This window comes from Pelmatolapia mariae, linkage group LG20 (assembly GCF_036321145.2).
Source record: "Pelmatolapia mariae isolate MD_Pm_ZW linkage group LG20, Pm_UMD_F_2, whole genome shotgun sequence".
Classification (NCBI taxonomy): domain Eukaryota; kingdom Metazoa; phylum Chordata; class Actinopteri; order Cichliformes; family Cichlidae; genus Pelmatolapia; species Pelmatolapia mariae.
The window spans coordinates 14,455,269-14,527,357 of record NC_086244.1 but is presented as its reverse complement, the minus strand read 5'-3'; the positions used below and the strand labels follow the sequence as shown (position 1 = coordinate 14,527,357).

The 72,089-nt window shown below is 38.8% G+C and overlaps 1 protein-coding gene across 2 annotated transcripts; it reads left to right on the top strand.

Moving 5' to 3' along the window:
- The first annotated feature begins 31,102 nt into the window (after positions 1–31,102).
- Positions 31,103–52,813, top strand: st8sia3 (ST8 alpha-N-acetyl-neuraminide alpha-2,8-sialyltransferase 3). 2 transcript variants are annotated; one of them, XM_063463689.1, is made up of 5 exons: positions 31,103–32,043; positions 38,743–38,772; positions 43,138–43,257; positions 44,367–44,924; positions 47,157–52,813. In XM_063463689.1, the coding sequence occupies exons 1-5, from the start codon at positions 31,790–31,792 to the stop codon at positions 47,437–47,439; spliced, it is 1,245 nt and encodes a 414-aa protein (XP_063319759.1). In that variant the 5' UTR covers positions 31,103–31,789; the 3' UTR covers positions 47,440–52,813. The 2 variants fall into 2 exon arrangements, with proteins under 2 accessions (XP_063319759.1, XP_063319760.1); XM_063463690.1 differs by lacking the exon at positions 38,743–38,772.
- The last annotated feature ends 19,276 nt before the right edge of the window (positions 52,814–72,089 follow it).

The following is a 72,089-nucleotide window of genomic DNA, read 5'->3' as shown; positions in this document are numbered from 1 at the left end:
TTAGGAAAGATTTAATCACCTTGTTGCCACAAAATGAGACAAATCAAGCGCTCCTTTTTCTGTTTAATATCTGAAACTGATCCAGTTCCCCCCCTCCTTCAGGCACCGTCAGCGCTCACAGCACCCCTCCCCCTCTTTACATGCCATCATTTATTAATGGTAAGAGGTCTGCATAAAGCATTAGCCGTGTTTGTGATAAACCATTAGTGATGTATTTCATTTCTCAGTAGGAAACAGAGGAGCGTTGGGGGCCGTTAATATCCGTTAATGTTAAGAGGCGGCGGAAGGGGAAGAGGTTCCTCCCTCTGAGGTGATTAGACCCGTCCATTTAGTTAGAGGATGCTGCGTACGCGCACACACAAACACATTACTTCCACAGGCTTTATGTGAGTGTGAACATGTCTCATTAGTGTGCTGGGCAAGCGACTGGGATTTAGCCTTTGCACCACCACTGCTCTTTTTCCAGCTGGAAAGTACATGCAGTACTAAGTACTTGAGTAAAATGTCAGTTTACTCCAAATGTACTTGCATGTACATTACAGTCTTGGCAGGAAAACACAACACAAGCTCACTGTGTTACGCTGTGCAGACATTTTTCCAAACAAGCAAACGGAAACTTGTGAAAATGTTTTAACACACTTTCTACAAAACTAAGCAGAGCAAATATAAAACTTAACATAGCTAAAATCTATAGTAACAAACTGGCAGCAGCTCCTCCTCTGATATACTTGTCTATAATATTAACACTGTAGAGCAGGATTTTTTAGATATCAACCGACCTTTACTTGATATTACAATGCAGGGAGTGAATAAAACCTAACTCTCACTTATGGTCATGAACTTTGGGTAGTGAGCTTACTGTGAAGAGTGGCTGGGCTCAGCCTCAGAGCTACTGTGAGGGGCTCAGAGTAGAGCAGCTACTCCTCCACTCTGAAAGGAGCTGGTTGAGGCCACCAGGAGGCATCTGATGAGGATGGTGTCTGATGTGGCCTACTGGTTGGAAAAACCTGGGGCAGACCCATTCCTAAGCCCGTTTTTTGTTAGTACCTACTTGGGTCGATTCGGCATGGTTTTCCACGGTTTTCAGGGTTTTCCATTAGGTCATAATACCTGGTACCAGGTGCTTTATTAGTACCTGCATGCCACCGACTGGCCAGTAGCATCACTCAACGAGTCATAAGAGCCTCTCGTTTACGAAAATTAAAACCGCCATTTTTGAAACCCAAGAACGAGGGAACTGGCCACAAAAAACAACACCGTGTTCCCCAGAGTCTGATGAAAAGACACAGACCAAACAGCGGGTACATTCTTGCCTTGACGTCCACCTTTTTTTGTAGCGTTCGTGTTGCACATTAATTACATTGTGGGACATTCTGACACGTTGCTATGATGACAACCATGGACGTTAGGTAGTACCAGACTGTAATGGAAAACCAATCTATTTGAGTCGAGCTGATCCGAGTAGGTACAAATGGAAAAGGAGCTCCAATAGACTGGAAAGAGTTCCATCAGGAAAGTGATCTGGCAAATCTTTGCCAAATCAAACATGCAGATCATCATGAATGAGATTAACCAGTGAACATATCTAACACACCTTTGAATTGGGTTGTGCGTTGCCATGTTGCGCGGATGGGTTGAAATAGTTTGTAGCGTGTATAGACTGCGTTTTATAGACAATCTGATATATTGAGTAACATTAAAAACACAAAACTTAGGAAATCTGTACCCCAGTTTTTCAAAATAAAGTTAAATGGTGTTGTAAATTACAGGAATCGGGCTAGTTACAAATCATTTACCATCAGGTTCTCCCAAAACATGAGTGTGATATTAGAGAGAGGCGACCATTGTTCAGCAGTCCCCCAGACCAGTCATGAACGGCTCTCCTTCACTGGCATCCCTGAGACTGAGAGACCACCTGAATGCTACCTTATCACTGTGGCTATGCAGAATTCTGACTTAGAGACTTTTAGTCATAATCTTGCAGCCTTGCACCGCTAGATTCGCAGCCAAGCACATACTTAAAATGTCTGAATCTGTGATTCCTTTTGTACTGAGCAGGATTACTATTACAACAACACATCGTCATTGAGGTAAAACTAACCTGTGTCATGACTAATCCCAGCTCATGCTCCCTATTAGTGGGCGAACAATCCAACGCTTGTTGAATTCTGCTTCACAATGATGGAAAGAGCCGACATCGAAGGGTCAAAAAGCGACCAAAGAACGCTTGCCCGCCACAAGCCAGTTATCCCTGTGGTAACTTTTCTGACACCTCCTGCTTAAAACTGCAAGAGTCAGAAGGATTGTCAGGCCCGCTTTGGTGAATATACAACATGCTCACTCATCCAAGCACTTTTTCTGTGTAAGTTACCTCACACTCTGATGGATGCACCTGAGAGCAACTTGGGATTGGGATACCCAAGGATAATTGCCATAGAGACAGGGATCGAACCACCAACCCCCCGATAACCTGAACTACCTCCTGAGCTACAACAAGATCAAGTGAAGTTTTTGCCTTTCTCGTCCATCAGAGTTTTCTGTCCTCCCTGAGCTTGCCTTATGACACCTGTATTTACAGTTGGCCAGGTGTACCCACCTGCCATTGTCCAGTTATGCTCTGCACGGGTCCAGGCCCTTGGCACTAAAAAAGTCAACAGGACATGATCTAACAATACGGGAGAATTGGCAGATATGATATTTTAACATGGGAATCTATAGGCACGGCATGACCTTTGGAGCCAGCCTCAAGTGGACATTAGAGGAATTGCAGTTACCAAAAATGCTAACATGTCAGACTATATGAATGCCTGTAAAGGATCACTTCACATTTAAAGGCACAAAAACAATATTTTCCTAAACTTAACCAAACACCTTTCCCAACAGGACACTAATAGAGGTCTCCTTGTCGCGACTTATGAAATCACCATCCCTCCTAACGAGCTTTGTAGATCTTTAAAACGGCACTGTTAGTCAGTATTACTGAACACTGCTGTTTAAGTCTTAAATTCACAAACTTCCTTGATCAATGAGAAAAACCATTCAGCTGTTTGCTTTTCAGCTCTCATACCAATTGAATGTAATGCCATTACTACGGATTTGTCATAAGCAGAAGAAAATGGATGGATGAATGAATGAATGGATGCTAAGAGCGATTATCCGACTTATGCAGTAGTGGGAATTTTATTGTGCAGAAACAGCCGGAAGAACAAGTGTAAATAATAAAATGATTGATTGCCTAATTCCATTCAGCTGCTTCAGTTTCTGGTTCCTGGGATTGTTCGTGTTGGCTCAGTGTCAGGGCATACTGGTGTGTTTCACTGGAGAGGAGCCAAAGTTAATGTATAATGTAGATAGCTGGAGAAAAAAGGGCTTCTCCTGTGTCCAGAAAGTATCTCTGCGGCACGGCAGAATCCCCCTTTAATCTCAGTCCTCACTCTCCTCTCTCTCTGAGTCTGTCGGTCTCTGGAGTTTTAGCCGACACAATCAGATATAAATTAGTAATGATGAGCAAGCAGCTGGTGTGACTCTTTGTGTCACTATAGTGTTCATCTTCACAGCTCAGAGAACATCCACTCCTCTCAGTGTCTGAGATTCACCTGCCGTGTTTCTTTATCATTCTCTCTCATACAAAACGTCACGACTGAGGTTTTCCTTTACATTAGCGTGGTTTATGATCAAAGTGCATCAAAACGAATTACCATCGGATCTGCCTAAGCTTTATATTGCATTTAGTGCTAATCTTATCCTTCTAACCATGGGAATACAAAAAGCGTGCATCAGTGACGTCACATCTTCTGTGTACGGCATCAGAAGTGGAGCGTTTAGCCTGCACAGGGTCTTATTTTGAAGCTATTCCTAGTGAATTCCTGGCCTATTATGCTAAACCAAGATGTTAAACATTACATTTGCAACTATGAGCATGCTAGCATTGCCACTGTGAGTATCTTAGCATGGTAATGCCATACTATACATACATGTATATATATATATATATATATATATATATATATATATATATATATATATATGATGTATTTTGTAACAACGTAAATCTATTTTTCTATGCGTTACTTTCACATGGTAACTCAAAAGAGGGCAAGCAAGAGCAAACAAGAGGGTGAGAGAGCAAGAGCTGGAGAGTGACCAAGAGTGAGAGAATGAGTAAGAGCGAGAGCAGTAAATCGAAAGATTCACTTTTTGGCTCAGCTCTCTCTCTCTCTCTCTCTCTCTCTCTCTCTCTCTCTCTATGTAGTCAAAGGAGTGCTAAAGAATCGCCACCTTAGCGTGGTGGAGGGGTTTGATCCTGGGAGCTGCGTTGTCCGGGGCAGTAGCCCCTGGTAGGATTCCAGGGAGGGACCAGACAAGAAACCATTCAAAATGTCTTGTGAGTCCACAAATAAAGTTAGAAGCAAGGTCATTATCTCAGACTTCTCTACAGCCAGGAGTCTCCCCCTGTGGTTAATTAAAAAATTGCAAGTATAAAGCACCTCCATGCTGGCTTCACTTTTCAGAACTAAAGGCTAAGCAACCTTTATTTGGTGATTGTTGCTTGACTGAATAGAGTATTAATAGTATTCAGGAGGAAACTGATTAAACACCTAATTTTCTGACATCCCACACATGAATAAGAAAAGTAAAACGGAAGTAGAATATTTATTAATAAACACATGCCACTTATATTTAGTCATATGCTTTAATTTCAGTGTATTTTGTTTTGTTTCATGCCTTAATTTACATGGCTGTGCTTTTGTATTTATTATGTCTTCTTTATGGAGGCGCTGATCATTCTTGCTTTGTGCTTCAAAAGAGTAGATGAAGATTATGTTGGCATGCTTATGTCACCACTTCATGTTGTCTAAATACATCTAGGTCATAGAATCACACTCCGTAGTGGCAAAATTTGCATTAGCAGCAGTGCAAGTTGTGACATATTAGTGTAAAAGCAGAAGGATTGAAATTCACTGGAGAGTTTTAATGTTCTTCTTTGTGTTTTTCTTTCTCCTGCACAAATGGAAGTCATAAAACCGCACCTTAGACAACCAAAAACAAAATAAAGTTCAGTTCAGCCTTGGCTCGAGCTCTGCACTGTTGCAGCCTCAGTCTCAGTGTAATAAGTCAACTGCTAATTACAGAACAAGTGATATTACAACCTGAGTGTGTTCCCGCTGCCGACTGGTTGTCAAACATCCCTGCAGCAGAAATCAATAGGTCATCATCTCTACATATTACTACATATCGGGAGGAGATGAGGGGGAGGGGGAGGCAGAGGTGTGGACAAGAAATCAAAGGAGGTAAAAAAACAAAATAGGAGGACAGGCCTATGTTGCTCCTATTTCTTGGCATAGGAACACATTTAGGTAAAAAAAAACATGTGACAGAAGATCGGTGTAACGCAATGGTGGCATCAACAATCCAGGCATCTTCTGTCTTTTCCAGGCTACTTAATCTCCATGTGTGAAATATTTAGTGGGGTTTAAGTCTATTGTTTTCAGTGTGAAATACCTTTATCAGTCAGAGGAGTGCCGTGCCCTCAGTACAGAGCTGATAGTGAAGCTCAGAATACATCAACCATTGGCCATTGTCCAGAGAAAGAGAGTGATAGCAACAAAGCGTGAGTAAACAATTGGAATATTAATGGTTAAACTGGTAAACTGCAGAGTAGCTGCAGGAGGGTGTGTGTGAGTCAACAGAAACAGAAAATCCACTTAAAATGTGCCACTGACTCAGAGTCAATCATTAAACAGTCTGAGAGTCAGTGCAGGGATAGATATTGATTGCCATTTTTACAGGTCATTTCCTCTGAAGATGATTAATACGTCTGTTTCTCAATTTTCCTTCGGCCCGCCGTCTCTGATGTTTAACCTCCAGGCTGGCTGGGTCTCTGAGGAAGCCGGGGGAAGTTTGAATGCACTGGAGGACATTTCTATCCACAGAAAGCCAAATTCAAACCCTGGTGCTGGTGTAGAACCAGTTCTGAACTGGTGTCCTTTTAGAACCTGCTTACATGAGTGCCACATACAGTGGTACATACAGTAGCATTTCTAGGATTTCCATATATGCTTGTCACCATATTCTGTATATTTAGTTAGCTAGCTAGCTAAAGAGTTAGCAAAGTGTTAGCAAAGGTAACTAGGGTAACATCAAATATACTTTCACTGTTGTTATCAGTTAATTCTGATGACAGGCTGGTTTTAAAGGGTGTGAAGTACAATTAATGTCCATTCCAAAATACAACCACAACCACTTCATTAGGTACATCTGTTCAACTGCTTGTTTGCGAATACTGAATGAGCTAATCACAACTCAGTGCTTTTAGGCATATAGACGTGGTCAAGTCGACCTGCTGAAGTCTAAACCTAAATTAAAATGGGGAAAAAAGGAGCTTTAAGTGGCTTTAAACATGCCAGACGTCTGAAAAAGAGGACGCATCCAGTGAGCGGCAGTTGTCTGGGCCCAAAATTGTTGATGTCAGGGGAGAATGGCCATACTGCTTTGTGCTAAAAGAAAGGCAATAGTAATTCACTTGTTACAATCAAGGTATGCAGAACTGCATCCCTAAATACACATGGCCATCCCTGAAGCAGATAACTACAGTAGCAGAAGACCACACGAGGTTCCACTCTGGTCATCCCAGAACAGGAAACTGAGTGGACAGTTTACACAGGCTCAGTACAATTGGAGAATGGAAGATTGGGAAAACATTGCATGGTCTGATTAGTCGCAATTTTGGCTGCAAGATTTGGATAGTAGTGTCAGAATTTGGCAAAAAGAGCATGAAAGCATGGCTCCAACAAGGCAGGCTCATGTTAGTGGTGTAATGGAGTGGGCAATATCTTCTTGGCATGATTTTGGACCACTTAGACTGAGCATTATCTAAACACCACAGCCTACCACAGAATATTGTTTTTGGCTATGCCCATCTCTTTTTGGCCACAGTGTACCCAGTGTAGCCTCCACAGCTACAAGATCTCAATCCTGTAGGGCAGCGGTCCCCAACCCCTGGGCCTCGGACCGGTACCGGGCCGTGAGTCGTTTGGTACCGGGCCGCGAGAGTTGAGGCTCAGGTGTGAAATGTATGGTTTTCGGGGTTTTTATTGGTTTTCAGCGTTATTTTGTTATCGTTTTTATTGTTAACTCGGTTTTCCTGGGTCTTTTCACGTGTGTTATGAATAAATCTTCTTTTTTTCGGTACCGGTACTAGTTTTATTTTGTTGTATTTATCCGGGACACCTTAAAGGCCGGTCCGTGAAAATATTGTCGGGCATAAACCAGTCCGTGGCGCAAAAAAGGTTGGGGACCGCTGCTGTAGGGCACCTTTGGGATGTGGTGAAACAGGTGATTCAAATCATGAATGTACAACAAACCTAGAGCAACCGTGTGATGCTGCCATGTAAATATGAACCAAAATCTCAGAGGAATGCTTCCGCACCTTGTTGGATCTGTGCCGTTAATAAAATGAAAGCAGCTCTGAAGGAAAACGAGTTTCCAACCCAGTACTAGTGTAGGTGTGTGTAATAAAGGGATTGCTAAAATGTCCAGTAAATGACAGGTAGACCCTAGAAAAGTTCAGTTTAGGCCACATTGGGTGTTAACTTTCCAAATAATTTATCTTGTAAAAATATAACTTCCACTCTAAACTAGTTGGTTTGCCCACTGGCCCTAAAACACTTTCATTTAAACAGAAATAAATAAGCAGCAGCAAACATTCCTTTTGAATGCAGAATAAACATCTATAAAAATATGAAAGCTAAGGGGAAAATGGACGACTTTTTCTATAATTCAAAGTACCTCATTTTTTCTCTATTCTAGTCAAAGTGAAATTTATTTGATCTTTTAATAGGAGTGGACTTCTTTGGGGTTTTCGCTGTTATACCCAATAGAAATGAAGCAAATTTAAAAATGTGAACTACTGAATTACTTAAGCACCTCACGGCCTCGTTATTGTATGTCTGCCACTTTCCATTTCTTTCTCTCACTTTCCATTTCTCTCTCTGTATATGAATCATTCTCCTTCCCCTCAATCATATTTACTTCCATTTTCACCTTCATCATTTCATAATCACATCCCAGATTACATTTTCTGAAATGAACTGAGTCAATGTCACTGCCTCATTCGTTGGACTGTGCCTGTTTATTCTTCCTGATTGGATGTGAAGTCAGTCCACTGTAAAAACTCCATCACAAAAACAACACGAAAGAGGAGGACTTTTGTTCCCTGGGCACTGTGAGGTTTTTTAAGCTAATGTTAAACAGGGAGTTTTTACTATAGGTCTGGTTAGGGCTCAGTACACACATCTAAAAAAAATAAACCTGTTACCTCTCAGGGGATCATTGCTTTGAAACAGGCGCTTCTTTAAGGATAGAGAACTTTCCTTGTTATAGTGACCTTGTATGAAACTAAGACTATGCCAGTGGCTTTTACAAAAGCACATTATTTTCCACCTTGGTTAAGAAAAAAAGCCTCACATCATATAACATGTGTATAACCACAGCGAGCACTAACATTTAAATGCAAATTGCTAAAACAACTGGCTCCAATGCTAAAATGACAAAAACTGTCCTCTTATTGTGACTTGAGGCTCACTCCAAAAGCAAGGCAGTCCCCCCAACAAATGTTAACACGAACAACTTTAGAGCAGAAATAAATATGTTTACCATCTGCAGAAAAAAAAAAATCTCTTCAGGCAATTTTACTGTAAAGAGTTTAGGTTCAACTGAAATTTCATATCTTAAAGATTCAAGTAGGGTGTAAGCATTTCTCAGGTCAGTTGGTATTGCCTGAAAGTATAGCCGTGCTCAGTTGACAATATGTTTGGAATCACTGTCACGCTGAAAAATGAATAAGATGCTCTCCAAAATCTGATGGTACTTGTCTATATTTTCTATAGAGTACAGACCATGACACAGCCTGCACCATGTTTTACAGATGGCTGTAGACACTCACTGATGTATCTCTCCCCTGATTCTAAACAATATCATGGCGTAGTTATGATAGGAGTTGAAATGCTGGCTGAGATCTCTTCACTTAACATCAGTGGCTTCTTCTCTTACCGTCAGCGTGAAGGACCTGATTGAGCTCCACCTCACCTCCTGCCACAGTCTGTCATCTTGCAGCTTGACAGCATGTCTACCTCGGTGTCTCTCTGCAGCAGTTTTCATATGAACCTACAATGGTTTTCACAGTAGATGTCTTGCACAAACAACCTGTGGGTTCTCTCATTAGGACGTTTTTTTCTGGTTTTGAGCTTCTAAAGAAGAGCAGAGTAAATCATGCAACTATACTTTATTTTTAACTCAACCCTTTCTATCTAGAACAGGGGTGGGCAATCTCAGTCCATGAGGGCCGGTGTCCCTGCAGGTTTTAGATTTCACCTTGGGTCAACACACCTGAATCACATGATTAGTTCGTTACCAGGCCTCTGGAGAACTTCAGGACATGTTGAGGAGCTAATTTAGCCATTTAAATCAGCTGTGTTGGTTCGAGGACACATCTAAAACCTGCAGGGACACCGGCCCTCGTGGACTGAGATTGCCCACCCCTGATCTAGAACCATGCTGCTTTCACTGCTTGCAGACGCTGTAAAAAAGAAACTGGATCATTGACTCATCCATCAACCTCTTGTTGGGTTGAATCAAGGTTAGAACTACAACTGCACCCAGTTTAATCTGTCTGATGGATTTTTTTTTTTTGTAATCTTCACAGGCTTGCACATTTTTCCTTTCATGATATCACTCCAAAAATATTCACTTTATTTTCTGAAGCCTCAACAAGGGCACTCGTCTCCATCTAGGTGTTGAGAAGCTAAAACTTAGTCACCAAACACTAAATCTCTCTGGCAGAACTTCTTCTTCATAGCAGAGAAGAGGATAAAGTCCAAACAACCTCAACTGCTGCTAGAGCTTTAACTACACCAGATGTGGCAAAATGATCAAGGAATTGTCTTTGAGAACCCTGTAGACCACTAAAGAACCTCAAACACATTTGTAGAACTCAGGCCGGTGAAGTAAGTTTGAAGTTGAGGTTCTGTGAGGACAGCTGACACCAGGCTGGAAGCTTTTGCAGTGATTACGCGTCACTGACAGTCACTTCTGTTCTGACTCCAGGGTTCGGTGCAGGGAGATGATTTGTGAGGCCTGTCATATTTTACAGTGTTCATCTCATGGGCTAAAATCATCCTAAGAGATCAGATCAATGTCAGCTCGTATAAGGACAGATCAATAATGTTTAGAGACAGACTGATCAGTAAAACCGGCGAGTTCTGATGTCTGGGAGCCTCGAGTGTAATGAAGGAGACAGGCAGAGAAAAAGAGGAAGGCCGGAGTTTTATCTACAACTCTTGTACATCTCCAGGTACTTTTCTTTAGTTTGTAACAGTTTGTAGTCCTGTAACTATTTGGGGACTGAGTAACTTGACATTATTTTACAGTCAACATATTCCCTAAATGCTTCACATACACGCAAAGTATGGAAGGTGTGAAAGCAACAGAAAAGACTTATGAGCTAAATCTGAAATAGATCAGATAAACTGCAGTTACCAGTTTTCTTTCCTTTTTTCAACTTGCTTCATTTCCTCATCACTAATTGGCTCTTAGCTGAAATAATCTTCACACATGACTGCATCCTCTTTCACTCTCTCCTCCATGGACATACACTACCAGTCAAAAGTTTTAGAACAACAATTTTTCCTGGTTATTTATTGCAATTCAAGTCGTTCAAATCCATTGAATAGCTTGAAATGATACAAAGGTAAGTGGTGAACTGCCAGAGGTTAAAAAAAAGGTAAGGTTACCCAAAACTGAAAAATAATGTACATTTCAGAATTATACAAAAAGGGTTAACAATTTAAAGCTGTTCTGCAGCAATAGAGGCTGATCAAGCCTTGAAAGCTGGTGCTACTAATTCCTACAGGTGTTCCAACTTTTCTGGATTGCTTACAACCCCCTCTGTCTGCATAAAACCAGTGTTGGAACACACTGTGGTACTGTACCCTCGTGAGCATCAGTTGAACAGTATTGTACTGCAGAAAGTAGCGTGTTGCTACAAAAATGGTGAGAAAAAGGCAATTAACAATGGAAGAAAGACAGACCATCATAACACTTAAAAATGTAAGGCATACAGAAAAATTGCAAAGAAAGTCAAGGTGTCAGTGAGTACAGTTTCCTCTTCACCATCAAAAGGCTCTCAGAAACTGGGGCAAACTCTGACAGGAAGAGGTCTGGCAGACCCAAAGCCACAACTGAATTAGAGAACAAGTTTCTGAGAATTAACAGCTTGCGAGATAGGCAGCTCACAGGACAACAACTTAAAGCACAGTTGAAGTTGTGTGGTCATAGTAACCAAGTCTCAGTTTGAACTATGAAGAGAAGAGCTGCAGGTTTGACAGGACGAGCTGCAGCAAGAAAGCCATTGTTTTCAAGCAGGCGAAAGGCTGGTTCCACAGTCTGTGGCATCAACTGTCAAACAGGGTGGAGGAAGTGTGATGGTCTGAGGCTGTTTTGCTGGATTCAGGGTTGGTGACTTGTACAGAGTGAGAGGCACCCTGAACCAAAACAGCTACCACAGCATTCTGCAGCACCATGCAATACCCTCTGGTATGCGCCTAGTTGTTCAGGGGTTCAGCCTACAGCAAGATAATGACCCAAAACATAAGTCCAAGCTATGCCAGAACTACCTCAGGAAAAAAGAACAAGATGGTAAGCTTGAAAACATGGAGTGGGCAGCACAGTGTCCAGACTTAAACCCCATCGAGCTGGTTTGTGATGACCTGGACAGAGGCGTGAAAGTATAGCAACCTACAAGTGCCACACATTTATGGGAACTTCTGCAACAGATATGGGAAGAACTTTCTGAAGGATATTTGATTTCTTTTGCTGAAAGAATGCCACGCGTGTGTTCAGCTGTTATATCTGCCAAAGGTGACTACTTTGAGTCAAAGGTTTAGAATACATTTTGGTCTGTAAATCGATTCCATGATTTCTTTTTTAACTCCAATTGTTTGTTTGTACTATGATTTCATTTCAGAGTGCAACGACACATTAAACTGCATAATTTTCAATAAAAAACTGGAAAAATTGGGGAGTTCAAAAACTTTGACCGGTAGTGTACACAACTTGAGCTTATTATATAATATTATACTACAATACATTTCTAACTAACTAGGCAGTTCATTCTGTTTCTCTTGACAAAATATTCTTTACAGATATAACACATTTTTGGGTCAACCTGAAAGTTTGACTGCATTTGACCTTGAAGAAGTGGTCAGACGTCCAGCATAATGTGATATTTAGACTCCCCATATATCATTCCTTATAAGCTTATTTGTTGTAAATACAAACAAGAAATCATTTTAAAAGCTCTATATAGCATTATTATCGCTTATGTCACCCACTTATGCAGGCTACATCATAAGCTCTACAAGATTCAGTGCAGAAGGCCAAATCATCTATAAGAAGTAAACCAACTTTATAAGACAGAAGGCCCAGAGTTAATTTAGCTTGCTAATTCATAAATGATTCAATGGTAAGGTTCTGGAAGACAAAAGCGAGGCTACTGACCAATTCATTTTCTGGAAAATAGCATAATGATTCCAAAGGATTCCTCTGACCTCCATATGTGAACAGTATGAGTTTTTTTTTTTAGAACATCTAAAGTCTTTTTTCATGGTTTTTGATTGCTCCCATCCATGTTCCTTTTCACAATCAGATAAATGAGAAATACAAGAGACTCGTGTATTTCTCTTTGTCACCTCGACTGTGTTCACCTTTCATTCCTTTTCTTGTTTTGTTTCTTGGGCCCAAAATCTGGAATAACATGACAGAGACACCTGAGAGATCCAATAAGGTGAAAAACCGATTTCTCGAGTTTGATTAACTATCAAAGTACCATTTATGAATGATTGTTATTATAAAGTGTTATCCATTAAAGTGGACTAGCCATAGTACAGGAATGGAGGCACACTTTACATACGCACATTTACTGCTGCATGCTATTATTTTTATTGCTGTTTGTCTCCATCCTGATTATTAATGCATATTATTGTAACCGGATTGGTTGCTTGAACATTAACTGAATTAGTTTATGGTGTTCAGTTTCACAGCAGTGAAATTTTAAGACACAGACTGCAGCCGGAGGCCTCAACTCAAACTCTTCTTTAATTTTCATTTCTTATTCCTCCGCTGCTCTCTCTGGTTCTCCTTTACACGAACACTATTTTTCCTCCTCTTCTTGTTACTTTCTCAAATTGCTCTGTAATGAATGACTTTTCCTTCGTGTGTCTGATTGATGCTGGTCAGCTTTGGTCACGCACCTGCTGCAATTGATTGGCCGGAGCGACTCCTGCAATCAGTGAGCGGTGACCATCGCCTCACCCTGCCCCCTCCTCTTCCTCCTTCTCATCATCCGTCCTCCGTCTCCTCTCCTCTTCTCTCCTCACCTCTCCTCTCCTTCCTAGTCCCTTTATCTCCTCCCCCATCATCATGCCCCTCCTCCTCCTTATTTGCCTCTCCACACCTCGTTGGTCAGGCGAGTTGCTTGGCAACAGCTGTTCTCTCTCCTCCTTGCTCTCGCATATGGTACTGTGGATGTGTGAGGTGAGAAAGGTGGGTGAAAAAAAGATGAATGATTGGAAATAGGAAGAGATATAATAAGGGATGGAGGGATGCGAAGAAAAGGGAGACAAAAGGATAAGTAAAATATGGGGATGCTTGCAGGGGGAAAGGAAGGTGTCATTGGGGGGATGAGTGGAAGTAGGGAGTGTATGTTCTGCAGCACAGCGACCATCTCCGCTCTCCTAATTCTCCCATTTATCTTTCGTACCTGCTCTTAAATGGAAAGAAATTGACCTTTCAGCTTCTGGACATGTTGAGCTGCTGTACTCGCTCTAGAGCCGAGTGAGTTCAAACTAGAGCCTTGAACAGAGAGAGTTCAGCACAGGAGTAACCCGCCAGCCGCTGGTGTTAAGTTATTTCTTTAAATGTGAATTAGAAGTGAGAGGGTGGTGTTGTTTGTAGGTAAATCTGGATGTTGGATGTCCTTTAATAAAAAGCTAAGGGGATTTTTCCACATACACTACAAAGTATAAGTACCATGTAAAACAATACTTAAAATTAAATTCGAGTTTACAATACTTAAAGAGCAACATCAGGCTATGAAAGACTACACAATGGATGCATGATGTTAGTGTCACCACCACTCGATGTATCTATTTCAACACAGGATGTGCCAATGTTTCCAGGAGGACCAGCTAACTCCAGCTTGTTGTGGTCATGGTTCTTTGGGTTTATGAAGTAATTTATACATTGTTTAACATTATTTAGTCTTTTGAGTGTAGTATTATCTGCCAGTGCTTCTGAGTTTTGTCATCTGTGTTTCTAGTTCTTAGTTAGTGTCAACCCTCATTTGATCTAGCTGTGCGCCCCGTGATTACTATGTTATTGTCTAGCCTATTTTCTTGGTTTTGTGTTTTGATTCCCGTAGAGCCAATAAAACAATAAAGCTCTTTCTGAGTTTACATCATGGTCACACCATGGTTTTCCCATCTATGGTTGGGGTGGCATGATGCAGCGGTAGATAGCACTTTTGCATATTTTGATTTGTACAGGTATTTGTTTTAGAAAAGCAATATTCAAGGTGATTCCATATTTTGTTTCCTATACTTGATCTGGAAGAATGTCATTAATAAAAAAATAATGTATTAAAGTATGTTTCATGGTAGCCATTATGCTCAGCTCTTAAACAAAAACAGTTGTGTTCTGTTTGTAGTTTATTTTTAACAAAGTACATCCTCCACATTTCTACTCTCGGCTCTCTATGATGTCATAAAGATGTTAATTTGTTTCAGACAGGATGAGCAGAAGAGCTGCAGGATAAAATAAGCAAGGATTATTTTTAACTTTACATCCTGCAAAGCTAATCCATCAGAGTCTGAGAGTAAAAGATGGAGATCAACAGAAGAGCTTCAGTTTGCTCTACATCCAGCTTTTTGCCACAGTGACCTCAAAAAGAAAAAAAAGAGTGACTGTGCAGACTTGAACATTATTCAAGTCACAACGTAATCCACCTCTGTCTCTGCAGCGCTAAGGCCAGTTTGGTCTATTTGGCTTTGTGGCACAGTCCTATAGTACTGTCTAGACACACACACACACACACACACACACACACACACACACACACACACACACACACACACACACACACACACACACACAGAAACAGAGGGCTCAGGCCATCGCTGTCTGAACTATGAGTGATATACAGTCTATCTGCTGTCCTCCATCGATACAGTGGACGTAACAAAGCACTGCTTCCTACTCCATTTACACACACACACTCCATCTTCAGAGAGGAACAGGTTCAATTTCCAGGTTGGGATGATGATTTATGAAATGTGGAAACTGGATTCTTCAATGTGACCTTGGACATTCGGCGGAGGCTTCATTTACAGTCGCTCTCTGTTCTTTACCTGATGAGCTCCATCTCACCCGACACTCAGTGGAACATAAATAAACTGACAACAGAGCCCATTAGTCACTTTTCACATACATGCGCACTGCAGATGGTAGATTTTAAAAATTAGGTGAAAAAGTGTAGTCCAAGGGTGGATCACCAACCAGGCCCCATATCATTTTCATGTTCAGTGACAATTTTCACTATTAAAGCGAAATATATATTAAAGCAAATGGTGGATTGTTAACTTTGAGCACTGAACTATCTGTCTTACTATTGTTTATGTCATAATTTAACATACAGGGTGATTTTCTAAGGCACACAGATACCCCTTCAGCATCAATTTCCAATATGAGAAAACATGAGAAATAGGTTGTTTAGAGTTCTGAACACTAGAAGACCCAAATCCAGAACTCCAGTTTTGGCGTGAACATGATCCGACCCCAATCCGAAGCAACTTTGAATGACCATCTAACCAAATACAACGCTGACATGGCTAAGAAAGCACGACACCTAAAGAAACTGGGTAAAATTCAAAATACCTGGACTGCAAACTGTAAAATATTTATTAAACTCAATGGCACACCGGAGGAAGCCAAAGTGCTGGTCATCAAACACATCCAGGATCTGGAAAAATATTAACAAGCCAAATGGACCACAAATGCAAGGAGCTGAACAAACAATCTACACTCATCAAAGCAGGTAACGGAAGTTAACAACGGAAGCTATAGCACAACATATTAAATCATGAGACAATCAACTAATTTAACATCTGGGAATTATACACTGCTATCACAGAGGATTGCTAATCATGAGAATCTGGAGTTAAATTCACCACAAAACACGGAATACAATACACACTTCACAGAGCAGGACATTGATCCAGAATTGAACTTTTTTAACATCAGTAACACCTGCTGTTATTATACTGAAGAACAATTCAATAAAACTGTCAAGGCTGACTGCAAAATGTCCATAATCCACTTTAATAGTAGAAGTTTATATGCCAACTTTCACAACATAAGAGAATATTTAAGCAAATTTACACATCCATTCAGCGTGATTGCAGTATCTGAGACGTGGATTAATATGGAGAAAGGAGTGGACTTTGAAATAGATGGATATGAACTCAATTTTATGAACAGAAAGAATAAGAATGGTGGGGGTGTGGCTTTGTTTGTGGACAAAAAATTAAAATACAGGGTGGTGGAAAAAATGACGGTGGTGGTGGACAACATATTAGAGTGTGTAACAATAGAAATTAGTATGGAAAAAAAGAAAAATGTCATTGTAAGTTGTATATATAGAACACCAGGTTCTAATATTGAAATATTTAAGGAGTGGGTAGATAAAACATTTATTAGGACAAATCAAAAAGTTATTTTTATTTGTGGGGATTTCAACATAGACCTATTAAATCCAAACAAACATAGTATGACAGATGAGTTTATTAATACAATGTATAGCATGGGACTCTGTCCAGTGATCACTAAACCCAGCAGGATTACAGCACAGTCGGCAACCTTAATAGACAATATATTTACTAATGAAATAGAAAACAGATCTATAAGTGGTCTCCTAATTAATGACATCAGTGATCATCTACCTGTTTTTGTAGTGTATGACAGCAATTACAGGAAGGTCAAACAGGAAAATACAACAAAATACAAACGAGTGAGAACAGAGGAGTCCATAAATGCATTTAAAAGTGATTTACTCAAGCAAGAATGGGAGATGCTGTATAAGGAAAAAAATATTGATAAAGCTTATCAGACTTTTTTAGGAAAATTTAAACTGTTATATGATAGCCGTTGTCCAGTAAAGAAATATAGCAAAAAACAAAAATATGCAGCGTGCCCATGGATCACAAAAGGATTACAAAATGCATGTAAAAAGAAAAATACCTTATATAGAGAATTTATAAAGAACAGAAGTACAGAAGCTGAAAATAAATACAAGAAATATAAAAATAAATTAACTAGTATTTTGAGGTCATGTAAAAAGGAATATTATGAGAAATTATTAAATATGAATAAAAATAACATTAAAGGGATTTGGAAAACATTAAATACCATCATTAAAAATGGTTCTAGGCAGTTAAATTATCCTTCATATTTCACTAATAATGATAGAAATATTAGTAACATGAGTGATGTGGTTAATGAGTTCAATAAATTCTTTGTAAGTGTTGGGCCAGACTTGGCTGATACAATTCCTGATATAACAAATTCTGCAGAGAAAGAAACTAAACTCATTGACCGTAATCCTCATTCAATGTTTTTAACGGTGGTAGAAGAAAAGGAAATAATTGATATTGTTGGGAAATCACAAACAAAAAATTCTACAGACTTTGATGACGTTGATATGGAAATCGTTAAGAAAGTGATCGATGGCATCTCTAAACCCTTAACATACATTTGCAATTTGTCTCTACAAACTGGTGCATTCCCAAGACAAATGAAAACAGCTAAAGTAATACCACTGTTTAAAAATGGACATAGACACCAATTCACAAATTACAGGCCTGTTTCTCTACTTTCACAATTTTCAAAAATACTGGAAAAAGTTTTCATTAATAGACTTGACAAATTTATAGATAAACAAATAATAATAACGGACAGTCAGTATGGTTTCAGACCAAATAGATCAACATCCATGGCATTAATGGAACTAATTGAAAATATCACCAACAATATAGATCAAAGACAATGCACAGTTGGTGTTTTCATTGACCTAAAAAAAGCCTTTGACACAATTAATCATGAAATATTACTTGATAAACTGGAGTACTATGGCATTAGAGGAGTGGTGCTAGAGTGGGTAAGGAGTTACTTGAGAGACAGGCAACAATTTGTGAAGATTGGTGAATATCAATCAGAGTGCCTGGACATTGTTTGTGGAGTTCCACAGGGGTCAGTATTGGGACCAAAGCTGTTTATCCTGTACATCAATGATATATGTAAAACATCTGCTATATTACAGTTTATTTTATTTGCAGATGATACAAATATTTTTTGTGCTGGAGAGAATTCACAGCAGCTTTTGGAAATTGTCACACAAGAAATGATTAAACTGAAAACATGGTTTGACAGAAACAAGTTATCACTAAATTTGAAAAAAACTACATTTATGTTATTTGGAAATTGTAAAAAAGATGCTGGAGCAAAATTGTTAATAAATAATGTTGAAGTAGAGCAAGTTTCTCATACAAAATTTCTGGGTGTGATGATAGATAACAAAATCTGCTGGAAACCTCACATAAAGCATATACAAGCTAAACTGTCAAGAAGCATCTCTGTACTGAGTAAAGCTAAACATTTTTTGCCTTCCAAATCACTCTGGGTACTTTACTGTTCACTTATATTGCCATATTTGGAATACTGTGTGGAAATCTGGGGAAATACATACAAAACTTCACTTCAACCATTATGTAAAATTCAGAAAAAAGCAATCAGGATGATTACTAAAGCAGGATTTAGAGACCACACTAACATCATGTTCTTGAAATTAAAAATTCTTATAAAATATAAAACTGCAAAAATTATGTACAAAGCCAGATACAATATGTTACCAGGAAATGTACAGAGGATGTTTTTTGACAGAGAAGGGGACTATGAATTGAGGGGAAAATTAAATCTGAAGACTCTTAAAGCACGGACAAAGGTTAAAACCTTTTGTCTTACTATTTGTGGGGTAAAACTGTGGAACAGTTTTACTGTGGACCTACAGCAATGTTCAGGCATTTGTCAGTTCATAAAGATGTTTCGAAAACTACTTTTGGAAGAATATGAAACTGATAAAGTTGATCACCCATTGTATATATAACTATGCTAAATTGTATCTAAATTATATCTATCACTGTAGCTATGTTTACACATGTCGTCCTTGTTTATTGTGTGGGGTAAGTGATGATGGGAATTAGGGGTAACAATGAATGGTGGGATTCAATAGAATGTTGAGCATGGGGTAGGGATTAATAAGTATGTTATACTTCTTCCTACTCCATTTCAGACTTAATAATTGTCATTTCATGTCATTTAGACTCTGTTTTATTTTATTTGTTTTTTTTTATCTGAGCACATACGTTTTTGTATTTACATATATATTCGTATTTGTAAATGCAAGTATGTGTACTTGTGTATATATATTGGTTTTTTTTCTGTATATGTCTGAAATAAAGATACAATAACAAATAACAAAAAAACTTTTAATTAATCTTTCTTTTTTACATTGTTTATTAACTGTAGTTGTATTCGTGGTGTATTTTGGTTTCATGTAAATAAAAATAATAATAAACTTGTTTTGTATTTGGACTATGTTAAACTGTCCCTTTTTAAATGAAGAATTATTATTATTAACTACCAGGTGTACGTTAAAAGTGTGAGCTAAAAACATCCCGCAGCCATGTATGCTTTGTATCCTAGAAGGTACTATAGATGTGCAAACGTCTGTACGGGCTAGCAACTAGCTGTAAAATGAACAAGACTTCTCCATGTTCACCTTCTTCCTGTATTTACTTTTGTCCCTCCCACCACATATACATCTGGCCAATGAGCAGAGTGAACATTCTCACATGGTTTGGAATGAAGCATTTCGGTTTGCTTGGAGTTTACATGGATTTTTCTGTGTGAAAACAAATGAAACCAAGGGGAAAAGCTTAAAGGGCCCTTGCAAAAATTAAGAGCATTTTGTCATCTGCTTACTTCAAGAAAGTGATTCATGCATTTACTTCATCCAGGCTTGAAAATTAACAGTCTTATTTGGTATCAGCCAGGCTCTGCTCTCTCGTCTTCAGCTTGTTCAGAATGCTACAGCCCGACTCTTGAAAGGGACAAGTAAACGCGGCCATATTTCCCCAGTCTTGGCTCGTTCACACTGGCTTCCAGTACGTTCTAGAATTTATTTTAAGATTTTATTGCTTGTTTTTAACTCACTAAATGGATTAGCTCCCTCGTGCCTCTCTGATCTTTCAACTAAAAATACTCCAAACAGAACTCTTAGGTTAGCTGATCAGTTGCTTCTGATTATTTCCTAGAAGCAGACTGAAACACAGAGGAGGCCGGGCCTTTGAGATTGTTGTGCCTAAACATTTTTAAAACTGAAGACACATAGCTTTTAATTGTGACTGAGTTCTTTTGCTTTTGTGCCTTCTATTTCTGTGTGTGTGTGTGTGTGTGTGTGTGTGTGTGTGTGTGTGTGTGTGTGTGTGTTTGTTTATTTTTTTTCAATTTGTACAGCACTTTGGTCAAACTATGTTATTTTTAAATATATTTATAAATAAATTGATTGATTGATTAAAGTTTACAAACTCAATAACAGATTTGGAAAACAGTAAATGAACTATAGGTGTGAAAATGTCCTAAGGGGAAGCACAGGCTTAAATATACACAGAAAACTGACTGGGGATTTAGATGAGGAGGCGGCATTAGGTGAAATTAATTAACAATAGGTGAAAACAATCAGACAAACAGGAAGTCAAAATTAAAATACAGCGCCAGGAAAAATATAACTACCAAAGTGAAACAGTAAATACCTCTACAGACACTACTTAACACTGGGACACTGGGTGGGCTGTAATAATACTAATAAACTCCAAGCGGAAACCAAAATCTAACAATCAACAAACTAAAACGAATCACAAGAATAAAACAAAGGGATCAAAAACTTCATAAAACTAAATTAGGCACTGATACTACTTGGTTTGGTTTAACCCAGGAGTATGTGTCTGAAGTCACGTGTCTGGTTAAGTTTTTCTGAGCGCTTCAAATCACACTGGGAGTGACTTCATGCCTTCGTCATCCACTCTAAGCAACTTAGGACAGCTTCTGGCTTCTGGGAGAATTATATGAACGATGCATTTTGTGGAAATGCAAGTGTTGTCTTAGGTTGGTGCAATTAGTTTCAGTGGCCATGCTAGGTGTATTCTAGGATTAAATCTGAATTCATGAAAAAGATCTGGTTTAAAGATTTAAGTTTAGGTTGAGCTTAAGGTAGGACAGAGGTTCTCAAATGGCAAGTCCAAGCTTGTCTTGGGATTTTGTGTCAACTCATTAGTAATAACAACAACAAAGGAATACTTTATCATGTATAAGGGAAAATCTTTAATTATCACTGTAACCACATAAATAATAATTAATGAAAGCTAAATGTACCCTGTTAGGGCAGCGGTTTTGCTCAGCAGGCGACCCTGTGCTGAATGGTTAGAAAGTAGCAGCCCTTTGCTATGTGTCTTCTCCTCTCTCCTTGCTTTCCTGTCTGTCTACACGTTCCAATAAAGGCTAAAATGCTAAAAAAAGAAGAAGAAGGTATTATTATTTGTATATTTATTTATATTAAAAAATTAATAAATGTACCCTATTAGTATCTGTTTTATGGCTTGTTCTAACATGGTGCTAAGCAAGCTAAATCAGGACTTTAAAACCAGATAGCTTGTTGTGTCCATTTGCTTAAATGTTCTATCAAACATGCCTTGAAATATAAAAAAAAACAAAAAAACAGCAACACACCATTTGGAGGCTAATCGCCACAGATTTGAATACTGGTGTGCCTTGAAACTTTGTTTTATCTTTTGGTAAGTCTGGGGTAAGTAGTGTGGTTTGATTATGGTTATGAAAACATGACTCTGTGTGTGTTTGTCTGTGTGTGTGGATGTGTGCACGTGCATGCGCGTACAGTGCATTCATTTCACGCTCCCCTGGCTCAGGCGGTGCTGCAGACTCTGATCGTCCACCCACCTCTCTGCTCTAATGACTATTGATTATTAATTGACTCTTTCATGAGATGCGAGCTCCTCTGATTGGTTTCATATCGCGGGGTTCACATGAAAATCTGATCAGTCTGATTTATGAGTTCATTCTGGTTTTATTGAGGTGCTCAGTGAACTGCTGCAGCGAGCGAGAACAAAGGAAAACAGCATATCTCATCCTTTCAAAGTAAAAGCTTATATTTTTGCTTGTTTCACTGCCAGTATTACTGAATAAGATTTAAATTTCTCAGTGCAGTCATGGTGTTTTTTAATATCTAAGTAAGTGGTTCTGCTGTAATGATCATAATAATTAAGTTCTTTTTTATTATACCATCTTTTTTCTGAATAAATCACATTTGGATTCAGTTAAATTGTACTAAAATCAACCCGAGGCTCATACCTTGCTGCAAGCAGATAGTCGGGCACAGTCAGCATTAGGTCATTATTTTCATGGCAGTTTTCATGATTCTACAAATGAACTGGTTGGACTATATAAAGTATACAAAGTATTCTAGAGTTAAATGTGAGGTCATCTGTCTGACTGATAAGGCTTGCCTGAAAGTGGGTCATGCAGCAAATCTATAACAGAATGGCTGAAAAAACAAACAAACAGAATCAAGGATCAAGGTGTTGCAGTGGTCAGTCAAAGAGAGCTATGCATAAACAAATTCCTGCAAATCTAAATGAACTGAAGCAACGTTGTAAAAATGAATGGAACAAAATTTCTCCACCATGATGTGAAATACTGATAAAGTCATACAGAAAATCATTATTTTAAATTATTGCTGCTGAATCCTGGTGTGTAGTATGTTTTTCAGATGACTATATGTAGAGTGTGTGTCATGCTGAGAACTGGTCGTGTAGTGACATTAGCAGCTTATGGACGCTGGGGGTGGAAGAGAGGCACTCGAAAAAGAGCATAAACATCACAACATGGGTTCCCCAGTTTCACCCATCGTGGCCAATTTGTACATGGAAGAAGTGGAAAAGAGGGCTTTGCTATCCTACCCTGGAACACCACCAAGTCATTGTTCAGATATGTGGATGACACCTGGGTGAAAATCAAATCTCAGGACGTACTACATTTCACGGATCACATTAACTCGGTTGACCAACATCAGTAATGGGGGACATCTAAAAGCTGATGTGTACCATAAACCTACGCATACGGATCAGTATTTAAGGTTTGACTCTCATCATCCACTGGAGCATCAATTGGGTGTCATTAGGACACTACAACACAGAGCGAACACCATCCCCACTGACACAGCGGCCAGGGAGGCAGAAGAACATCACATCAAGAAGGCCCTGAGTAAATGTGGTTATCCCAGCTGGACTTTTGTCAAAGCTGGGAAGGCGCCTAAAGAAAGCTCCAGCCGATCCAGGAGAGACCACAGCCTAAGCGAAACCGCTGCCTAAGCGAAAACCTGTAGTGATCCCGTATGTGTCAGGAGTATCGGAGCAGTTGAGATGCATTTTTTCTAAACATCGAGTCTCTGTGGCTTTTAAACCCCAAAACACACTGCGCCAAAAATTGGTCCACCCCAAGGATCGGGTCCCCCGACACAAACAGAGTAACATAGTGTACGCTGTTAAGTGCCAGGAGGATTGCCAGGATTTATACATCGGGGAAACCAAACAACCTCTGGCGAAGCGGATGACACAACACAGAAGAGCTACCTCATCAGGCCAGGACTCTGCAGTCTATTTACACCTACAGGCCAGTGGACACTCTTTCAAGGATGAGACTGTTCACATCCTGGACAGGGAGGAACGCTGGTTTGAGCGCGGAGTCAAGGAGGCCATTTACGTGAAAAGGGAAAGACCATCTCTGAATCGAGGAGGGGGCCTAAGGGTACATCTTTCACCATCTTATAATGCTGTGAATGGTACTCATGGCCATTGATCAGTGGTCTTTGATCAGTGGGTTTTGGTCAGTGGTTGTTGATCAATGGTCATGAGAATTTGCATAATTATGATTAAGGAACTGACCTCCCAGCCCACTGTTCCTTCAGTGGGCTGGTTTCAGTCATTATGCAAATGTACTGGGGCGATCGTGGCTCAAGAGTTAAGAGTTCGCCTTGTAATCGGAAGGTTGCCGGTTCGAGCCCTGGCTTGGACAGTCTCGGTCGTTGTGTCCTTGGGCAAGACACTTCACCCGTTGCCTACTGGTGGTGGTCAGAGGGACCGGTGGCGCCAGTGTCAGTGCGCCCCAGGGTGGCTGTGGCTACAACGTAGCTTGCCATCACCTGTGTGTGAATGGGTGGATGACTGGATATGTAAAGCGCTTTGGGGTCCTTAGGGACTAGTAAAGCGCTATATAAATACAGGCCATTTACCATTTATAAGATTGGGGAAACCTGCAGTCAGCTGAGACTGAAGAAGTCACTTGGATGAGTGACGAAACGTTTCTCCCACTGAAAACGCTACGTCCAGATGAACAGAATCAACTTTTGGAGGTAACAATGTACAGAATATGTATAGAAAAATTGAAAAAATTGTACGGAGATATATATAAAATGTACAGTAAACAAACAAACTGGTGAGTAAGATGACCAAAAGAGCATTATAGAGTCTGACAGCTGCTGGTAAGAATGACCTGTGGTAGCGCTCCTTCCTACAATGTGAGTGTAAAAGTCTACTGCTGAACGAGCTGCTCAGTGCTCGTAAAATCTCATGCAGGGGGTAGGAGGTGTTGCCCATGATGGATGTTAGCTTAGACAACATCCTCTCCTCCCCAACCTGCTCGATGGACTTCAGTGGACAGTCCAGGACAGAGCTGGCCCTCCTGACCAGTTTGTTGAGTTTCCCCCTGTCCCTTTCTGCCATTCCACCACTCCAGCAGACCACAGCATAGAAAATAGCAGACACCACCACAGTGTCGTAGAATGTCCTTAGGAGTGTCCTGTTCACCCCAAAGGATCTCAGCAGCCGTAGCAGGTGGAGACGACCTAGACCCTTTTTGTCACGTACATTTGTGTTTGTGGACCAGTCCAGTTTGTTATTGAGTTGAACACCCAGGTATTTGTACTCCTCCACCGAGCCTATCTAAGCAATAGGTGGTGATACTTCTCCAACTAGTCTGAACCCTAAAAACAATGATGCAATGCACAATCTGATATCCAAAAAGGAGATAAAGGTGCACACCTCTAATGTTGCAAAATCTTAGACACAATCTTTGTTTTCCCCTGTTTCAAAAAATCTTCACCCTAGAAGGAGTTTTTGAGCTCAGACGAAAAATGTTGCTTATACGTGGACAAAAGGCCAAACATTAAATAGCAAAATACCCACGTACACTGGAAACGGCCATAGTGTACCTAATGTTAACTAATATATATTTAAATGTTACATATCTGTTACTTTGCTTCTCTCTCTTTATCCCTTCATTTTTACTATTTTTCCTACCAATTATAGAAATCTCTTGACTTGGTAGATCATTGTCTGGACTTGGTAGGTTTCTAGTGCTTGAAGCATGTCACATCTGCAGCACACAAAATTAGAACAGATAGGTTTCCATGTTACGATATGACCAGCAGAGAGGTGCTCCTTTGTCACAGTCTGGCGGAGGCAGACTGAATGGAGTGACGAAGAGGACCCAAAATGCAGACACCAAGGCAAGCCGAACAAAACTCGAATTAACAAAAAGCGAGCCATTTAATATGGCTGAAAGAGAAAAACAAAGTAATACATGAGGCAAACAAAGTCGAGAATAAACACTAACCTACACTGGCGAAACTAAAAATAAACAGGTGGGAACACAGCTGGGAAAAATCAGACCTAACGAGACAAAGGGAAGAAAAACTAGACACACTGTACATAGGACGGGGACTAAAACACAGAGGGAATCTAATAAACAAATGAACTTAGCTAACCTAAAGAACTTAAACATAAACATCAACACCCAAATAAACTAAAACTTAAAACGCTAGGTCAGAAGACCCAGGAACGTGACATCCATGACATCTTTTACATTATGTCCTGCTGACGAAGTATAAAGTAGTAGTAGCTGGTGTCTGTTTGAGGCTTAAATGGACGGAGGAGGACCATGACAGAATCAGCGAATCAGTGAAGAGAAAAAACCCCCGATGGCCTGCTTTATCTGGAAGCTGATACACCAGTATCTTGATGCTGGATTGCTCTTCCTCTCCTCTCTTTCAGTGTCACTTTACTCCTTGTCTGTTACATTTGCGTCTCTCACCCTCAGCACTTTTCTTCTGTCATCTTATTGTCTTAGCTGAACTCATAACCTCTTTTTTAATTTGTCTTGATGGATGCTCAAATCATCCAGGTAAGTAAATCCCAAAAGGCTGATTCTGTTCATCTGAATGTAGCGTTTTCAGTGGGAGAAACATTTCGTCATAATCCAGGTGACTTCTTCAGTCTCAGCTGACTGCAGGCTTCCCCAACCTTATAAAGAGTATATTTGCACAATAAGGGAAACTAGCCCACTGACTGAATAATGGGCTGGGAGGTCAGTTCCTTGATCATTAATATGCAAATTGTCATGACCATTGATCAACAACCACTGATCAAAGCCCATTGATCAAAGTATTTTTTAATTCCCCCCTTTAATTTATATTAAAAAATATTGTTGGCTTTTTGTTTACTTTATATTTTTATATTTAGAGGATTTTCTTTGGGGGGGGTGGGGTGGGGGGTTGCAGTAAGGTGCAGGGAAGTAAAAAGATATCAATGGAAAAGCATAATACAGTGCTGTGCAGTGAAATGAAGTGATGTTAAGGGCTCACTAATATAGCAAGCGGCAACCTCTGATGCTGAAAAATTTGAGTGGTGAATACAGCAGTTCCAATTGATGCTGGTTCCAAAAGGGAGTCAGTCTCCACAGACCCCCAAGTTGAAATGTACAGCAGAAATAAACACATTTTAGTTTCTATGGATTGTTTATCCCTTCTTAAAATCTTTTTTTTTTTTTTTTTTAAGAAGTTTTCAATTTGATGCTGGTGAAGCTTAAAGTTCAGTTTGGGGCTGCTGATTGATTCAAAGTGCCTTACCCTACAGGTAATATCACTTCATTAGTTTATACACAGTCTGTATAAAATATGTCATTTCTTCTTTACTAATGTCATGTGTCTGTTGGCATGTTGTAATCATTATTTTTTTGTCAGCAAAAATAACAAAAACAAAAAACTGGCAATGGGTAGTTTAGGTGTGGAACATGAATACAGCATTTATAGTATACTTCTAATATTTAGTTTTTCTGTATCTTTTTAATAGGAAATTAAATATTTAAAATTATTAATTAAAGTATTTAAGTATTGGAATTGTACTTGGTCTTTTTTTTTTCCCCAGTCAGATGGATGACCTCCTTTTTAACACTGCCTGGATCTCTCTGTGTCTCCCTCTCTGCTTTATGTCCTATCAGGCTTCAATAGCAGTATAAAGGTCACTGCTGAAATGCCAGCAGCTATGTCAGCCAGTCTTTCTCTCTGTGTGATGGCTTTGTGGAGCCTCGTCTAATCTTTCTTTGTTTCGGTGGAAAATAATTGACATGGAGGAATCCCTAATCTTTGTTTCTTTACTTCTGTCTAGAGGAGGTGATCTTAAACCAGTCTTTACACTATGTCTGTAATCCTATAACGCTGCGCTGAAATGTGGATAAAGAGATAGCATGGTCTGCTATTAACTGCATGATTCAGTTTAAAAAATAAATTCCTTGTTTAGCTTAAACTGGGCCTTACAGAAACATTATCTGAACCTACCACGTTTAATGTGATCATGCACCACCTATCTATCGGAAAGAAAATATTAAATAAACAGAACAACAGGCCTGCTTTAACAACCTCAAAGTTATTCAGTGATTTGACTATTATGCACACATTACTGACTATATTTCAGTATTGGGTGTTTGATCATTTCCTGTTTTCTCTGACTTTGACAGTATCGCACGTGCCTCGCTTTTAGTTTTGCTTCCTTTGTTCATCTAGACCTGTTTTTCTTTTTTGTCATTGTCAAGTTGCCTTTGTGCATATCTGTGTGTTTATTTATTCACCAGCTTGATTGTGACTTCCTTGTTTTTTGGAACAGTGATTAAAACTTGCCTTTTGTTGGTCAACACATCGCTTCATCTTTTTTGTGAGACAGTCACAGCTTTTTCTTTAGTGAACTGTAAATACCTTTTAAATCAGTTAACAAAACTCACAATCTTGATTTATAGAGCTTATATGAATATGTTCTTATTGAAAAACAACACCTCAGTAGAATATTTTTATCACTGCAGTGTAATATAAAGATTTGTATCAGTTCTGTTGATTGTTTTCTTGAACCATCAGATGTTGTGTTGCTATGGGAGGGTTTCCTGTGTTACTTTCATCAAGGAAGTTTATCTTCTGCAAAAAAGAGGCAATAAAGGAAGCTCTGGAGCACCTTTCTTTGCTAATTAATACACTCTGCCTGCATTAAAAACCTAAGTTTATTCAACACAGCTGTTTGGATGACTTCTGCATCAGCTGATGGAGGAATCCAAACATTTGTGCTGACTTAATCTCAATTCAGTCAGCAGCAATGACAAGACCCTCTGACAGTAATATAAACAGCTAGCACTGACCAGCTCCTACTCTGGCTACCATGCAGATTATTCTGATTCACTTCACTCAGCTCGAAACCTTAAAAAAATTAGCTCAGTTGCACCCCAGCTTTTTTGTTCTGAACATTCTTGAGACCATTTTCCTCTGAAAATGTGTTAAATTAAAATAACGATACCTACATTAAGTAGGCACCTATTGTGCAGATACATACCAGTACAAGTGACCAAGCTCATACAGTCATCCTCAATAAAAAGGTTTCACAATCACACTCATACTTATTAATCTCTGTCTCTCTTCCACAGCAGGTCTTCTATCCTGTCTTCCTTCTCTCTCCCCAACCGGTCGCAGTAGATGGCTGCCCCTCCCTGAGCCTGGTTCTGCCGGAGGTTTCTTCCTGTTAAAAGGGAGTTTTTCCTTCCCACTGCCACCAAAGTGCTTGCTCATAGGGGGTCATATGATTTTTGGGTTTTTCTCTGTATTTATTATTGTAGGGTCTGCCTTACAATATAAAACGCTTTGAGGCGACTGTTGTTGTGATTTGGCGCTATGTAAATAAAATTGAATTGAATTGAATCTTGTGTAATATAGTTCTTGTATAGAACGTGTAATACAGTGGAGTATAGTACTTCTGTAGTCTTTGCACTATTTTTTTTATCTGTGCGCACATTCTTTGTTCTTCATGTGCATATTAAATGTTTGCATTTGCACTATTTTTTTTATGTCTTGCACATCCAGAGATGCCAAAGTAATTTAGTTGTTTTGGTTGATTTTTGATTGTCATACCTGTGTATGTAATGTAACATGTAATGTAAAATGTTCTGTATAAAGGCTTCTTCAGTCTCAGCTGACTGCAGGTTTCTCCAACCTTATAGACAGTATATTTGCACAATGACTGAAACTAGCCCACTGAATTATTACATTTATTACATTTAAAAGCTGATGTGTACCATAAACTTACACACACGGATCAGTATTAAGATAAGATAACCTTTATTAGTCCCACACGTGGGAAATTTGTTAAAATTTGTTAAAATTTAAGGTTTAAGGTATTTAAGGTTTGACTCTAATCATCCACTGGAGTATAAACTGAGTGTCATCAGGACGCTACAACACAGAGCGAACACCATCCCCACAGACAGAGAGACAGCGGCCAGGGAAGCAGAAGAACATCACATCAAGAAGGCCCTGAGTAAATGTGGTTATCCCAGCTGGACATTTGTCAAAGCTGGGAAGGTGCCTAAAGAAAGCTCCAGCCGATCCAGGAGAGAAGGACAACCGCTGCCTAAGCGAAAACCTGTAGTGATCCCGTATGTGTCAGGAGTATCAGAACAGCTGAGACGCACTTTTTCTAAAATTGCAGCTGTGTGTTTTTATGCGTCTCTGTGGCTTTTAAACCCCAAAACACGCTGCGCCAAAAATTGGTCCACCCCAAGGATCGGGTCCCCCGACACAAACAGAGTAACATAGTGTACGCTGTTAAGTGCCAGGAGGATTGCCAGGATTTATACATCGGGGAAACCAAACAACCTCTGGCGAAGCGGATGACACAACACAGAAGAGCTACCTCGTCAGGCCAGGACTCTGCAGTCTATTTACACCTACAGGCCATCCTGGACAGGGAGGAACGCTGGTTTGAGCGCAGAGTCAAGGAGGCCATTTACGTGAAAAGGGAAAGACCATCTCTGAATCAAGGAGGGGGCCTAAGGGTACATCTTTCACCATCTTACAATGCTGTGTTTGCAGCCATCCCCGAACTCTCTGTGAATGATACTCATGGCCATTGATCAGTGGTCTTCGATCAATGGTCATGACAACTTGCATATTTATGATCAAGGAACTGACCTCCCAGCCCATTGTTCCTTCAGTGGGCTGGTTTCAGTCATTATGCAAATGTACTGTTTATAAGATTGGGGAAACCTGCAGTCAGCTGAGACTGAAGAAGTCACTTGGATGAGTGACGAAACGTTTCTCCCACTGAAAACGCTACGTCCAGATGAACAGAATCAACTTTTGGGATTCATGTCATAAGGTTTCTAAAGTAGCCACGCATCATGCGGTCCTGCACATGACCGTGTGTCAGAAAAGGAAATTAAAACTCCCAGTGATGCGTTTAGAAACTCCCAAACTTAGGACACATTGAGTGGACAGCGAGTTCAAGTGACCCTTTGCACTGCAGCAGAGGAGAGAAGCGACACCCTCGCAGAAACTCATGAGTCACGTATTCTGTTATTTAACAAATACTGAAAGTCTACGCAGTAGCAGACCAACACTCAGTCTAAACTGGCGGCTGCTTTGTCACGAGCTGAAAACAGTGAAATGTTGTCACGTGTCTGCAGATCTGCGTCTACAGACAGACCGATATATTACGCCTCAGCTGCCTCCTCTCTCCTGCTCGCTCTCTCTCCGCATCTCTGCCTCCATCAGGACACGGAGCTCCGCCTCGGATGCTGCTGGAGCTGTTTATCTGATTACCAGATACACGAGCTGCGCTTCCTTAAAGCGACACCCTGGCCTTAATTAATTACACTGCCAGTGAGAGAGAAAGAGAGAGAAGGAGAGGAGAGAGAGACGCCGAGGATGCAGCGCCCACCTCCTCCCTGCAGGATGCCGCGAGCCGCCGCTTCATCTCCTGCCTCGAGGTTATGAAACTGTAATCTGATCCTGCACGCCAGCAGGAAGACCCCCTCCTCTTCCTCCTCCTCCCTCCTCCTCTCCATCCTGGGATACATCCACGATCAGTGCGTCACGCGGGTTTTTCTTCCGCTTTCTCTCTGCATCACGCTCAGCTGATGAAACTGGCAGCAAACGCGCGTCCCTACAGCCTGCACGGCATCTATGGAAGGCGTCTTTAGGTCCGCGTGTGCGCGTCCTTGCTGCTCTGCTGGCGGCCTTCCTGTGTTTCTGCACTCCTGTTTCGCAGCCGGTACTTTTCCGCTCGCACGCAGCAGATGAAACCCCGACTCCCTGCCTCTGCGCTTCCTCCCCGCGTGGGCTCTGAGACCTGCGTCAAACGCGCCTCGTCCTCTCCGCGTCCCCGCCGTCGCCGTGCCGCTGATGCGGTGCGCCTGGGTGCTCGCTTTCTCCTCGTCCTGGCCGGTTCCTGATCCTCTGGGCCGGAGGGCCAGCCTCCTCCATCGGGGCAGGATGGTACGGTTTGTGAGCGCGCTGGGGCTCGTCATATTCAGCGTGGCGCTGCTCATCCTGTCTCTCATCAGCTATGTCTCCATCAAGAAGGACTTCCTGTTCAGCACCCCGAGATATGGACCCAACGGCGGACCCAGGATGTACATGTTCCACGCGGGGTTTCGGTGAGTCCAGGCCAGGCTGTGGACCTGCAGGTTGTTTGGATCGCAGCAGCTGAGTGTTTGCTTTTTATTTTTCCATCAGTAGGAAACCGTTTTTAGGCGCTGGTCACACTCAGGCGAAGGCCTCTCTGCTGGGTGAGGCCTGCCTGCTTTTTCATTTTCACTCAAGCTCATTTCCATAATTTACACTCCAGAATGTCCAGAAATATGTGGACACCACATTCCCGTAAATAGCCTACATTGTAAATGTAAACAATGTCCACGAATTTAAAGTTGAATTAATACACTTAAACATCTTTGCACCTTAACCTTCTCACTCATTTTTGTGTCCACACACTTGAGCTTTACATGTTTCATTTAATTTTTTTTCTGAGTAATGAATAACTGCAGTTTTTATGACTTCCTCTTTGGGTTCAGTAATTTAGTAAATCAGTGCAGTGGGTCTTTGTCAGAGGGGAAGCATTTAAAACAGTGTAACCAAGGAGGAAGTGCTAAAATCTGCAGTTCCTCCTACTTAAGTAACTGCTGACTTTGGAGTCAGCCTGCTTAAGGAGAGACTCCAGTCTTTTGGGTTTTGCTAAAGTAATAACTCCAGTAAGGACATTGTTAAAGACACGAGAAACAGAACTCTTATAATGACTCAGCAGTCTCAGAGAGTGTCCATGTTGTTGTTTAAAACTGTAGCTGTGTGTATTAATGTAAGGAATTCAAATTAAAGAAGATACTCTAACTCACCCAGGTGACCTTTACTTAGTACATGTTGTACTTCTTAAGTCTAGCTTGTCTTGCACTGTTTTCCGGTTTAGACTTGAGATCCTGATTTATAGTGACGGGAAACCCCAGTGTTAAAGCACACAGTTATACAACCCCAATTCCCCAAAAGTTGTGAATCTGTGTAAAGTGTAAATAAAAAAAGAATAACATGATTTACAAATCTCATAAACACAAATCTAATCTAATGTTTAAACTGATCCAAGACTGGATAAGAAACATATTAGCTCATTTTGAATTTGATGGAAGGAACATGTCTCATGGTCATGCTTAGCTCTGTAGCATCCCCTCTACTTTTAACATTGGTCTGTAACTGTCTGGGAACTGACATATGGAAAACATCCATCCATCCATCCATCCATCCATCCATCCATCAGGTGACAGTATTCCAGACATATTTTTCTCCAGCCACAGTTTCTCCTGTGGATCCTGGGGTGCTCCCCGGCCAGACGCAAAATATAATCTCTCCAGAGGGTTCTAGGACTACCCCAGGTTTTCACCCCAGTGCCCAGGAGGCATCCTATTGAGATGCCATACCCACTTTAGCCGGTACCTTCTGACATGCAGGAGCAGCCGCTGTACTTAAGATTCTTCTGGAAGTCAGAACCACTTACCTTCCCATCACCTGCGAATAATATCCCAAGATACTTGAACTTCCTTGCAACTCCCTTGCTTGAGGCGACTTCTCAGTTTTGGGTTTTATAAACTGCTCTCACCTTATCTGTTTTGTCTCTTATGTGATAAGATTAATGCCACTTATGACTGACAGCCAGCACAGGAAACAGCTGGCATATCTCCCTAAAGTTGAAAAAAACAAAAACAAAACCCACATGAGATCTGTAATGAATATATTTATATAACTGAAAAGAGAACATCTATCTCTATGTGAAAGACCAGGAGCATGACTTCCTCTCTCTTCTGTTAAATTTCCAGGAAGTCAAGGCTACAGTTTCTAGCAACTGTTTAACAAAAATAGCAGCATGCTCTTCCTCCAAAATCTAAAATTATCTTCACTACAGATGTTGCTACAGATTAAATTTATAGCCTCCCAGTTTCCCCGTCTTCATTCTAAGGTCAACTAAACTAAGAAAAGCCGAAACGGGGTCCACAGGCCCACACAGCGTGGTACATCCTGTTTACTGCTAATGCTACTCCTGTACTTGCAAGTGCAGGTGGGACTTCTGTATCACCCCCTGATTAGGTGAAAACAGATGATGGTGGCAATTTGATCAAAACACTGCAGAGTTTGTTCAGCTTAACATTTTCTATCAAAGTGTCCGTTTGTTATTGATCAGTTTGCAGTTAATACACCGTAGAATGACACTGACTGCTTCCTAACTCATCACTGGTGGAAGGCGTTTTTTCCCCCCACTGAATAAGGAGACAGCTTTGTCCTAATAAACCGATCTAAATGTGGTACACGTCAGTGTGTTTTCCAGTCAGTGTGAGTGTGTGTCAGCCTGAAGAAAAACAGGGCATCTGTCACTTAATCCCACAGCTGTAAACTAGATCAGCGCTTCTCACTCTCATTTACTTTTATAAGTTTTATTCTAATGAAGGAAGACGTACGTTTTGCTCTTATAAAAAAACCCAAACCCATTTGCATTCATCAGCCACTTTATTACACCCAATCAACTACATGTTAATGCAAATATCTAAATCAGCCAGCTACATGTCAGCAATCCAGTGCATTTAGGCATGTAGACATAATCAAGATGACCTGCTGAAATTCAAACCAAGCATCAGAATGGTGAAGAAAGGTCATAAAGTGACTTTGAATGTGGCATGGTTTTTGTGTTGTCAGACAGGCTGGTCTGAGTATTTTAGAAAGTTCTGATCTGCTGGGATTTAACTGCACAACCATCTCTAGGGTCTACAGAGAATGGTTTGAAAAAGAGAAAATATCCAGAGAGTGGCAGTTCTCTGGGTGAAAATACCTTGTTAATGCCAGCAGCAGAAGACAGGGTGTCACTCCTCTCAAATAATAAGAAGAATCTGAGGCTACAATTTGCACAGAATGTTAGAAAAACATTGACTTGTCTGATTAGTCTGGATTCTGTTGCAGTGTCTGGATGAAACGGTCGGAATTTAGTGTAAACAACGTGAAAACATGGATCCGTCCTGTGTTTGATCAATGGTTCAGACTGATGGTGGTGATAGTAGTGGTGGAATAGTGTTGTGGATATTTTCTTGCCACACTTAGGGCCCCTCAGTATGAACTGATCATTATTTAAACGCCACAGTCCACCTGAGTATTGTTGTTTATCATGACCATCCCTTTATAAGTACAATGTACCATCTTCTGATGGCTGCTTCCAGCAGGATAACGCAAAATGTCACAAAGCTCAGAGACTGAGGAATCTTTCCAGCACCTTGTTGAATTTGTGCCGCAAAGAATTAAAGCAGTTCTGAAGGTAAAGGGGTGTCCAAACTACAATATCAAGGTGTACCTAATAAGGAGTGTATATTCCTAGTGTTTGCGCAGAACTTCTGGCTAATATATGAACCAAAGACATCAGCGGGTTCATCATAAGTGGTTTATTTAGTCATCAGTCATGCAGACACACTCAGATTACAAAGTTCTCTCAGATCTGACCTCATCTGTCTCCAATTTCCAGGTTTTATACTAATTCTACGCCAGTAATGTGTTCATTGTATAAAAGTGGCAAAATTGAGGTAAATCCTCATAAAAGCCAGTATTACAGCTACTGTCAGGTTTGTCTTTAAAACATTATTCCTCATAAAGACTGATTATAAACATTAAGGATTAGCTTGAGTTACATTTACTGCAGGAACTTACAGTCTAAATACGATGTAAAGTGCATTTCCACAACATTAATTCCATCAGTACAACAACATGTCATCAGTCATGTCACACTCGCTGCTCTGTAGCTTCCAAATTATCTCTCCTCTTCAGTGTTAAGCTGATCTTCTTGCAGATGTTTCACATTCAGTAAGGGGGGTGGGGAGTATTTTGTGAGCCGCTGGAAAGTTTTTAAAGTGAAACATCTGTGCAGAAATTAAAACATCATAATAAATAAGCTGTCTCCTGTATACAGTGCTTAACACATTTATTAAACCACCAACAAATGTAAAGTTTATACCACAGCTGCCCTAAATTGTCAGTAGTGGTAATTACCAAAAATCATTTTTCTGTAACCATCAATACACCTGTGTGCACAAGCTGTTAATCAAAATTATATTTTTAATTCTAAAATATTATTATTGCTATCCCTGAAATTTCAAATGTACACCTAAAAATAGTAAAGCACATTATTATTATTTTATCAAGATTACAGTTTTACTTGATTACTTACTTCCTGAAAAGAAAAAAAATGTTTTAGTGGTTGAATGTTATTTGTGATTAATTTGGAATTTTTCAGAGAGGTTGTCTCAAATTTGGCCATAAAAAAAATTCAAATAATGTTTTTTTTTAGTTTTAAACAAGTTTTTGACATCTCTCTCTCTCTCTCTCTCTCTCTCTCTCTCTCACACACACACACACACACACACACACACACACACACACACACACACACACACACACACACACACACACACACACTCTGTCCAAATATTTATAGTGCTCCATTTGAAAACTGCATTTGAAAGCACAATTTCCTTTTAGCATTAGTTCTGATGCAAAAGTACAGAAACTTTGCTCATAAAAAAGTGAAGTGAAAAAACCTGAGATTAATTTGGGGGATGTCCCCTTCAAGGTCATCTCTTTGTGCAGCTTTGCATAGCTTCCTGCATAGCTCCTTTCCAGTTTTCACCATTCATTCGTCTTAGATTTGATGATTAGAGCTAAAACTCTGTCTCCGACCCCATGAACAAAAAGTGGTCCACACAGCCCAGACCTTGGAGGTGGCCAGGTGTGCCCAGTTTTCTAAACTGGACTCCCAGCAACTTTTGCCACTTATGTTTAATGTTTTGATTGGTTCCTTAGACTTTCATTTCAGCCTGTTGTGTGGCAGGTCTCATCTTTAGACACTGGAGATGCGGTGTGGTTTGCTTCCAATCAGTCACACTGGCGCCACCTGGGCCCAGTCTGGCAGTGCTCTAAGCCCTCAGTGTGGTTCTCCTCCCTCAGCCACCTTTTGGATTTTGTTTGGTCTTTTATTTGATTTTCTACACTACACAACATTTCATACACCATTTCTTTACTCATGCAATCATTTACACCACTGATTGCATTGATTACACACACCAGTTAGTTTAAGTTCTTTCCTTGTTTCCTTAATTTGAAATAGTTTAATTGGCATTTGTGTGCATCCCCCTTTTTGTCCCTTTTGTTTGGGCCGGTTGGTGAGATTTCACACCAGTGCTGGAGAACTAGAGCCCATACAAGTAGCAAACAAAAACCTGGATATATCGAGGACTACCACAACAGTGGCCTGGCCAGCAGTTGGTGTGGACCGGGGATGGCTGGTCAGCAGCTACTGATTGACAGACCTGATGGATAAAAATATAACTAAGAAAGAATGATAAAAAAAGTCACCAAATATACAAGTGTGTGTGAAACAATAAACTGCAGTATCAGTAGGTCTAATGCACTTAAAAAGGTGTTGACATTTTTCTGTCCAGTCACGCAGCAGACAGTCATTTATCTTAGAATATGAATAGAAAACATCAGGAGCTGCTTTTCACAAAGACTGATGGCAGAAATCACCTGTGCTAAAAAAAAAGAAAAAGAAAAAAGAAGAAGCAGGTTTTAGTAGGGACAGTGCAGCTGAGCTCCACAGAAATCTGTAAATCTTTGCTGTCCGACATGTTGGGTCAAGTCCGGAGTGCGATGTTCAAACAGGGCTGGTCTGATGAGGGCTCTGTAGGCCGTCCGGCCGTCCTTGGCTGATTTGATTTACAACACGAGTGCCGCATTCATTTTCCTCCCGCCTGTAATAATTTTCCCCCTCGCTTGCTGCCATCGCAGGCCAAGGTTACGCTCAGAGTGAGTTAGATGTGGAAAAGAGCAGCATTTTTAAAAGAAAGCAGTTTGTTAGTGGACAAGTTTCTTGTCATGTTGTTGCAGCGTGAGCGCTAATTTATCATCAGGAACTTGGTGATTGCTCTGATCACTGTGCAGCCATATTGGATGGAGAAGGTTTTAGTCCATGTCATGGACTTTCTGCCTGCCAATAAATTAACAAATATTACAATTCAAATGATATTAGTGATGATGATCTTTGCTGTTATATCTTAATCAGGCAGAAAATGTCACTGGTTGCTGCGAATGTTTCTGCAAGCTTTCTCATTGCTTTCTTTCTGAAGAGGAATGAAAGCAATGCCACAGCTTCTGAAAGTAAATCATTCTGATGTGCTGTTTTGTTAAGATATAAATAATCTCAAGGTTTCAAGCTATCTCTCAAATCACCTGCTTTGTATACAGTAACAAACATAGCTAGATGTAGGGAGCTATAGTTATGGAGCTCCCAAAGTGCTCCCTTCCTGTTTTCTTTTTTGCATAGTGTCTACATGTGATATAATCTCAATCAAGAGCTATCTCACTCAAAACCACATGTACCAGCCTCTTAGTTGTACTCGCTGAAACATCAGAGGGTTAAAAACATCTTTCAGACTCTTGTAACCAATCCATCTTGCCAATGCGGAAGTTTCTTAGAAAAAAACAAAATCATGTACCGCTGTTCTTGATTGAAAATGCCTGTTTTCACTTTCCCATTACAGTGAAAGTATTTTGTTTAAATCTGTGCTTTGTTGTGTGTGATGATTGGAGGTCTTATTTTTGATACTGCTGTCACAGTTATAAATGTGCTGTTGAGCCATTTAGATGATTTGTGGTGAGTATTTGAAACGCACTACAGCCTCTGCATGCCTGGTCTCCAGCTCCAAAGTCAAGGGTGTCATTTGAAATGTCAATGAAGAACGAGTGAGTTATTTATCTTTTCTTTTTGTTTCACGCCCCTCCTGCAGCGAGAGGCCACCTCGCAAACCTGACCTGAGGTGAATAAAGAGTGCTGATGCTAAAAACGGAAGGATGCAGTGCAATCCTTTCTTTTTTTTATAACCGGGTTTATGTCAATCACATATGTATCAAATGGGTATATGTATGTCAATCGACTGCTGTTATAGCTTGACCTGCCAGCCTACTTACCATCTTTCAAATCAAATCAAAATTAAGATCCCGAATGCTCACTTGAGCCCTGTTAATGTTGTGGTTCTGAATTTGACATGGCATGAAGAAATGTACTGTATATGTGTATATATATATATATATATATATATATATATATATATATATATATATATATATATATAGATAGATAGATAGATATAAAAATTAGATGTATATTTGTATATTGTAACCTTATTCAGTTTAAGCAGAGGTTGCAAAATGATTCAGCATTTCATTGCAATCTGTGAGCATTATAATTTGAGCATACACAGCTAAATACATTCAAAAATAAGAAGTCTTACATACAAACTTAGATCCTTTCCAACCTCCAGTTTGTAGAGCTTTAATGGTAAAAATTGTATTTCATGCTGATTCAGACTCAACTCCTAAACTGCAAAAATTGTCTGCTAAAATGGCAGATGCTACAGCAACGCCTGAGTTGCACAGACATAGAGGCCGAGCCACCAGTTCGCTAGGGGAAAATGTGCATTCTCTAACTGGTGGCAAGTGACTAGGTGGCTGCAAAGAACTTCGTTATGATTACTTTAGTTGCTAGCAGATTGGTGCCTGTAGTTTGCATGAAAGATGCCAACTTTTCTGTAAATACTTGCTAACTATTAGTACCAATTTCCCGCATGGTATTAATAAAATATGGTGTAGTGGGGTACACATTAGCCTAACATGGAAAAGGTCTCTGGTTTAAGATTAGAAGGAAACATAAATTCCTTTGGGGTTATGTCAGGAAGGGTATCTGGTTTTAAAGTCTAACAAAACAAATATGCAGAGCTACTTGCTGTGGAAATCTTGTGTTGCACTGTCTAGCTTCACTGCTGCTCAGAGAGTAGTTGGCAAGTGTTTGCAGACAGGTTGGTGTCTTCCATTCAAACTACAGGCAACCATCTGCTAGTGAAGAAAGCAGTCATAAGCTGTGTCCCAAAACGTAGGCTGCATCCTTCGGAGGCCACATTTGAAGGCCGATTACGTCACAGCCAGGCGACGAAGATGTCCCAATTCGTCGACTCCTTCAAATGCGGCTGACAAATGCGTCCTTCATTTCCCCGAATTTGAAGGATGGATCGGGTGTGTCCTTCGTGGCCCACCATATCCCAGAATAAATAGCGCGGCTCAGCCAATTTCAGTTTCCAACAATGGCGGCCGCTACTAAGTTTTAATATTACTCTTATTACTCTTTCTGGGTCACAAAATAAACTTTTAACATATTTTCAGACGAGAAAGTAGCCGTGTAAACTTTAAATATCTGCTTGGTTTATCAAGACATCGCATATTTGCAAAAGTGCTCTGACGTTTTCGGAGACGTCTGTTACCCACCCGCTCGATAGCTAGCCGGGGGGTTCAATGGTCACTCGAGCCGGCGAGAGCAGCGGACTCCCGGCTTCATCGTTTTCAGACCCCCGCTGTCTTTCGCTACTCAGGTTAAACATGATATATAAGTCACTCGGATAACTTAAAAATGTAATTGTTTGGCTTTTTTCGGTGTTTTATTTGTTCCGGAGTAAATCGGTTTGGCTGAGATCAAAGTTATTAGATTAAATAAAACTTTATTAATCCATCGGGTGGGTTCCTCCGGGATTTTCACACAGCTGAATAAACGTCAAACAGAAAACTGATTAAACAGAAGTGTGAGACGGTTGAGAATTTACGCCAGTGTCCTGTTATATTTTAGATAGCAAGGAGCAGATGGCTGAGTTTATTAAACTCCACAGAGACAGCGGTGAAGCAAATCTGAAGGCTAGACTGTCCCATTTCACAGCCTCGCACTTCTGGCCTTCTCGGTCTTCGAAGGACCCGGCCCACGTAGACGGCGAAGGCCGGGTCCTCCGAAGGATGCGGCCTACGTAGACGGCGAAGGCCGGGTCCTCCGAAGGATGCGGCCTACGTTTTGGGACACAGCTATAGACTTTCAAAAATCTCCAGCAACTCCATGCCAACTGGTCAGGGAGTGCATATTTTTCCCTAGCAACCAGTCATTACTGGCTTGCCTGGTAGGACAGTCCAAGTTACCTCTGTTGCTTTCTGGACTGTCCTAATGCAGTCACCTGCACGAACCTGGTTCTTCATGGAGGATAAACATCAAGGACTTCAAATAGTATTTGATCAAATATTATTTGCCTATGTCATACTAGAGACCTAAAATCTTGACATTTTGAAGTTTAGTCTGTGGCAGGAAACTAGTCTTAATGACTCAGTTTTCCCAGACAGGGATTAAGCCTTGGAATAAAACTTTCCAGTGGAGACCTTCATTGAATTTTTGTTTTAGTCTAGGCTTAATTCACTATATACAAAATGTCAAGTCTTCATTGCAAAAACCCGGTGTATAGAAATTCATTTAAAATACTTACCTGATGAATCTCTTTGTTGAGTCTAGGTTTTATTACAAATGTTCAGGACGATTATCATTACCGAGAAATTAAAGTTGAGGCTTTTTGCACTGCAAATAAAAATGTTCATCTTAACACGTTTGTTTTGTCAGTGATGTGGATCAGTGTTTTAAAAGCATCCCAAACACAGACACAGTGAATGAAACTGTATTAGGCTGAACAGTCAATATTTCCTCAGTGTCACTATGAATAACTTGTTAAGATGGACAGAGTTGATGCAACTGTTTGGCCTTATTGCTCATTTTTCCACAGAACCCCGAAGAGTCTTTATTCTTTGACTAAACCAGATTTGCATGCAGGAAAGTGACTGAAAGTCTGCATTTACATTGAGCTGAGTGTAAATGAATGAGCTGTTTTTCACTGCAGCTGATTTCCAAATGAACAGAATGATAGATATTTGCAAAATAGCTCTTTAAAGTCTTGCACATTTCAGAAAATTTCTTTTGGAAGCATTTTAGCTTTGTGGAGAAAAAGACAAAATCTGATTTATGAATGGCTTCTTGGAGAGTTCCCATCTACAGTTCCTGTCTTATTTATATTTTCATGTAATAGTTTTAGCCATATTGTTTTTATTACTTTTATTAAAACATCACTGTAAAGAAGTTGTGAAAAAACACCAGCTGACAATCAGACAGGTTTTTAAACAATTCAACATTTTTGGTTCCAGGTATTTGCTCAACTAAATATCATTGAATATTTGTGGCTGTAGCAAGAAAGGCTGGCATGTATGCTGCATGCACGAGGTGCGATCAAAAGATGCTTGGCCATATCAGTGCAGTCCCTACTCATTAACTGGACTACTGGCCAGATTTGCATCCCTGCAACTTCATCCACTTTCTTAAAAATGCAAATAAAAGTGGAATGACTAAAGTTTTGACACAGTGGAAGAAATCAAGTGCTTATTGTAGAAGGAGTTATGCTGACCTTGATGGAAAGATTGTTCAAATTTGATTTTTATTGACTACCTTAGAACTTTCTGATCACACCTCGCATAATTTGTGCAAGAAGACATAACAACATAACAGTGCAAGAAGCTGCTTCTCTGTATGGGCTCCAACTCCACCGCTTTGGACTGCTGCTAGTGACTGTAATCCATGTTCTGCTCTGCAGCTTTGGTGAGCTCAGCGTAGTGGCATCAGCTCCTTACCTTTTATGGATCACTGGGCAACACTCTGTAGTTGGTGGTATTGGACACTCTCTCTCCAGAGCAGAACAACATGTACAGTCGCCAGCTGCAGTTCAAGGCACTTGTTGGTGTCTGAATGGTGCTGAGGACCCACCAGAGCACAAAGCTGACCAGCATGCAAGTGTTAAATGCTAGATGAAAAAAAAAATATCTCAAAATACTTGGGCACTCATACCGGTATAATATGCATGTTTGAAAAAAAAAAAAAAAAGATTTCTTTAATAATTAGCTTATTCTTAAAAAACACACCTGTTAACTTCATGTAAAGAGATGCATAGGATGAATATTTCTGACACACTAAAAGTGTATTTAGTATATTTATTCTCAGACTGTTGCTGTACTATTGTACAGTTTCTAGTTTCATTCAGAAGCCACTAAGCCACAGTTTTTACTACCAAATAAAAATGTGTTTATATCCTGGCTTGTTCAAAACCTGCCTGATTGCCTGACTTTTTGTTATTATGTCCATTTGATGATATTCAAAGCTGCTTAGTGGTTTACCAAAAAGCTAAAATGCTTCATAAAATATTTCCAAGTGCAACTGCATGATTTACTTTTATTAAAAAGAGGACCAAGTTAATTGACATGTCTCTGCCTCTTCTGTGTAGCTCCCAGTTGGCGATGAAGTATTTGGATCCAGCTTTTACTTCTCTGACCAACGCTCTCAGCGAGGACCTGCAGAATTCATCTAAATGGAGGCACAACAGCACTGCTTTTAACCAGCAGAGGTAGAACACACATAAAAACACACACACACAAACTGTCTTCTGCTCTGGTTTCTGATGGTCTTGAAAACTTAACATGTTTTTAGCACTTCCAACAGCAAGTGTTAGTTGTGAAAAAGTTTGCCACATTTTTTGTGTTAGTGAAAGCTTTGGGTAGCTGTTCAGAAACACTTCACTGAATCCGAGCCCAGTATCACTTCTGTTTACTGATTGTGGACCATTTTGAAACTTGCAAGATATTTTTTGCTAAATAAAAGCATGAACTTAAAATTCATCTAGTAAATTTTTCTTTGTGGATAGGGCTGCTACTGACCTATATTCTACAATACAAAAACATACAAGTCCAAGCTATGTGTAGTCATAACGAGTCACAATAAAGTCCAGAAGTTTGATGCTAATCTAAAGAAGTCTGAAGTTAGAGCATCACTTAAGTCAGTTAAGTGTTTAGTCACATTTTAAAATACAACCTCCTGCTCTAAAACTGAAGGCACTTTTCTCAACAGACTCCTAACTGTTTAGTAGAGTTCACTATCAGCCAATGAAGATATACCTTAAACCTCTTAAGATTCTTTTTAATGGCAACAGGGGGCGATGCCTGTGGTTGCAAGAAAGATTTTTGGTCCTATAGAAGTCTGCGGGAAATTGGCCTTCTAACCACCGCTTTGGACTGCTGCTAGTGACTGTAATCCATGTTCCTCAGTAAATAGTTTCTTGATGAGTTTATGGGCTTAGTCCAGTGGTTCTTAACCTTGTTGGAGGTACCGAACCCCACCAGTTTCATATGCGCATTCACTGAATCCCTCTTTAGTGAAAAATAAATTATGATTTTTTTCAAATTCAGGACATAGATATGTCTTTTACTGGTGCACGAAATGAGCCGTGCATGTCACGGTGGAGGCTCTGCTCCATTCTTCCTGAAGATCGACTACATATCAACTTCCAGTCCTACTGCCATCACCTTGTCTTATTTATTTATTTTTGTCCACCTGGAACAACTCCCAGCACACTTTCACTACACATGCTTTTGTAGTGTTCTACCTGGCTGACTTTCTCTGTGTTGTCTGTTGTAGCTAAAAAAAATCTTAACAAGGCAATATATTTCCATCTTGCAGGAAGGAGATCTCTCAGTACATTGACATACCCCACAACTTCACGCTGACTCGAGACTCAGTCCGAATCGGTCAGCTGATGCACTATGACTACTCCAGCCACAAATACGTCTTCTCCATCAGTGAGAACTTTCGCGCTCTCCTCCCAGAGGTCTCACCAATCCTCAACAAGCACTATAACGTATGTGCTGTGATTGGCAACAGCGGCATCCTCACTGGCTCACGCTGTGGTCCCCAGATTGAGAAATACGACTTTGTCTTCCGCTGCAATTTTGCGCCGACTGAGATCTTTAAAAAAGATGTTGGGCGTCGCACCAACATGACGACCTTTAACCCCAGTATCCTGGAGAAATACTATAACAACTTACTAACTGTGCAGGACAGAAATAACTTCTTCCTTAGCCTGAAGAAGCTGGATGGCGCCATTCTGTGGATCCCGGCGTTTTTCTTCCACACGTCGGCCACAGTGACGAGAACGTTGGTGGACTTTTTTGTGGAGCATAGAGGTCAGCTCAAGGTCCAGCTAGCCTGGCCTGGAAACATCATGAAATATGTCAACAAGTAAGAAAAAGCAGACTATTAAAGTACATCCAGGTGTTACATCATTAATATCTAGTATGTCATCAGTCCACATCTCCATATGTGATCACTATGTCATTAGTAGCAGTAAAACATTTCATAACTCTACTCATTAAAAATAAAGATGTATACTTAATATAAATTTGGCTGATCTCCTCTTCAGTGTCTTCTCCCTGTGCACCTCTGGACCTCTTCCAGATGAGGAATTTGCACTTATATTTGTATGTCTGTGACGTACACTGTATTTTCTTCATTGTGTTATAAAAACAAAAACTCTACAACTTTAGTTTCACATTAATGAAGACTTCAAAAAGCCAAGCCGGAAGAGGAGCAGAGCTGCATAAGGAGGCAACCCTGATGGCCAAGACTGGCCAAATTAGGACTGGCCATCATTTCTGTGTGGAATACCCTGAAGGGAATAAATGGTTAAGAAGATAGGGGGATGGTTTTAAGTCAGGAGTCTGTGTGGACAGATTTGTTTTTGAATATAACCCCCCAGTGGCCATTAGGGGAACTGCAGTTTTGGCCTTTTATTTTCTGAGGTTGTAGCTGAGTTTTTACAAATTTTGTTCTAGGGTACATATTTGTGTTCACAGTAATGAGGAAACATGTTCTTCAGTCCAACAACGCGACTTATTGATGACTTTAATAGTTTTTGGACAACAGTAGGGTTGTTGGCTGATAGATTAATTTCTGGATTTTGGTCTTTAATTGATTTGTTTGACAAGGAAATCTCCATCATCAACCTGAACAGTAGGTTTACTAGATAACTTTTTTCTAAATATGTCTTGTCATTGGTAATTATTTACCTTTTACCTATGATGATACTCACATTTCATAAGGTGGTCAAAGTGACCTGTTGAAGTTCAAACTGAGCATCAGAATGTGGAAGAAAGGTGATTTATCTGATGCTGAACGTGGCATGGCTGTTGGTACCAGACGGGCTGCTCTGAGATTTTGGAAACTGCTGATTTATTGTGATTTTTTTTTCCAAACAACCATCTCTAGGGTTTCACATTATTGATAATGTTATTAGATCAATATAGACTAAAAGCTAAAGGAATGGTTCCAGTATGTTTTTGAATCTGTGCCATGAAGGATTAAGGCAGTTCTGAAGGTAAAATGGGGTCCAGCCCAGTACTAGAATTGGTCTCTGAGTTTATTGCATAGCTCATTAAGATTAACAGCTGATCAAACTCGGTGCTTTCTGCTTGTTAAAAGTGGACATGCTCACAACTGGACTTCATTTCCGCCCGGTTAGCTTGGTCGTCCCTGTCTCTTAGCATTTAAAGGCTGTAGCTGTTTTTGCTTTCTCTCTGTCTGTGTTTTTAAATGTCCCTCATCCACCTCGATCCTGTTTAAAGAAACTAGCAGAAACTGGCTGACACGCGGCTGTTTTGTATTGAGCTGTATTCTATATGGCAAAAGAGGAGATTTAGGCTCCAAAGCCGGATTATAAGGAAACAGCTATTTAGTGAAAGGTATGGCACACAGCTGTAACAGTGTGTGTGGAGAGAGGGGGATTTAAGTTGGGTTCTTAGTGTTGTAGTGGCAGAATAGGGCTGCCCGTACAGTAGTCTAATCTTTACCAATCCCATTAAATCTACCTGCTCTGGAAGAATTACCACTTTTAAGCAGCTCAGACGGCTTTCAGCGCTGTAAGGACTCTTGAAGACACTTTTGTTTAGGCCAGTTTGGAGAGTTTCCCCCTTTGTGATTCTGCAGAGCAAAACTGCCAGATTAAAGCTTCAGCAGATTATGTCCTATCAATAGAGTCCTATTTTCAGAATTTTTGGGAATGATTTCTAGAAAAAAGCAGACAAAAGTGGACAGGATGATTCCTTTATCTCCGTTTACCAAAATTCAGGTTTTTGCCTAAACTGTTCAAAACAAGGGGGAAATAATTAGGAACAAAAGTAGGAAGTCGATGCTAAAAAGGATCAAAACACAGCAAAAACATTGCAAAAAAAAGTACAAGGAAAAAACATGTCACAGATAAACTCAGTGGTTTGTTGCAAATCTTTGATTCTAATATTCTTTAATTCTAATAACCGTTTTGCATTTATTTGCCACTTAGATATTAGGTCATAGCATTTTTCAAGTGTTTAATAGTAAAAGTGATATAATTCACTTTAAGAGTGAATAAATAAAGTTGTGAGTGCCTGACTTATTAATTTAATCTGTGACTAGTCTCTTGTCATTCATACTCCACAGCTACTGGAAAACCAAGCAGCTGTCGCCGAAGCGCCTGAGCACAGGCATTCTGATGTACACGCTGGCTTCTTCCATGTGTGACCAGATCCACCTGTACGGTTTCTGGCCCTTTGGCTGGGACCCGAACACAGGCAAAGAGCTCCCCTACCACTACTACGACAAGAAGGGCACCAAATTCACCACCAAGTGGCAGGAGTCCCACCAGCTGCCTGCCGAGTTTAAACTCCTCTACAAGATGCACACAGAAGGACTGCTGAAGCTCTCCCTCTCCCACTGTGCTTAGGGATAAAACTGTGGCAGGTACCGTGCTCCTTCAGGCTCCCATCCAGCACTTCCACTGGCCGGAATTACAGAAAGGGTGAGACAAGCAAAGTTGGGACCCGTGCCGTTCAGTCAAAGGCAACAGCTTGACTGTAAGGCTGAGTTTGTGCAGTGGAGATCAGCCTGAGATACCTGAGCAAAGGCTCGTAATCGTGTGCTCAAGATGAACTGTGACAGCTCAATAAACAAGCAGTGTGTTAATTTTCTACTGCTCATAAATCTACAGCTGAACAGCACTGCGTTTAGTTTCATTTTTCCACAGAAAGGTGGACTGTGATGCAAAAGCTGGTCTTCAGACGAGTGTCACAGTGCTGAATCGTTTAATAGCGTTTTAATTGCAATCGTGGTCTTTCACAGAACTAATGCAGACACATGCAACATAAAACAGCTCCATCCAGAAATGACAGCATGTAGGCCAATCAGATTCAAGCACATAGATCCAGGCATGGCAAAAAACATGACTTTGTGGCTGTTTTCCAAAAATTGCAAAGTGCTGTCTTACGTTAGTTATATATTATGATAAACAGCTGTGTGGCGCTGGGGTTTGGTAAACCCTCAAACTCAGAGCTCTGACATTTTGGATTTTTTATTTCTTTGGTTTCTTTGCTGTTTTTGGTCTGAAAACAACAATGCTGGGATCATCCGCATGTCAGGGACCACATTGACAAAGTCTGGAGGTTGGATGTATGCAGGGTCCTGACAATATCCTAGATTTTATTTTTGCACATTAGAGTCATATTAAGAAAAGAAGATGAAGCTTGATGAAGATGATGATGAGATCAAGTTACACAGTATTTTGCCTTTGACCAAGATACATTATCAGACTACATATCTTTCTGTTTTCAAAACTTCCACAGTGCCACATACGAAGGAGAACAAAAGGAGGTACCAGGTTTGACTTTCTTTGCTCCACCTGACAGCTCCAACATCATTATCAGTCTTTCCTTTTGCCATGTCTGCTTTTGTGCTATATATATAAGAGCGCTCAGTCTCTATATTTAGCACAGTGAAAGGATATAGTAGATCCTACAGTGGTGCATTCGGTGCCTGGAGAAGTCTCTTTTTTGTTTATTTAAGCAGCAGGTATGATATAGTATAAACGCCCTGTGCTACAAGCACTAAAGTATGAAAAAACTTATTGCATTTGTACTTCACTCTCCAAAAACGAAGTAGTATTTTTTATATTCACTTAACTCTATCTGAGTTTGTGTCCATCTGATGAATGTAAATCCATTTTTCTTTCTCCTTTTAGTCTCATTAGATCATTCCTTATTCCCGTTTCTACCCTGCTGTTTTTATTTGTTTGTGTGTATGAGTGGTTTGATAAACCGTGGAGTAAATGTCACTTTAAAAGATCTACTTTTAAAACAAATAACTATACGTTTCATAGGGATAGTAGGGCTGAGTGATTCTTTTGAATATCATTTAGGAGAAACAAGATAATTGGATTAAAATTATTACTTCTGCACAAGCCACTAAGTGTTGGAGATGGAGCCAAGATGATGAAAAGAGCTACTTTGGTCAATAAGATTTCTGTAGAAGAAGTTAGTTATGACAGGGTTTAGGAAAGGCTAGAAGCTCTGAAAGGCAGGTTGGTACAAAGCAGAGTTTGCTTTGTGGTCAAAAGCAATTCAATTCTCTCCAACTGTTTAAAGAATTTAAAATTATTTATTTATTTATTAAATTAAATAAATGCATGATTCTTGAATCAATAATCACATTAAATAATCACAATTACAAACAATCCCAAATCCCAGCTGATCTGTAAAGTTCAACCACAGACTGTATTTAAATGATGGAAATTGTGATGTCACAGTTGGTTAGTGAGGCAAGGACGCTAATTTACCAAATTAACTTTTTTTTTTTTTTTTTAAATAAATTCAGTATAACCTGAAACTACCAACTGAGCCAAGTCATCAGGAAAGTGTTCACTTCAAGAAAACAAGAAAGCCGAACTGCTGAAGTTGCCCCCGACTGGCTTTTAGAAGTAATGTAGATTTAAGGTACTTCTGTATGGACCCAGAAGCTACGTCCAGCTTTTTTAAATGCAGTTTAAGAGTCCAGCCCAGCTAGAAAGAAATAAAAAGACATTAATTTAAGGTGACTAATAAAAAGTTAAATTAAGATGCATCAGCAAAGCTTCTTCTTCTGCTTTTACATGGAAAATAGTTCCTATTATATTTTATTCAAGTCCACTTTGATAGAAGTTGTGGCATTGTAGTGTAGTGCCTCCTGGATGACCACACGGGGCCTCGCCTTCTCCCTCTGATAATGAAATTTACATCACTTGAACCTTTTAGCTGCTTGTCTTTAGCATCGTGTTTTGGGCCTCGTACAATTCACCACTTTATGCCAGCAACAACGAGACTTTTTACAGACTTTCAAAAAATCAGACTGAGCCACGAAGACATTCAAGAGGGAATTAGCATCGTCAGCACCATCGACACAATGTTAAAATTCTTGTTTGCTGTTTTGTAAAATGAGCTGTGTGGTAACATTACCTCAGTGGTGTTTAGATTTACCTTGTTACTCAGTAAAACAGTGAACCTGCCACAAGTAAATGGAAAGAGTTTAAAAATATAGTATAAGAATAAGATGTGTTTATATTTGTGTTTATTTATTAGTTTTTTAAATCACGTCTTAATTTTATTTTGTGTAAAGGGACAACACTGGTAAATGTACAGGTTGTTCATTTTAGCAGGAAGACATGTGTTCCCTCTTCCATATTGTTTTTTTTTTTTTTTTTTAAAGAATGACGATGATGCAAGTCCAGATATTTGACTGACCACTGGTGGGTCCATTGAGACGCTGTTATTTTGAACCTTTACTGTTAGAAAATACTAGTAAGACAATGGAGAGAGTCTGAAGTGGTTTTAACCTTAACTTATGATCAAGAATCGGTAGATTAAAGGTCGTGACTGGCACGAGACTCTGTTGCTTATTTGTTGATGTAATTGTGGAGAGTTTGAGACTTTAACATTGAGAGCAAACAGCTAAATAAGATAAAGTTATTATAAAGGGTTTTTTTGTGCTTACACAACAAAGTCTTTGTTTGTCGGCTTGTTCATTGTATTTATAAAGTATAACAAGCACAAAGATAAGACAATTAAAATATCAATTTTCTTACTGTCATTAATCCCTGTTTGTAGTTGTTACAGAAATGTGCACATTTTTCACAATATATCCCAGGAGGCACTTTTCATTTCATGGGAAAAATCCACCATCGATGTAAAAGTTTTGGCACTCTTGGCTTTCCATACTTATTTGCATCCACATACTCAGGTTTTTGTGAACAGGTACAGTTGTACAAACTTCTTTTATCATTACTTCCCTGAGTGTTTTGTGGTATGTTAATCTTTTTCTTTTTTTTGCTGTTGCTTTTGTGTATGTGTGTTTACAAATCCATCAAATACTTTTACATTTGTAGTTAATTAGAGATGATTTAAGACACCACATGCTACATGAGAGAAATTCCATCATAAGCATGTTTTGTTTTTAGGCACATAAAATATGAATTATAATTTTTTTTTACATGCTTTTTATCTCCAAGGGAGAGTTGTGTCTTTGTGGATTTTTAATTTTTTAAATTTTTTGTGTTTTGCAGAAATGAGGGAAACTGGGACTAATTTTGTAATCTGCAGCTCAATTTTTGCTGGATTTCACTTATTTTTCCTTTTAGTGTCCTAAAATTTTATTCCAGAAAGATTAAATATGATGTTTTAGGGAATTAAAGACATAAAGATTGTCGTTGTGAAGGTTATGCTATTTTCTGACTTGAGCTGAGTTTTACAAGATGTTCTCATGTTTTATTTTTGTCTTTTTTCTTCTTTCTTTTGTCATCTTTTATTTTTGTAGTGTAAAATAATAGTAAAATATCAGGTAACAGCTTTTACAGAATGTATTTTTTCGCATTGTGAATGAAACTGAGACCGGCTCCATTCACGTCCATGTCTTCAGAGACCAATGGAGGAAGATTCGTGCAGGAATAACATAAACTAGAACCACTTTTAGATATCATAAACAATATGCTGTAGATTCAATAATAAGTTTAAGTCATCCAGTACTTGAAAGAAACTATATCTACTCTGTATTTATTTCATTATTTAGTCATTAAATGAATTAAATGATCAGTTTGACAATGTGAGTGGTGTCTTCTTCTCCTTTGTTTGTTAAAAAGATGAAAACATCTTTTTCCTTCCTTAGTCAGCACAAACTGAAATCATCCTAAAGCTGGAAGCTGCTGACTGTGGTGGGAATAATAATCTCGGTCAGAAAATGCACAACGTTATCAGCAGTAAACACTGATTTGTCCACGTCGCACAGAGTAAAACTCGCTCAGTGACCTTTAATCTACACGAGGGAGGACACGGAGGTCCGTGTGCCATCACATGTCGACACGTCTAACGCTGATGTGACTGCACATCATTGCCTTCCAGTGAAATTTTTATAACTGTTATGCAAAACAGGGCAACAAATGGAGATGCAGTGGATAGCTTTGTTGCCTCCCAGCAGGAATATCCTGGGCCTGGGATTTTGGAAGTTCTTCATTCTGTTTGCTTCCTTCCACAGTTCGGAGATATCCATGCTAGGTTAATGGGTGATTCTAAATCTCTCTTTTAGCCCTGCACCAGACCGGCGACGTGTCCAGGGTCCATCGTTTGCCTTATGACAGCTTTGATAGGCTTCAGTCTCACTGCTACTTTGAATCAGATGAGTGGTAGAAAGTGAATGAGTGGATGGATACAAAACCCTGCACCAACTTACCTCTGCTTAAACAACAAAACTGCAACTCATTCCACCAGCCCGTGTCTCTGATCCAGAGTTATTACAATTTTATCATTTTGTTTTCTAATTGTTTTTTTGTTGTTGCTGTGTATCTACACAGAGTTTATGTGTCACATGCTTTATGTTTAACATAGAAGCCAAATAGAAATATTTGATATAATGAATATTTGATTTAATGATAAAAAAGCGTATTCAGTCACTCAGACATTGAGAAAGTCCACTTCACTCGGCCACTGTGAGTGCTCTACCTGTCAAAGTGCAATCAAATCACTGATTAAAGCTTAATTAGACAATACTCTTTGTTTCTGGGCTGTTTTCAAAGTGCACTGCGATGGTGACTGAACTGTGCACAAATCCTTGCCTTGTTCATGGGTACCTGAATAGTTTTGAAGCCTGCCAGTATCTCATACATCAGCCCAGGTCTGGAATAACTAAAAAGTCTCCTTTGACAGTCTGTCCCACGAAATGCATAAACAGTACAAGAAAGCCAAAGATGCAAAAGCCTCATGTTTAAGTGAATGTATGTATATATTTGAGGCTGTATGTTTACTTGTGACCCTGTGTGGATTACAGAAAAACCCAAATAAATTCCAAATTTTGCATCCAAATCTTGTTTTTTAAAGTCATTGAAGATGTATGCTGTGCAATCATTCCACTCGGGCAAAAGACATGAGATTCATACTCAAAATGAGGTTAGGTGTACTTAAAGGATGGATCAAATTATAACATAAAGATTACCATAAAACATGACAAACATAAACACAATTACAATTACTGCGGATTATAATGGCATGTTTATAAAACAATATTTTTAAAAAAACAAACAACAACCCTGTTAAAACTATGGAAAACTATGAAACTATTTAGGCCAAACCGTTTGGTACTAGGCTGTAAATACGCTTTTAGATGATGTAAATTTGGACATTTTAATCTGGAGGTGTGTGGAGATTCACTCACTTTTTGAGCACTGGATTTTCGGCTCTGGGGTTTCCTCTCGGAGAAGCCTGAGAAAAGTAAGTGCAACCACCACAAAGAAACTCAACTTTTAGCACAACTGCTTAATCACTGAATTCAGTCTGGCATGGACCATAAGGATAATGTAAAAGTGACAATGATTCAACCTGTTCGGACCAAGTAAAGTCATGGCATCAGTGATTTGCAGCACACTTCTGAGTCCAGAGTTTTCTAAACTGAAGCCTCATTCTCTCTTCCTTCAGCATAACATTTCCAACTGGATTTTTTAAAAATTGTTTTAGATCCAGATGTTTGGGACCCTACTCTCTTTCAACCATCATCACATAATTCCTTTATGTGTGTGTAACATGTGAGTTATAAAGCCCAACCTAAAGTCAGGCGCACAGTTTCTTGTGAAGGCTATACAGGCCTCTTTCATCTACTAAACAGAAGGGAAGTAGTTTAATTCCTGCAATCCCCATTTTGAAGTGTCCTTGGGCAACATCCTAAACCCTAAATTGGCTTGATCATTGATTGGTGTGTTTAAAAGTTTTTAAAGACACTGAAAAATAAAGTGCTGTGTGAATGAATCAGTCTGCAAAAGCAAGAGTCCACAGTAGGAGCAGAGAACTGCTGTACAGCGTATCCCTCTGTCCCTAGAAAGTCCAAGTGAAATGTCTTCTTCCAAAATGTCCTGTACTTCAGGAGTGTCCTCATTTATAAAGATATACATCTGATGAAAGTTACTTAAAATATCATCACATTTGCAGGATTCGATGTTTTCAAAGTGTTGAAAGTATTGGTCTAAAATGCACACAGCACTAACAGTTCAAAGGCAAACACACAATGCAAACAGAAGTGATACGAGGCTGCGACGCCCTGCAGGTCGATACTCTGTGAGCAGCAGAGGTCAAAGGTTGTCGAGTATCTTCAGAACGACTGCAAAGCTGCTGAGAGGACGCTCAGAAAACAGCTGGATTTTAAAAGCTCTGCTTCAGGAAAGATTTCTGCTCACATTCACATTTTTCTGCACATTTACAGATGTGCCACAAATACTTGTGAAGATGTTTAGGACACATTTTCATCTGAGATGAATCAGGATTCAGGAAACAAATAAAACTGTGATTAATTGCACTAGAGCTTTTTCAAATATCCGCCATAGACAAGGTTTAGGTATGATGAACAATAACAGGTCCAATAAGAAAATGTATTTCTGTATGAAACAAAAACAGTCCACTCACTCAAATAGATAAAAAAATAAATACATTTTGATTCCACAAAATAAGGCAGAAAATAGGTGTTAAGTAATACTTAATTAACCGGTACTTTAGCAATTATTAATTATTGTTATTATAATGTAACTAAATCAGAATTAGGTGGAAGTGAAAGTATTTAATGTTGTGGCTGATCAATGTTTGGTCTTTATTTATAACACTAACCCACTTATTGTTTTCTTTATTTTTTTAATGTTTTAAAAACATTAAGATATTTTTTTATTCATTTTGTTATGGCCGTATTCATTCATTAACTCAGTTAGCTATTTGCATATCTATTGATTTTTTGTTTTATCTAATTTTGTATTTGTTTGTTGAGTATCTATTTATATAATGTCTCTGCTAAAGTGACCCCGTTTCCTCCTGCAGGAATCAATAAAGGTTTTTCCCCTAAGACTTTTTTCTTTTTAAGCTGTCTTTGACTGTTGACGCGTCTTCAGAAGCAGGTCAGTAAAGTTGGATCATCTAAAATATCTGTGCTCCCAGATGGCTTTTAGAGCTCGAGAGTAGATGTGAAAAAAAAAAGATACGATTTCATACCAAATTAAACATTAATCACACAAACAGTTGTTTTTTTTTTAATTTTATTTAAAGCACCATTTGATTATTTTATGACTAAATTAATAATCCCATTTTCACACTGATTAACGATCTACAAATGGTGTGTTAAATCCAGCTGTTGACTTCTGCAGAATGTCTTTTGTTAGGCTTTGCTCACACGGGGCAGGGAGGACTAAAAGTGTCAGAGGTCAGAGGTCAGCCACCACCGGCGCACGCCATCTGACCCGTCTCATTTACATACAAACTGACCTACTTTCAGATGGCGCTAGTTTCTGTCTTTAAAACTCCTGAAAGATTTGAAGGAAATAAAATTGTTTTAGAATCAAAACTTATTTTTTAATAAACTGAAATCTATTGGAATTTGTTTTATTTGAATGTCTTCATTTTTATGTAGTTTGGAAAAAGAATAAAAGAAAATTTGAAAGCATATTTAATAAACACTAGTTGCTGATGTTTGATGGCTTCAGAGGCCCAAATTTAAATTTTCATAGTAAAACGAAGAAGCAACTGAGAAACATGAACTCATATTTTTACATACTGTAAAATAAAAAGTTGATCTCAGTTTCAGTGATTAAAGCACTCTGTGTATATTAGTAGTTGGTTTTCATGCTGGTGTATTTTATTGTTCTATTACCACAGAGTAGGGCTGTTTTAATGTCCTCCCTCTATTCTTTTAATCTCTCACTGACTCCGATTCAGGACTTCTTCATCAGCATAAATTTGGCACCAATCGCCTGCCTTCCTAAAGAAGTAAAAGTGGCTAAAATGATTAACCAGGTCTGTCTCATTGAAGTAAAGTGAGATATATAGACCTTTTTATTTGCCCAACCAAAATAAACCCATAAAATTCAAAGTGACAGATAAAAAAATTACATCATGTGTAGAAGAATGAAAGTCAATATCGCGCAGATGAGAAAAATAAGAATAAAAAGCCAAAGATATATCTATCTATCTATCTCTCTCTCTCTATATATAGAGAGAGAGAGATAGATAGATAGATAGATCTTGTAAATATAGAAAAAGAGCAAAAGAGAAAAATTAGTCTTGAAATCATCAGATGATTTTTTTTTCAGCTGTCGTCTCCAATTCAAACATGTTGATTCGTGAAATATTAAACTCGGCTCGTCTTCCTCTTATTTCTCCTCTCTTTGATCAGCGTTGTGAAAACTCAGAGACGCTCAACCGTCTTCTTGACGAGTGGAAATCAATAAATCAAATGCTATGATTAAAAGAGCAACATGCCAGAGGACATTAAATAATCATGCAGGAAGGAGAGGAGGAGGAGGAGGAAGAGCCCTCCCCCTCTTTCAGTCCTGTAGTTAATGGGCGAGTCTCTAACTAAACCTGATACTCTGCAGAAATCAGCTTCAGATGCTCAGATTTTGGAAAATGAGCCATTTTATTGACAAAAAAGATAAGAAAGTGGAAGATCTTTGTGAATTATTTAAAATTATTTTTGGCATTTAAAATGTGTGTGTGCCCTCTGTGTTTATAATGGTGTTACAGCTGGTTTATAAGGCAGGTTATTCCTTGGAAGTCCAATTTTTTACTTACTTTTGTAATGTTGCACTTCTTAGTTAGCATGTATTTTGTGTAAAATTATGTGTTTATATCTATTTATTTTGGTGTCCTGTGTGTCAGTATTTTTTGTTTGTGTTGCAAATGTAAATACACGTGACCCTCCCACAATGGCCAGTTCAGCATCGTCGATTCCTCCTGCATTTCCGGCTACCTTTTCACTGTAGTTTTTGCAGTAATCAGTGAGAGAATAACAATCATCACCTCAGTATAAAGTATGACGATCGTAGTGTAAATAGAAGGCCTAAAAAATGTCAGCAGATTTCTGGAGGGAGATTTCAGAAACTGCCGAAATGGATGGGAATGTATGAAAAACAACGACATCAAAAAACTAACCTCTAAAAAGAGCAGGGGGAAAAAAATCCCAGGATTTTATGAATGGATGGATGACATTTTTTTAATCTCTGCTGGCATTGCATTAGAAACATGGGGACACTTACATCGGCACAAGTCTATATCAGACTTTAGTCTTAGGCTTAGTCTATATGCAAATTTGCTATAAGGTCAACAAGTACAAATAGGTTTAGCATCAGATATCAGATCAGAATCAGCTTTATTGACCAGGTATATGTCACATACAAGGAATTGGGCTATTTCTTTGCTCTCAGTTTAACAGAATAGACAACAGACAATACTGACACTAGCAACAATGGTGCTAGTGCTTATAGCACAATGAAACTGTTATAAAATTGCAGTTTTCAGAAAAAAATACTAAGGAATCAAGTTTTATCTAAGAATTTCTATTCATGATTGATGCTTATGAAGGAAACACAAAGACTTTAGACCCTCCTACTGTCCACACACAGAGGTCTGAAGGATTTTCCTGGAATGGTGATGCTGTTTTCCAGAGAACTGATTTGTCAGTAGGCAGTGACAGCGTCGGTCTCTGCTATGAAGCAGGTTAGGTTTGCAGCATAATTTAACGTAGCGATGTACCCCAGTGAATCCCTTACCCTTTACCAGTATAAGCCCAATTCCTGCCTCATAATGCAGACCTCTGAAACCAAAACTCAATAATATGAAAGAAGTATCAAACACAACATAAACCCAGAATCCAGGAACAATTAAGCTTTTAGTCCTAGGATCTAATCTGGTGTCCAGTTCTGATTTATTGTTTTTGATGTAACTGTAATGACACAGACACAAATAACGATAAAATAAAATAAAATAAAATGCTGGATAAAGATAAAAGGAAAAAGATGTAAAGGGAAGAAATGGAAAAATTAAGGTTCCAATTTTTTCAGAATATATTTCTTGGTTTTGACTTTTACAGTAAGTACAGTATGGACTTACACAAATAGAACATATCAGTCCAGAATCAAAAATGACAACATTTCTGTGAAACGAGCCCTACTGCAGGAACATTCAGAAAACCCTGCATCGCAATGGCACAAGGCTCCAAATAGTTCAAACAGAAACACCAAACTTTAAAAACTTGGTATGGCTTTGAAATTAATACACATGTGGGGTATTCAAAAACAGGGTTTTCTAAAACACTGCACATAAAAAAAAGGTCACATTTTCTGTTTTTAAACTAAAGATTTATTAAAGCTGGTAATCAAAACATCACAGTCTTTATCACAGAAATTTGTTTTAAAACTTTTTAAACAAAAGCAAATCTCAAACAGAAAATACTTACTGTGCCTGCCAAAATCTTTTTAATTTTATTATTTCAAATAATTGAACTAATAAAACAAATACATTTTTTCCCATTAGGCCAACACAGTAACGTGTTGTTTGTCAAACTGTGTACTGTCAGCAAAACCAGAGAAAGCACAGATGAAACGCACTGCAAAGCATTTTGTTTAACTTTAGGTTAAAATCAAGTTCATCTTCTCTTCAGAGTGAAAAAAAGAAACCTGTAAATTATAAAATGTACACAACACTTTACTCAAAAAAACCCACCCTTGATCACAAGACTGTTTATACATTGTGTACTGCATTATACTGCACACACACACACACACACACACACACACACACACACACACACACACACACACACACACACACACACACACTGGGTCATGCAGTGTGAATCAAAGTGCAGAGATGAGAAGTAAAGCTGCCCTCAGATCACCGAGAGGAAACTGAGCTCACATGGAAGTTCATCACCAATATTGATCTGAATTAGCATGAGCTGTCGCTGCCTGTGGCCATGTTCCCTCTGATGTTTGCTAAAACACACACAAATGTGTGTGTGTGTGTGTGTGTATAAAACCTAGTTAATGAATAGAAATGATAAGTGCATTAATAATTATGAAAAATACTATATTTCTTCCTTTTCCATGTGCAGGTTAAAAAATGTTAAAATATCTACTTGCTCAATATTTAACTAAAGACAAGACAAGTTAATAATATTTCATTTTGTTTGATTTGTGCCCTCTTTGTTTCCTGTCTTATCCGAGCAGCAGCGCTATTAAAACTTTATGATTCGTACATTTTCAAATGTATGTTATGAGTTGCAGATGATAGAATAACTGTATGGAAGTTAATTATTATAAAATGTGTGAAGACTGAGGTTATGTTATCTTTACTGTGAGTGCACATTTTTGAAAACTAATTTTAAAATTTAAATAGAAATAAGCAGAAAATATAATTTACCAACTTATCAACTTACTTCCTGATTCTACTTTACCTCATCCCCTTGTTTAAAAATACTGAGCACTATAATACTCACACAAGTAACATACATCATTTTTTTCAAGGCAGTCTGTACTATATATAAATACTAGAAAGATGGTAAATTCACTTAATTTAATTCAAAACAGTTAAAGAACTTTACAGATTCAAATATTTCACCTTTAAAATGTTTCTCTCGAGCCTTCACATTTACAGGGAAAAACTAATAAACACCCTCACCCTTGTGTTTACCCCTCGAAACAACAAAATTCTGTTGTCACGCTCAGTGGGGTTTTGTCTAAACTGTAAAGTTCATCTTTTTATTCAAGTTTAGATTTTTGGGTCTGTGGTGAATTTGATCCTTGGGTATATTGTTGAATCTTCTGTAAAGGAATTTTGGTCTTAGAGTAAAGTGTGAATTCTTTGGAGTTTTGCACTCTGTGTTCTCAGGGCTTGTTTTCTGTTCAGCTTTATCACAATTCTGAGTTCTCACTTTGTTTCTGCTCATTGTTTGAAGATTTGATTTTTATGCGCGCTGGGATTTTGAGCTTTCACTTCATGTCGTAGTGCAGGTTTATTATTGGGTTTGTTATGTGTGGAAATGCCTCGGTCTGTTCCTCGTTCTCCCTGTGAAGATTTGTATTTCTGTTTACCCCGTTTTGGACTTTGTAGTGGACTCATCGCATGACCTGATAAAGATTCTTTGGCTTTGTGTTGGTTGAATTCCTGCATTTGTGTGCTTTACTTTCCAAGCTGTAATGTTTTCTAATATTCAGTTAAGAGTGTATACTGTAAGAGTGCTATGTATGGGTTTAATGTATATGTCTGTGTGTATTTTTTAATCATTTTACCTTTAAAACATGTCATCATATAGCGATACAACATGAAGCTCCTTACCTTTATGCATTTTTTTTATATCCGCATGTTTAAATAAAGAGTGGTTAATGGCAGCTCTGATCTCTTTAGCGTGTTGCTGATGTTGCATGACAGCATGGTACTGTAGCTGCAAAACAAAGGCAAACAGTCCATTAAGAAAAACAAAACAAACATTGACAACATGGAGCGGCAATCTTTTTTGTATTTTTACACTTTCTGTCCGTTACTGCATTGCTGCTGATGCATTCACACCCTCTTTAATTGTCCCTTTGGGAATATCTTGTTTACTATTGTTATATTTTATATTTCTTATACTTCATACTTTTATCTGAGTCACTGTTGTCCTTTAATGTTATATATCACATGAGGCTGGCATAACTGCAGTTTTATTGTTCTTGTCTTTGTTTTTCATGGACAGTGGATGTTTTCATTATATTGTTGCTCCTTCATGCCTCTGCACACAATCTGATGATATTTTGGTGTCTTGTTTTGTGTTTTTCCCACTTTAATTTTTAAAGAACCTCCCGCCATTTGCCTGCAAGAGATAATTAGCTCGCTAACAGTGATACATTTATAGAAATACTCGTTTATATGCGTTGCCCTTCTCCATTAAAAAATAATGAATCCAGCATCCTTTATTTATGAAAGTTTGCTCATTTGCTTCTTTTTTTGTTTTCTAAAAACAAGGCTGACTTCCTTAAAACATGTTTTTTACCAGTTAAAACTGCGAGGCACGTGGGTCCAACCCTGACCATCAGTGTCAAGTTTTTAAACGGCCGATTTGTTGCACTCGGCTGGAGTTTAGCAGCAGTTCAAGAATGCCCAACAGCTAATATAGAAATTCATAAAGGCATGAGATAAAAGGCTGTTAAGGGAGTGTTTATTTAGAGCTGGAAATGCAGCGATAATGGCGTGCGGTCACATTTGAATACAGCGGGTCGGCACTGCACGCGGCCATTGTGTTCCCATCAAAGACTGATTTCATGGCCAACAGAGCCGCAACAAAAGAGGCAGCAGGTCCCGAAAGTTTGAAAAGGCTTGAGGAGAATAAAGGAGGAAGAGAAAAGGGAGGAGGAGAAGAGAAGGGGGAAGATGGAAGAAAAACAGAAGGAAGATATTTGAAGTTTGCTCGAATTTTTATCCCCAGAACAGACACAGAAAGCTCTTTTTTTTTTTCTTTACAGCAGAAAGTTAAAGCCTCTAAAACATTTATCAATGCTGTTATACAGACAGCCATGGACGGAGTCTTCTCTCCATAAAGACATGGACTTGTGCTACAGATTTTGCATCTATAAATCACTTCATAATGTAGACATTTAACCGTAATTAAACCATCTCTTCTCTTGTCTTTATAAATGATCTTAGCAGATTACTACAAATATCATGTTAAAAACAGCAGTATTTTATAGACCTCATACAACCTTGCATGCCTACATTTCTATATATCTATATAGAAATTAGGAAAAAAAGGATTTTTCAGACTGTATTATGTGTCCATAGATATGTTCATTATATTTATGTTAGCTTCATACATTCATATTTTCTCATTAAAATATTCTGTTTTATCATTATATGTTTGTCCATATATGATCTTTGTACATGTATAGATCTATATTATTATTATATTATTGACATAACTCTAAATTAGCTGTTTGTTTCATTTTTTCAATACTAACTCAAAATATCTGCAAAAACTGCACATCCTTTATCATGATTCCTTCTTAGTCTATTTTTACCTTGTTTAGCTTTTATATTTCATACTTGTTTTTTAGCTTTCATTTACCTTATTTTTTTTAATTTTGTTGTACTAATGTAAGGGGACCTTGAGGGTTTTTAAAGGTGCCTATAAATAAAATGTATTATTATTATTATTATTATTATTATTATTATTATTATTATTATTATTATTATTATTATTATTATTATTATTATTATTATTACAATTATTTTAGTGGAGACATGACCAAACAAGCAGCCATGCAAAATTACAGTTTTTCTGAATTGCTAAAACACTAAATCCCATTATAAAAGCTAAACTGTTAACTATGAAAACTCTTTCATCAAATCAATCCCACAGTTGCCAAAATCTTAAACACTATTCATCTGGTTAGGACACCATTTGCAAATCTGAATCTCCCATTTACCAAAACTCTAAACACATTCTCAAACACAAAACACATTTAGCAGTGTGATGCACTTGTACCCAGAACGATGCACACAGGCTACAGAAGTGAAACACAACTAACACACTGTTTTCTTGATTAACACACTACCACTCAAAATTGAAAACACATATTGTAACCTCTTCTTCTGCTTTTTGCTAGATTGAATACAGCTTCATCCACGAAGATGTGTTCATGAGGCCTAACCATTGAGTCAAGCTCAAAGATTCTCTTCACACAACAAACTAATTTTAGTTCTGTAAATGAAATAGTATGATGTATACATGTGCTAGGTATACAAGTATACTTATAACTAAATGGTATTTTGTTTAGAATTGAAAGACGGCCATATGCATAATGCAATTTGACTGCATGAAATGCAGCAGGGGAATATAGAGGACAACATACATTTTGAATCTAGCAAAAAGGAGAAGAAAAGGTTGCAATGTCATAGGTCAACATGCCATTATTGAACTGTATGGTCAGCGTGTCTGTGCTGCCATCAGCAGCTATGGGGTTCTCCACAGTCATGTTACTGCTGGGCCATACAACACTGAACTTCTAGCTAGATTCCTGGATGCTTTGCTTGAGTAGAGAGATCGCGAGTAGGCAGAGCATCCCATATCATTTGGGACAATGTGAGCTTTCACCGAGGTCCAAGAATACGCAATTGGTTTCACAATGAGCAGCATTTTATCAATGTGTTTCTTCCACCGTACTGTCCCTTTTTGAACCCTATCGAGGAGTTTTTCTCAGCATGGTGATGGAAAGTATACGACTGAAACCCTTACACAAAGGAAAATCTACTTCAAGCATTGAATGGAGCATGTGGTGAGATAGGACTGGAATCTTGCTAGGGCTGGATTTGATATGCTAAAGGATTCTTTCCTCGTTGCCTTGCAAGGGAGACCATAACATGTGATGTGGATGACGTCCTGTGGCCTGACCCAGCACAGAGGCTTGATGCTGAGGCAGATTAAATTATCTGATTATGTTGTAAAAATATAGAATTTGTATGCATAAATATATATTGTTTTTGCTGCTGTTCTTTTTTTGTTAAAATGTGAGTACAAGTATAAATGAATGAATAAATACATATTATTTTCCGCTATCTCACAGTGTTTTGTATTTATTTCTGTAGTGTGTAATCGTTGCTAAGTTGTGTTTGCACATTGGCTCGTTTTGTGTGGTTTTTGACAGTAGTGCTTGATTTTGAGAAAAGTTAAAATAGTGTTGGGTCAAATGTTTTTTTTTTTGCAAGACAAGTCGAAGGTTTTGTGTGTGTAGCTTGAATTTTGGAGTTTGTGTTTAGTGTTTTGAGACAAAGAGATGAGATTTTAGGAAATGTGTTTTAGCAATTCAGAAAAACTGTAAAAATGCAACGCATGCAGCATAAAATAGGCTGTATCACTGCACTATAAATACAAATGCTGAGAGTAATGATGCTGTGAAGTTCAATAATAGGTCTAAGCATAAAAATCTATGCATCTTCTTTTTACGTATTGATACATTTATGCAAATTGTATTGGTTTTAATGTCTATATTGTGGTTATTTTTCATTTTAAACTTGTTCATATTTCAACTTTTTGGATATAAATACTCATATAAACATCCAATTTATTGCAAAACAATTAAATAAATGTCATCAGTTACACAAATTATGGATGTATCTGTGGTGATACTATCCTGGTGTCTTTTTATGCACATTCAATTATGAATTGGACTTATGGCAGAAATTGTATTTTTATAATCATATAAATATGCAAATACTGTGTATGTTTGTCTATACCTCTTCTATATTATGAATAGAAACCGCTATTTAAATGCAAATCACCTGACAAAATGTCATCAGCTACACAAATCGTTACATATTATATTGATTGTGTGTGCCTTTAATTTTAAATTGCATATGCTGTATATATTTCTACAAAATCTTACTTTTAAACATGTTACTACTGTTAAATGTTATACTGTGTACTGTGTATCACTTCTATGAACCAACAATTAATTCAAATCTCCTATAATCTGCTTTAATCTGTTTTATGCATATCAACCTTCACATTGTTTCAGTAAATCTCTAAACTTACATCAGAAATATCTGAGTCTTTACATTTTGCTTCAAGCTCTACAGTTTTTCCTGTGTATTTTTTCTAAACGTATTCTCTCTGTATATTTCCATTAATCCATTTATATACATGACAATCTGTAAACAGCTGAATCTTTATGTCTTAGAAGTGCCACTTTGTTGGTTTGTATACATTTAGGTTTACATTTAATAGTTTCTTATTTATCTATATGCATGTATGCACTTATGTAAATCTTTGTATGAAATCATTGCTTGTTTTAAGAGAGCACACATGAGCAAAAATCATTTATATGCTTGTAAATAGAGAAATGTTCATTTGAAATATCCCTGTTTTTAAAATAAACACACATCTATTTATATGCAGCACATATGTACAACAGCATGTCTCTATTACCTCTGCTTCCGCTCGTCATCAGGTCTTACATGCAACACCAAAGATGGCTGCCATGAAACACCAAAACACAAGCCTACTGACTCAGGACTCACCAGCAACCAACCACTGCAGCAGGAGGAGGAGGAGGAGGAAGAGTTTACAGCCGGACAGATGGACCCCCGTTTAAAAACTGCTGGCTCATTTAGAGGGAGAGAGGGAGAGGGAGAGAGGGAGAGGGAGGATGACACTAGTTATACTGAGAGAAGAGAGAGAGAGAGTCAGTGGGACAGATGCGAGGCAAAGCGGAGCAGTGTTTGTCACTAACGCTATAGATTAGCATGTGGTCTCCAGCACAAAGCTGCAGATCAATACTACTGCTCTGTGCACAGCAGATGGCCCGGGACACAGGGACACAGAGAGAGAGGAAGCGAGAGAGAGGAGGAAGCAGGAGGAGGAAGCATCCAGATCAACCTGCAGCTTTTTTTTCTTTTTTTTCTTTTTTTTCAGCTTCATTCACATTTTACAACCAGCCGTAGCCACTAAAACTCACCAGGAAACATGGCAGAGGAACCTGCTGTGTTTTCCCAGCCTTTACACAAATTGCACTGTGAATTAGTCTTTTATCAAGAAGATGCCAACTGAGTCTGTCAAACATGTGCAATGATGTGTTAAAGCCTCTATAAATCTGTAGTGTGTTTAATTTAATAACAGGATGAAGATCAGGTTTCTCTGATAAAACATCAGAGTGCTTTCTGATAAAAGTAATAAGAAAAAGAGTCTTGGGAACAGTGACGACCACCAGACCTAAAATTGACTGTTTTCCTTATAAAATAAATGTATGGATGTTCTGTTTTACATGCAAAGAGCATTCAGTAAGTTGCTGCTTTAGGTAGTAATTTCTCTGCCAGATAAGTTCATAATTAAACACGTCATCACTGAGGGATTTCTGTGTGCTGATGTACAGTGACACCAAAGGCGCAACACTGACAGATCAGTGATCTAAAGAGCTCCTCGAGTTTGCAGAAAGATGTCTTCTTAGTGTATAGAAGCAAAAATGTGATCCAAATGTACAAAACATTTACATGCAGTAAAACATCACAGAAAATGTATTATTATCATTGTAAAGGTAAAGTAATGTAGTTGTAATTCTATATAATGTAACGTGCAACTGAATACAATCACATAACTGTTATTAAATAATGTAAGATTTAATGTTGTGGTGATGTAAAAAAATGTAATAAATGCAAAACAAGTCAGCAGCACTGCAGTTTGTAAAGTATATGAAAAAAAAATATAGTCAGTAAATTAATTGGGCTGATATTGCTCAGTATTATTTATATTTATTTATTTATGTTAAAGTTGTATTTATACCTATTTAATGATCAGATTATTTCATCATCATTGGAAATTACTTAATGTGCTCTCAGTCCATCATTCACTGGAATACAAAACAAGTATTAATGAAATGACAGAAAATAAAAATAGTTCCAGACCGTGACTTTCCTTCTCCTGTTTTTCATACTGTTTTATTTATTTATTTATTTTTTACTTTTGCAATGCTTGTTTTTCCTGAGCCTTTGAAATAATGAACTCTATATTTCTGATGATAAAATGTTGTTCTTCGGTGAGGACCAGATTCCCACAGAAATGATATGCTTTTACTTTTTTCTTACTTTATTGATAATGCTTTTTAATTCAATTCAATTCAAGTAAATTTTATTTCTACAGCCCTAAATCACAACAACCTCAAGGCACTTAAATTGTAAGGTAGACCCTACAATAATACATACAAAGAACAACCCAACAATTAAATGATCCCCTGTGACCAAGCACTTTGGCGACAGTGGGAATGAAAAACTCCCTTTTAACAGGAAGAAACCTCCGGCAGAACCAGGCTCAGGGAGGGGCGGCCATCTGCTGCGACCGGTTGGGTCACTGTTGTATCTATGATTGTCCCTATTATAGTATTTGGTACATGTTTCTTTCTGTTTTTGTTATTTTTGGACTCAAATTGTAAGGAATAAAAAATGTGTATCATTCGCCTGCACAAAATAGTTCTTTATGGTGTCGTATCATCAAACGGTGTACAACTATTATTTAAGAGTACAGTGTGCAGTTCTTTAAGGACATTACTGAGACTTTAATAATTAAACTTCATATCTGTGAATTGTTAAAATGTCAGTCTCCAGTGGGTTGGTGTTCTAGTACAACAGAGGTGTTAAACCGTTTCTCAGAAAACAACTGACAGATTGACTGACAGTCAGAATTACACCACATGTATCTTTTAATCACTGATTTTATTAATTACTAAATATTTGTATTTATTTATTTTAGCTAATGTTCGCCAACAGTGTACCCTTCTGAGATGATTCACGTACACGTCTCATGGGAGCTGGAGCTGTTGGAGGAAAATACAGGTTTACTGGTTTTAAGACAAAATGTTGGTATTTGAGTGTCAGCCAGTCATTTATAAAAGTTCATCCATGTTTTGGAAATTTTGATATGAACTTTTTCAGAAGGGGCGGAGCTTACATTTTTGCTGGGAAGTGATTTGTTTTGTTTACGCCCCCATATTGACTCCAACTTCCCTCCCTTCCCCTCAACCCACCATCACCACCACCTCAGCCTACAGCTGCTCCTCTCTCCTCAATCTCCTTGACCGACCCCAAACTCCCTTATTACCTCATCCCTTTTTTCCTGCTCTTCATCTTCTTCTTCTCTTGCTCATCCTGCTCGGCACGTCACCTTTCTCTGTGGTTTTTCTTCCTCTCTGTGCAGTTAAAAATGTCAGGTGGAGCATAAAACATAAACAGTTTGCTTCTCCTGCAGTGTTTCCTCAGCAAGACAGCTGAAAGTTTCAAGAAGACACAGACAGACAGACAGACAGACAGACAGACAGACAGGTTATCCCTCAGCAGACCCCCTGCAGAGTCTCTGACAACTGATCAAAAGGAGAAAATGGGTCAGGCTTCTGTTCTTCTGGCCTTAATTACACAACAGTCTTTAAACAAAGCAACATCTGCCCAACTACCCATCCTGCTCCTCCTCCTACTGCTTCTCTCGCCATTCTCCATCTCATCCACCTCCTTTTCTTCTGTGCTTCATCCTCCTTCTCATCAGTGAATTCTCAAAATCTTTATTTTACAGGCCCTCAGCTGAAAAAATATAAAACATACAGAATAACTGAGGGAGACTTTTAGCCAGTCGGAGAGCTGAACCTGCACAAAATAAACTTTGGTTTGAGGAAAGAATATATTGTATATATATATATATATATATATTCGTGGGGAATAAAACTTCCAGTAATGCTAAATAAATTTAATTTATATAATTACCATAGTCCACTAAAGAGAACCAAAAAAGCCAAAAAAAGAAGAAAAGAAGTAATCATATTTTAAAAAACTGTTTAGAGCAGCTTTAACTTTTACTTTTACTTTTACTTTTTTGTAAGTGGAAGCAAATCCTGGTCATTTTTTCAGATATACCGAGAATAGAAACAACTAGTAATATTGTTTTAGTGCTAAATGTTTACAAAGTCATATATATAGTCATCACAAACGCACCGAGTATAATTGTTTACGTTGAGAATATTGTTGAGTGATTATAATTCCCTACTAGAAATATCAAAAGTGTCTATTAAAGACATTTTACAGTGTGTACACAAACACTTCCTATTTACATTTACTATTATTTATTTATTTTAAGCACGACATCTTCCTGTCGTCTCGTATAGCTACAGTCGTGAGCAAAAGTCTTGGCAGTGACACAAATTTTGTTTCCTACACTTTACCACTTCTGTTTTTATTTGGATTATTCTACAGATTGTTTTAGATTATGTTTCTATTATACACAGAACTGTGCAAAAGTCTTTAGCTATCCCTTTTTTAAAATCCATTTTGCTATTTCAAGAGTTTGAAAGTCAATATCTGAGATGACCACCTTTATACTTCAACAAAATCTGAACTTACTCAGGGAAGCTTTCCTATAATTTTACTAAGTCGTCTTCAGGAATAATTCTCCAGACTTTCTGAAGGACATTCAGAAAGCCAGGTCTTTGCTGGATTTTTCTTATTTCTTAAAGATGTGATTTTCATCTGCTGTATATAGGGTGTTTTTTAGTCCTCCCACTTCTTCTTTGGTCCTCCAGTTGTGGCTACTTTATCAACTGGACAAGTGGAGGAGGCAAAGAAGTGCCAGGCTTAGAAAAAAGATAGAAGATCTCTACAACAGATGAGCAGTGTCTGAAAATCATGTCCTTAAAAATGTCCTCTTGAATGTAACTCAAGAAGCCTGAAGAACTATTCTTGAAGACTACTTTAAAAAATTAGAAGAATGCTCGCCTGAGAGAGTTCAGACTGTGTTGAAGAACAAAGGTTGTCTTGCCAAATGCAGACTTTCAAGCTTACTGGAACAGAACAAACACTACTGTTGCTTTTCTCATTTTCCTGGCAAAATATACAGAAACTAAGGGGTGGCTCAAGACTTTTGCACAGTACTGTAATTCCTTAGCAGGCTGCTTAGAACAATGCTAATGTCTTTTTTGCCCTGTGAGAAAAACTAACGGGTGTTAGCACAGATTAAATGTCCGATCGTATATGTGAGAAATAAAAAGGTGGATATTTTTGTTTAGCAGCCGCTGTTAAAAATCATTCTACCTGTTCAGCTCCATCCATGACACAAGAATGAGAACAGGCTGGATATTTCTCTCTCAAAGCCAAAGTAAAGCTAAAATAGTGATTAGCAATGCTCCACCAAGCAGCTATTCTCCAACAATCAGCACTCTCACCATCCAAAACCTTACTTTAAAAAAAGTTCACAAATATTAAGCACTGATGAGATTCATGAAGCCACAGAAATAGCCATAAAAAGCAGAACTTTTACTGACTGGATCTAAAATAACTGCATGTTTTTTTCTTGTTATCTAACAATAGCAGTGATCAGTTGGAGAGGGCACAGAGACAGAGAGGCAGACAGAGTTATTTAGCAGTCATTTGTCCTTGGGAGTGTAATGAATTGTAAAGTGAACTGGCTACAGGCTATAATGCTCTCTCAGTGCAGCTCCCACGCTCATCACTCCACCCGGAGTCTGTCGATAACGTCCCGACACACCACCACATCATTTACGCTGCAGCAGCCAGCGCTCAACACTGTGAGCTACACGGCTGCAAACATCTATCCAACCAGCATCATGCTACATTCCAGCTGCACTAACACCCACAATATTCATCTACCAGTTAAATGAGGTACATAGGTTCATTATTACCCAACTGAATTTTGGTGGAGAGGTGGAGTTTGAGGAAAAAGTCATAAAGATCTGGTTTAGTTTGAGATCATTTTCTTTAAGGTTAGAAAATAAAGTATTGACTTTGGTGGGGATGCCTTGTCTAAGACACTTCTGGTCTCATTTAATATTAAAGCATGTAATGTTATGTTGTAATACTTCCCCATTCTTTTCTTTCAATTCTTTCTTCAAGCCATTAGATTTCCTGTATTGAGGTAATTCAAGTGAGATTACTTGCAGATTGTTCCATATTTGTCAGCCATGCTGGACAACCACTGGTTTCTGGGGAAAGATGTGCATTGACTGACTGATTAGCAGTGGTTCCTGGAGGTTTCTGGTTCTCACTGGAAAGAACGTTGCCTGTGCTTTTTCACGGTTGTCAGCAAACAGTCCCTAATTATTAGCCAAGTGGTAATAAAACTTGAAAAAGTACAACGAACACTGGAACTGGAGAAGGTTTGCCATCAAAGTAAAAGTTGTGATGATCCTACATTGTCAAACATCCAAAGTGGCCAATAAGTTAATGTCATGTGGTTAGCGGTCACATGTCTGCAGAACCTCAGCGCTGAGTTGCAGTTAGCTGGCTAAACTGCCCTGTTCTGCTATAACTGTGTAAAGTACATGTTTTTAGGGTGATGGGTCAAATTACTTTCACAAATGCGTTTTAGATAGTTTGAAGTTAATGAAAATCTTCTATTAGTCAGTCAGTATGTCTTTTATATCCTGCATGGTGACTAGCTCTAGAATTGCTGAAGGTGCTGATACTGCATTTAGGGACTGATAACTTATGCTGTTTATATGTTGACATGATCTCTGTGTTGTGTCCTGGGTCAGCCTTGAGAGCTCCTCCAGGTTGGACATGCCCAAAACCCCTCAGGCTCTGGCTCCTTTTGCAGGAGTACTGGCTCTACTCAGAGCCCATGGTCCAATGAAATGCCACTTTAGTATGGCGGAAAGGTTTGTGTGCCTGAATGATCCCAGGAGCTGTGTTGTCCTTCAGCACCAGTTTTCTCCTTGTGGGGTCTCCAAAGATAAAATGGTCCAGGATGAGGGGAAAGGACTAAGTGAGATTCAGAAGACCACTTTGAAGAGAACAACAGTAGTCCATGTTACCTTGCCCAGCCAGGGCTCTGGGTTACCAGGGGAACCTCCCTGGAGTTAAGCCTGAGGGAGGAGCTAATCGGTGAGGGTCTTTTGGCCAGGCCTTCGTCTGTGTGGCTCATTGGTCTCTGTGGGCCAGCCCTCCTGTAGGCGTACCACCCTCAGGAGAGCCTGTAGGGATCTGCTGCAATTTGGATCAAGCAGCATTCAGAAATGGAGGCCTTCACAATCCGATTCTCGGTTGTAAAAAGTGGTAATTGGAACATGGAATATTTATATTCAGTGCATGAAATGCCTACATTTTGGACTCTTCAGAGGGGGTCCATCACCTTGGCGACGGAGGAAAAATTGAAAAAACTTATTTTAACCCAAACCATGACTTTCGTTCAGACTTAATCTATTATATTTATCGCCTATAACTAACCTGGTAGTTTTTAATGATAATAAATATAAGAATATACATGGTGAGTCTCAATTATAGGTATAATTTTTTACATTTTGTTGCAGTCCGTTCAGATATCAGCATCAAAAAGTTGCAAAAAGACTGCTGAGATTAAACAGTGTTACAATCATGTGGCATTTTGCAAAAACATCACTTGTTTAATATCAGACAAGCATAAAGGTTCACTTCCTCTGTGCTTCATCATGTTTTTGTCATGTGTTATTGCCTGTCCCCACACTGACGGTGAACAGTCAGAGACAGCAGGTGATGAGATGAGAGCTGAGATGAGATCAAATTTTAATGATCCCTGTGGGCAAATTGCATCTTTTGTTGCAGGAGCTGAGGAGAAAACACAGCATCCTTGGTTTGTTACAAAGAACTCACAGATTAAAGTCTTTGTTTTTTGGGTTTCACTCGCAGGAAGGCGCCAAGACGAATGCCCGCAGGATGAAGAAGTGATTTAGGGAATCTGCACACTTAATGCTGAACACCTTCAGTCAAACTGGCCTTAAAGGCT

Coding starts and splice junctions, on each gene's coding strand:
- st8sia3 (XM_063463689.1), top strand. CDS start 31,790: ATGCGGTGCGCCTGGGTGCTCGCTTTCTCCTCGTCCTGGCCGGTTCCT. Junction 38,773..43,137: donor CCTCGCAAACCTGACCTGAG/GTGAATAAAGAG, acceptor TCTTCTGTGTAG/CTCCCAGTTGGCGATGAAGT. Junction 43,258..44,366: donor ACTGCTTTTAACCAGCAGAG/GTAGAACACACA, acceptor TCCATCTTGCAG/GAAGGAGATCTCTCAGTACA.